The sequence below is a fragment of the Cinclus cinclus genome, chromosome 17 (genome assembly GCF_963662255.1).
Source record: "Cinclus cinclus chromosome 17, bCinCin1.1, whole genome shotgun sequence".
NCBI lineage: Eukaryota > Metazoa > Chordata > Aves > Passeriformes > Cinclidae > Cinclus > Cinclus cinclus.
In genome coordinates, this window is record NC_085062.1 from 541920 (window position 1) to 611783 (window position 69864).

Sequence of the window (69864 nt, forward strand, 5' to 3'; positions counted from 1 at the left end):
GTGCCCTGACTGTCCTTGTCCCTGTCCCTGTCCCCTGTCCCAGCACAGTGCCCTGACTGTGACTGTCCTTGTCCCTGTCCTCTGTCCCCTGTCCCAGCACAGTGCCCTGACTGTCCCTGTCCCTGTCCTTGTCCCTGTCCCTGTCCCCTGTCCCAGCACAGTGCCCTGACTGTCCCTGTCCCTGTCCTTGTCCCTGTCCCCTGTCCCAGCACAGTGCCCTGACTGTCCCTGTCCCTGTCCCTGTCCCTGTCCCAGCACAGTGCCCTGACTGTCCCTGTCCTTGTCCCTGTCCTCTGTCCCCTGTCCCAGCACAGTGCCCTGACTGTCCCTGTCCTTGTCCCTGTCCCTGTCCCCTGTCCCCTGTCCCAGCACAGTGCCCTGACTGTCCCTGTCCCTGTCCCTGTCCCCTGTCCCAGCACAGTGCCCTGACTGTCCCTGTCCTTGTCCCTGTCCTCTGTCCCCTGTCCCAGCACAGTGCCCTGACTGTCCCTGTCCTTGTCCCTGTCCTCTGTCCCCTGTCCCAGCACAGTGCCCTGACTGTCCCTGTCCCTGTCCCTGTCCCTGTCCCAGCACAGTGCCCTGACTGTCCCTGTCCCTGTCCCTGTCCCCTGTCCCAGCACAGTGCCCTGACTGTCCCTGTCCCTGTCCCTGTCCCCTGTCCCAGCACAGTGCCCTGACTGTCCCTGTCCCTGTCCCAGCACATGCGAGAGGCTGCGGAGCGGCGGCAGCAGCTGGAGCTGGAGCATGAGCAAGCCTTGGCTGTCCTCAACGCCAAACAGCAGGAGATTGAACTGCTGCAGAAGGTGTGGGGACTGGAATGGGATAATGGGATAATGGGATGGGTTAATGGGATGGGATGGGATGGGATGGGATGGGATGGGATGGGATGGGATGGGATGGGATAATGGGATGGGATAATGGGATGGGGTGGGATGGGATGGGATGGGGACAGGCAGGTGGCACCACAAGCTGCAGGGACAGAGCAGACGCCATGGGATGGCTCTCCTGGCCTGAAGGAATTCCCTGGTCCCTGCCCTGGCTGGTTCCATGGCACTGCTGCTGCCCTGGAACAAGAGGGCTGTGCTCATGGATTTATGAATGAATTTATAAATTCATTAACCTGAGCCCAGAGTACCTGAGCTCTTCTTTTTCCCAACAGAGATGAGAGTGGCACAACCTCATGGATTTTCTTTGCATTTCCATTGCTTCCCTCCATGTTTGGCTTGGTAATACTTGTGCTTTTCTTCAGTGTCACAGAGGAGTCCAATCTCAATTTCTGGACAATCAAAATCCCGGGTCCCTTCCATTTCCAGCCCGCTGTTAACCCTCTCACTGACACACCGATGTTGTGTTAGCATTTCTTTGGCCTCCTCTTCCAGACATGCAGTTCTTGCTCCCTTTCTCCTGTAAGTTGGATAAAAGAAACTCTTGTCAAGGTACTGACACATCACAGTTGATCTTCCTGGTCAGGAATGTTTGTGTGGCAAGGGTTTGGTGTCCAGCCAGCATCAGCCCACCACAGAAACTGAACAGTTGCTCAAATACCTCATTTCCAAGGCCATTCTCTAATTCACAATTCACTTTAAGACTTTTTTTTCACCCTGCAATTTCTCAGTATTCATTATAATACAAAAACCATGATGTTGAGTTTCAGTCTTGCCCAAGTCACTTAGAGCTGCAATTGTGTCAGTGCTAATGTTGATTTTTTCCAGTTGCTGGATGAGACTAAAACACAGAAATAATGCTGCTAATGATAATTTTGGAGAGAATTGGCACGGAGGGACCTTCTCAGCAGAATAAAAGATGTATCTAATATAAGTTGCTTGCTTAAAATAGAAAGCTGTAGTTGACTAAATGAAATCTTCCAGTTAATTTTCCTTTAGTATTTCTCAATAACTGTACTTAGGCAAACTGCAAAATGCCATTTCTAGTTCTATTCAGCTGTTATTATTAGAACTGCCTCATAAACTTGGACTTAAATTTCCTGGCAAAGGAAAAAAAAATCAAAGGAAGATAGAGCATTTCTTGCTAATTTTTGTTGCATTCTTGTAATAGATCCTCCTTTGGACTAGCAGCAGGAGACAAACGTGTGAGCTCCTGTTCCTGCAGCCTGTGCTGAGCAGTGACAGACACTGAGCCCAGCCCAGGCTGTGCTGGATTTGGTGTTTCACCCAGCGCAGCAAGCTCAACACATAAATATTTTAAATAAATATTTTAAATAAATCTGTTATCTGTTATAGCACATCACTGCCAGCTTTAAACAGGAACTGCTGGCTCACAGAGCTGCCTCCCGATGGACACAGTACATGTGTGTTAAGTTCTTTTCTCCTTTTTTTAATTGGAGTCATCTTTGCTTGAAGCAGTGTTTCCAAAGGGAAGTAGAAAGTCTGGGCAGTTACAGGATGTTGTTTCCCAACACATCTTGGCACGTTCTGAGGTGCTGATGAGCCACCAAAATGTGCATTTCAGAGCAGAGCCAGTCACTGCTACAGCCCCATGCAACTGCTGTCACATTTTGAATACAAATAAAAGTTCATTCTCTTCAATGCATGTACAGACTGATCAGATTTTTCAGCCCAGAAGGAAGAACACAATATTGTCCATCAAGGTTTTGTGTTGATGGGGACGCAGATGTTCTTCTTTAAGAAAACCTTAGCACAAGGCAGTTTGATGTTCAGGAGAGATAACTATTGATGCAGGTTGTGCCATCATCTATCCAGAGCTCAGCTCTGGGGGTTTTATTGAACTTGTCATGGTGGATGACTCAAAGCTTTCTGTGACCTGCTCACATGGCTGCTGGTGCTCCTGCAGCCAGTATCCTGTTAATTACTATTATTGTTGTTGTTATTATTATTATTATTATTATTATTATTATTATTATTATTACTATTCTGCTTGCAGGCAGAGTTATGACTGTGGTACAGGCAGGAATGGGGCTGGGTCAGGGTCAGGGGGCTGTGCCACCCTGCAGGACAGGGAAGGACAGTGGGGCTGTGGGTTTGGGTTTGTGGTTTGGGTTTGTGGTTTGGGTTTGTGGGTCTGGGTTTGTGGTTTGTGGTTTTGTTCTGTGGATTTGGGTCTGTGGTTTTGTTCTGTGGATTTGGGTTAGTGGTTTGTGGTTTTGGTGGTGACTTTATGGCCTGCCCCAGCTCCCACTGAAGGGTTTGGGCAGCCCTGAGCCATGAGGGAAATGAAGTTGAGCAGGGCTGCACGGTGTCCACCCTGGCACTGTCTGGCACATTAAATTAGATTGTCTGGGGGTGCTGTCCTCCACTGAACAGGAGGAGTGTGCAGAATGACACAGAGGTTCACAAAATTTGTGCTTATCTTGGGCCAGCTTCAACAAAACAGTGAAAACTTACATGGAAATAAAATGAGGATAACCCAAAGTTACTGAGTGCTATTTCTTTGGTTTTAAGGTTTAGGCTTTTCCCAGCCAAAATTCGAAGACTGAGTTTCTGAGCTACAAGAAATACACTTTTCTGCACTTATTTACTCCCTCTTTTTGTCTTTGACTCAGTTGATTGGACCTGAAATGTTGCTCTCCTCTTTTCAAACAGCAGCACTGCCATGAAGCCTCGCTGAGATTCAGTCTCCCAAAATAAACATTTCTTTCTGAGCTGGCACAGCCACCCCTGCTGGATGGAAGCTGGCTCTGGGTTTGAGGAGAAGTGTGCTGCTTTATGTGCTTAGAGCATATCATATGTGGCATGACTAATTAATTTTCCTTCTTCCTCCTTTCCCCTCTTTTTCCCTTTTTCCTTTTCCACAAAAACCAGGCTCAGGTTGAAGCTAAGAAGGAACATGAAGGAGCAGTTCAGTTGCTAGAGGTAAGATCCTCTGGGTTCCCTTGGCTTATTCAGGTCCCTTCAGAACAGGATAATTTACAGCATCAGCTCTTGTGAACATTTCAAGGAATATGTGGGCAAGGAGGGGTTTTTTATCTCTTCTGATATAATCGCATCCTTTCAGATTTATAACTGAGTTAGGAGTGCATTAAGCTGAGCTGTTGGAAGTGATATATGTTTCTCTCTTTTCGTACCATTTTTTGTAAAGTACTATTAAAGGGAGTGATTAATTATGAGGATTTTGATTTATTAGGCTGGAAATACAGCAGCAAATACCAATCAGTTACCTAGGGTTCCTAATTAATTAATGTCTAATAAACATAAAGCAACATGTTAAAGAGCCAGAAATCATTAGGCTAATGAAAGAATTGAGATATTTCAAAAAACCTTCAAAGGATGTACTGGAAAGAGAACACTTCGTTTTTCTGCCTGAGGAAAAGGCATTAAATGGTTTTAAGTGTTAAAGTACATATCCTAAAGAAGGTGCAAAAATACGGATTGGTCATAGCAAGTGCAACGTCAATATTTCATTTAGAAACCTGCTTTTAGCTAAAGGTAATTTCCAGTCTTTTCACCGCCCCGCAGTATTTCTCTATGTACTTGTACCATGCCTTGGTGACAGGTGATTTTTTCCTGGTGCATCGATCAACTTTAAAAAGTAAAAAATTAAAGCATTTGTTTATTGTTATCTATAAAAGTTAATATTCCCACAGAATGTGTTTTGCTCAGAGGCTTTCATGACCATCATGTACATTAAGTTTATTTTAGCTTCCAGACTATAAGCTGAAGTTATTGTTTAATGCCTGTTGGAAAGAACATGATACAGGGAAACAGAAACAAGGCAGGCAAGAGTTCATTCACCCCCCTCGAGCTGAGCACAACTCTAATTTAGCTGATTTGTCTGCAGCCTCTGATTTGCATAACCCAAACCAGATTTCCTAAGCTTTTGCTTTTTATTGCCACAAGCACATTATTTTTTAGCATTTTATTTAATGTGCCTTTTGCAGTTTCAGCTCAGCAGCAGTGTTGGTTTCTGCAGTGTTGTTTGTGTTAATGCATGTTTTTACACCTGTAACTGTTCTAGTAGGCTTTGCTTTGAAATGTAAAAGAAGTATTGAAAACTGTTTTTATTTCTTTATTTCACACCTCCTTGTTTACTGTGTCTTGTTTGGGATTTATTGCTTTGCACTTCACCCAGAACACCTTGGACAGCATGCAGGTATTTTAGGGCATCAATTCTCCTTTCCCTGTCCTGAGCCCTGCACTTGTCCCTTGCAGATGAGCACGAGAGCCCTGCCTCACCTTGCATGGGATGGCTGCTGGAACCATTGTTATGCAAGCATGCTTTGCGTTTATTGGCCCAGCACCAAATCACCAAATCAGGATCCTTTATCTGCAAGAAATGAATCTTGCTTTACTGGGAACTCGGCTCCTGGTTTTCAAAGTCAGTTCCTCACAGCATGCCCAGTGGGAATGGTTTGGGGGCTTCCTCAAGACCGCAACTTTCTGGCCGTGTGGATTTTGTCTGAATTCAGGTGGTTCCTTTGCTAATGCAGAGACTTTATGTTCCATGGGGTGTTTTCAGCTGAGGCTGATTTGAGCTGTCCAGTGAGAGCCATTGGTGCTCTGTGAGCAGCTCAGCTGTGAGGTGATACCTGCACAGCAGAACGTGCTGATTACTGCTCTGAATTCACACCTGCCCACCTGGAAAGTTGCTCATCACCTTCCCTACCCTGTGTGCACAGTGTCTGTCTGCAATGGATGAAGTCTGCTTCCCTCTCCATCTCTGAAAATTCAAATTCCATTGAATTTTAGCAGCAGAGCTCGGTGCTGTGTGAGGAGCTTGGCAGTGCCAAGTGACAGACATGCCATCTGCTCTGAGCAGGAAAGGCTCATCTCCAGCCACTGCTGCAGGCAGCTCCAGCTCCAGGGACACCTGGGACACCTCTGTGCCACCCCGGGCACGACAGCTTCCATGGCAGGAGCCATGGCACAGGGCAAGAATTCCCAATTCTGAGCCTGTGAGCACAGGTTCAATGGCAGGAGCCATGGCACAGGTAAAAATTCCCAATTCTGAGCCTGTGAGCACAGGTTCAATGGCAGGAGCCATGGCACAGGTAAAAATTCCCAATTCTGAGCCTGTGAGCACAGGTTCAATGGCAGGAGCCATGGCACAGGTAAAAATTCCCAATTCTGAGCCTGTGAGCACAGGTTCAATGGCAGGAGCCATGGCACAGGTAAAAATTCCCAATTCTGAGCCTGTGAGCACAGGTTCAATGGCAGGAGCCATGGCACAGGTAAAAATTCCCAATTCTGAGCCTGTGAGCACATCTTGCTCTGCAGGGTCCTTCCCAAATTCGCAGGTTTTGTGCAGTGAGCTGGGTCTGGCTGGCTGAGAGCAGAACAAGGACATGCCTGCAGTCAAGGATCAGGGCTGAGCATGGGGATGTCTCCTGGTGGCTCCATCGTGGTGCCAGCTTCGTGCTCACTTCTGACTCCCAGCCCTACCAAAACACTGCAGTCAGGGCTCCCAGGTGTCCTGAGACAACTTGAAATCTCTACGTGCTCAGAAGAAAAGACAATGAAGGCATTTACTGCAATACAAATGATTTTTAAATTAATAAATAATATTAATACTTTTTCAAAAATACTTTCAGGGCAGCCTTAGCTTCTTATTGAGGTCTGGATTGTGATGCTTTTTTGTTTTAATTTTGTGTCAGAATTTCCATAAGTGCTTGTGGAAAGGTCAGTAATATCCTTAGAGAGTTGAAGAGCTCATCCTTAAGCTTTGCAGTGGAACCAAGAAACCCAAGCCAGTTTTCTTCCTTGTTTGCTTAATGTCCTTTTGAAACTTTGCAGAGATGCCATTTTCATGCAGCAAATTAACAAGCAGCAAACTCTGACATTTAATTTGCTCAAAATCACAGCAAAGAGAAATGAAAGACAAAAACCCCAAGTATTTCATGCTTGTGTAAAACTCCCACAATGTCTGACTCTTGCTGTTCTTCCTTTCATAATCAATTGGATGGATACCCTGAGATTTTTTTTGCAGAAATAATTTGTGTGTTATGAATGCAAAGAAATTATATCTTTAAAAGTCACTCTAACTTCAAAAAAGTATTTCTCCCAAGAAAAAGAACAAACAGTACCACCTTGTGTGGTAGAACATTTGGATTTTTGGGTTCTTCTGGGGTACTGTGTTTTCCTTTAGCTAGGACCCAAATTCTGCAGGAGCCACAGGGGGTTTTCTTGTTCTTGTTGGGTTTAAATACACAAATGTTAATATAGCAATTTAGGACGCTTCAAGTTAATAGCAGAGGATGGGCAAACCTCAGAGATGCAGCTGATTTTTTAGAGAAAGCAAGACAAGCAGACAAAACTGACACTCAGGTGTGCAAAGAAGTCACAGAACTGTAGGATCTCCTTGCAGGTGTTCTTGGCAGTGATTTTTTTAGCACTGCCAAAATACCAGATGAGGAATTTCCCTCTTTGGTGATGAAAGGAGAAATCCCCTCTGAGTTACAGGGCTGCCCTGAGTGTGGGGGACATTCAGAGGGAGGTCCTGGGGCTGTGTGTCCTTAACCCCAAAATGTCCTTGGTGCCTGGCACCCAGGGCAGCTGCCAGGCTGTGTCAGATCTGTGTCAGATCTGTGTGTGACCTGTGTTCTCTGTGTGATCTGTGTGTGATCTGTGTCAGATCTGTGTCAGATCTGTGTGTGACCTGTGTTCTCTGTGTGATCTGTGTGTGATCTGTGTCAGATCTGTGTCAGAGGTGTGTGTGATCTCTGTGTGATCTCTGTGTGATGTGTGTGTGATGTGTGTGCGATCTGTGTCAGATCTGTGTGTGATGTGTGTGTGATGTGTGTGATGTGTGTGCGATCTGTGTCAGATCTGTGTCAGAGGTGTGTGTGATCTCTGTGTGATCTCTGTGTGATGTGTGTGTGATGTGTGTGCGATCTGTGTCAGATCTGTGTGTGATGTGTGTGTGATGTGTGTGTGATGTGTGTGTGATCTGTGTCAGATCTGTGTGTGATGTGTCCCAGCTGTGTCCCAGCTGTGTCCCAGCTGTGTCTCACTGTGTCCCAGCTGTGTCCCAGCTGTGTCTCACTGTGTCCCAGCTGTGTCTCACTGTGTCCCAGCTGTGTCCCAGCTGTGTCTCACTGTGTCCCAGCTGTGTCCCAGCTGTGTCTCAGCTGTGTCTCAGCTGTGTCTCACTGTGTCCCAGCTGTGTCCCAGCTGTGTCCCAGCTGTGTCCCAGCTGTGTCTCACTGTGTCCCAGCTGTGTCCCAGCTGTGTCTCACCGTGTTTGCTGTTCCTGCAGGCCAAGGTGCGGGAGCTGGAGGAGAAATGCCGGACGCAGAGCGAGCAGTTTAACCTGCTGTCCCGGGAGCTGGAGCGCTTCCGACAGCAGGCAGGGAAGATCGAGCTGCTGAGCAGCACCCCCCTGGCACCCCCAGAGCTGGCTGCCCCTGCTGCCAAACCCCTGTCCCAGCTGATCAATGGAATCGTAGGCAAAGGTGAGCAGCAGGAGTTGGTGCTGGGGCTGCCCGTGGTGCACACACAGCGCAGGATCCGCTCCTGTTTCTGTTTGGTGACGCCTTCGCCTGCCAGAGCTCCTCCAAAGCCTTCACTGAGCTTCTTCTGGCTTTATCTGGGTGCTGCTGTGAGCAGAATTCTCTCCAGTTGTTGCTGAGTGTAGTGATAAGAAACCTGTTCAGTGTTAAAATTGTGTATTCTTCATGTAGAAACGCACCTCTCTGTGAGAGGAGAGACTGGCTGCATGTACAGGCTTTGTGGAAAACCCTTCCCTGTCTCAGGGACAGCACCAGGTCTGCCCTCTTGTTGAAGGAGGAGTTAGTGGAGGAAGGCAGCACAGAGACCCCACACACTGCACGGGCCATTACATAAAAAAAAAAAAATAGAGCAGAGTAGAAAATGGGGAAACTGAATGGAGTATTTTGACTGACATGAAAATGGTTTGGGCTCAGTTTCATTTGTGCAACAGAAATTACGCACATCTCCATAAAAATTTGAAAGTAAAACATTCCAAAAAGCAAAGAATAGTTTCAAGAGAAATGGAGAACATAAACCAAAAAGAAAAAACAAAATCACATCTCTATTGATCTTACACTTCCAGTCCCCAGCACAGTCAACAGCGTGTGTTTATCCAAGACCTGTGCTCGACTTTCACCAGGTCATCTCCTGTTGCCAGAGGCAACCAAGGGCAGAGCTGTGATCCATGCATTATTCATAGCAAAATTACACAGGCCGAGGCAAGGGGTTACCTGAGGACACTTGAAACCAACTTCCCATGTCAGTGTGTTATTCCATGTCCATCCCATGTCCATCCCATGTCCATCCCATGTCAGTGTATGTTATTCCATGCCCATCCCATGTCAGTGTGTTATTCCATGCCCATCCCATGTCAGTGTGTGTTATTCCATGCCCATCCCATGTCAGTGTGTTATTCCATGCCCATCCCATGTCAGTGTGTTTTATTCCATGTCCATCCCATGTCAGTGTGTGTTATTCCATGTCCACCAAATGGACAATTCCAAAGGATTTCCTGAGAGACTCGAGAATTCAGCAGCGATCTCCTGAATACCAATAGCGGTAGCTCCTCGGTCTCTAAGGACAGGATTTTCAAAGCAACAATTAATTGATGAGGAAAGGTGATTAGGCGTTGAGCTGCCCTTTAGGCAGAAGTGAAGGTCCAGCCTGTGTCGCTGCGATTGATTTAATGGAAAATGAAAATCAGCTCAACATCTTCCAGGTACTCAGTCAAACTCGCCAAGCTGATTTATTCTTATACTGATGGAAAAAACCTTTTTACAAACTTCAAAACATGCCAAACCGAAATCTCCAGGTAACCCTCGAGTGAAACCACAGCCAGCTCTGTGCCCAAGGCATCTCAGGGCCTTCCCCTCCAAACCTGTTCTCCAAAGCTGCTGATTTCTGTGGGACGTGGAACGCAGGGCCTGCGGCATTGTGGCTAAACTTCAGAAGTGCCCGGGCAGCATTCACCCTCAGTGAATGCACCGAGAACAATAAAGTCATGTTTGAGTGAGTGGGCAGCATTTCTAATTATTGAAATCAACCCTTTCTCAGTAATGATGGCAGAGTACAGCAAGTTCTTCAAAGCAGAAGTGTAATTATTTTTATTATGTGTGAGGAAGAAAGAACACGAGAGGGAACGCAGGGACAGCTTTCAAAGCAAAGCAAATGATTTAAATGAGATCTGTTTATGACCAGCTGCTTTGCCTTAATTAGGGATGTTTGAATGTATCAGGAAATGAAATAAACACAGCCAGGATGGATTAGAGCATAAAAAGTTCACTTTAAACGTACAGTAATGTCACAATCAGATATAGAAGCCTTAAGATTTATTATTCATCAGTTAAGAGGCTCATTTAAATGGTCTTTCTAGATAATTTAGGTAGTCCATATGGAATCAGCAATTGCAGTAAATAAAGTGGAGAGTCCAATTGTAATGCAAGTATGGACAGACTTAATTCTCCTGAAACTTTTAAATTAGATCTGATGCTCTTCCCTTTTCCTTGATAAGGTGTTCTTCAGACCTCCTTAACAAATATTTGACAGTCATAGGAAAATAAAGGCTATTTTAACCACGTATGGATTTAAAAAGGCTTCATGGACAAAACCCCTGTGGCTTTATAAGGTTCTTCTCTAGTATTTGAAGAAAAACAAAAAAAAAAAGACATTTCTGCATGCTGCTGTGTGTTCTTGTGAGCCGACCTCTTATACATTTTATTTTTAAATCTGTTTTTTGTTTTTTTCCAGAGGGAAAATACAAGAGGAAAGGTGTTTTACTGGGAGTTTTTTGTGGTTTTTTTTTTCTTTCTGTTTTGTAGGCTTTCAGTTAACAAGGTTTAAAACAACCTGCAGGTCTGATTCCTTCTCATTCTGCTGTTCCCAGGGCCCTCAGTGTCAATGCCTTGGATGAAGGAGGGAACCAGGTTTAATCAGACTCTTTCTTTGGAGGCAAACTCAGGGCAGTTTGGAAAGCAGGGCAGTTTTGTGTGCGTGTGCTGCTGTGCGCCCAGCTGGGGGAGCAGACACCCTGTGCAGGGGTGGTCAGGACATCACAGGTGCTCAGGGATGTGCTCCTGCACTCCGAATCTCACTTCTGCTTCCCTTTCTTTGTTTTGCAAAGGCATTACTCGATGATGCTTGTGTTTCTTTTTCAATCCAGCTGTGGCTCTTCAGACGCAGAACCACATGAATTTCCATGGAATATTTGTCTCATAACCTTTCTAAAAGGCTCCTCTGCAGAGTACACAGGAGCTCAGTGCTAAAGCTGTTTGACAGGGCACATTTCTGACACAAAAACCTGTTCTTCCCAGTTGATGCTCCTGCTCTTGGATATTCAGGGCCTCTGCTGGGCAGGGAGGTGTCTGTGGAGGCTGTGTGGAGTTATCAGCACTAATTACTGAAATCAGCCCTTTCTCAGTAACGTTGTGGAGTACAGCAGGTTCTTCAAATCAGAAGTGCAATTATTTGAGATATCTGAGATGTGCCCAGGCCCTTCATGCAGCCACAGCCAGCACACACCTTTCTCTCCTGGGTTAGGGACTCAGGGTCAATTTTATGTACTTTATTTTCCACATGAAAAAAGTAAGACGGATCCATTTCTTCCAGCATGTTGTTATTCCTGGAGTCCCTGATAGTGTGTGTTCCTCTGCTGGTTATCATCCTGTATGGATGCAAAGCAAGGGCTGCATTGCCCTAGAACCTTCCTCCACATCTTGTACCTAGTGCCAGTAATTTAAAAACTAAGCCTGGAGAATGTAGGAGGTCTGAGACCAACCAGAGGCTTCCTTTGAATGAATAATCACAGTCAGCCCAATTATTTATAGCTTGGTGCTGACAGGCTGAAATGGCAAACACATTAACAGCAAACAGAAGGAGCTGAATTGGCTAAAGGTTCCTGAATGGGGAGGACTTCTCTGTTATAGATGTGAGAAAGGTTCCAAGAATAAAGAATGTGCCCTTTTCCAGCCTGGGGATTGCTCTAAGTGGGGCTGGTTGTAATTAATCTTCAGTGTGGTGAGTTGTGTATTTCCCTGCTGTCAACGTGCTTAAGCTGGCCTGCTGTAAATTACAGTGATGCAGAGAAAATTAATCACAGTGGGCTGATGAGCGCACCAGAAAAACCCTCTGATGGTGTTCTTGGAGCTTCTTGTCCTCTGCAGTGAACAAAGGGGTTCCTCTGGTAATTCCTGGTGACGTGCACTGGGAATCTTGCGATTCAGTAGCAAAACATTTCTGTCCAGACTTGTGGCAGAACGGGAGAGGAACTGCTGAACCTACACATATTCAGGGGCTGAGAAGTGAGAGCAGAGGCTCGTTATGTTGACGAGAGGCAGAATGCACTCTGCACACGTGCATGTGTCAGCAGCTCTCTGTGCCCTGCTGCAGGTGAGGTCAGCTCCATTCAACCCCTGCTTTCCCCTGCTTTGGCACTGACCTGACAGTGAAAGGTAAAAGGTACCAGTGGTTTTTACTCAGCTTTTGTAACCTCTCCTGCAGCCTCCATGAGGCTGTCCTTGCTTGTCCCAGCTCTGGTTTTCACCTGAGATCAGAGTGCTCAGCCTCCTGTGAGGCTGCTCAAGGTGCAGTATAACCTGTCTTTTCCTTTCTTCTAAACTGCTTTTAAAAAGCACAGTGAAAATACTCCAAAAGGATTTTTGGGGATTTTGCCTTTTGCACAGTCTTAGCTTCCATGTTTTAGGAGCTGGAGAGATGGCCCTGGGATCCAATTAATGTGTTTTGGTGCTGGTGTCAGGGAGGAACTCCTAGGAAATACAAAACAGGTGCTCCTGGCACGTCCTGCCTCCCAAAAGTCAAACAGCTCCATTGAGCAAACAAAGTCAAACGGCTCCAAAATGAGCATCCTGCCAACTAGATCCTTAGCATTTCAGTCTCTTGTTTAGAAGACAAATGTGTGACTTGATTCTGATTTCCAGTGTTTGACAGAGTCCCCAGAAGAAAGGCAGGTTCCCACAGCAGCTCTGCAGTGCTGGGTGTGTCACACAGCGAGGGCTCAGAGCAAAGGTGGACTTCTTTCCACGGGGGGAAACTTGACTTTGAATTCTTCGAGTTAAAGTGCCCTGACTTTCTGCCTTAGGTTTTGGGACACTTGTTGATTAAAGCAATGCACCACAGAACTGGCAGGCTGAACTCCTTCTGTGCTCTGCAGTCTGCCCACCTCCGTCTTCTTCTGCAGTGACTTTTGTCAGGGGAGGGAAGTAACCTTGTGCTGTGTGCTGGCAGTGCCTCTGCTGGGGAGGCACTCCTGACTCTGTGCTCTGCTCACTGCCAGGTCACGAAAGCCCTGCTGGGAGTCGCTGTGTGATCTCAGAGTTCATCCGACCCCTTCAGATCTCTGGAGACAAACCAGAGCAGCTGTCTGTCAAACCTACATTCCTGTCCAAGTCAAGATCTGGGACCCCAAGATGCAGATTTGATTCAGACGTGAGTCCTTTGGAATCTTTTACTGAAAAAGTGATTGAGGGCTGAGGCTTCTCTGCTGGTGCACATTGATCCACCTGCTTTTAAAATGCCAAGACGTGAATGTTCTCCTTTTCTGAGGCAACTTGGGCACACGACCGCTGGGAATTTTGTTGATATTTCCAAAGAAGCTGCAGCTGATGTCCCAGGTACACAGGACAGGAATCAGGTGTGTGGGGAGCTGGAGCTCGTCTGGGATCTCAGCCCTCAGCGATGCACACAGAGCATTTCAGAGCTCCTGGCTCAGGGCAGAGCAGCATTTCTGTGTCAGGTTTATCAGAGCTTTGTTCAGCTCCCAAGAGGTGCAAAAGGAGCAGGAATTCCGTGCTGTGCCCAGGGATGCTGTGACAGGAGCAGGGCTCGTTCTGCAGGACTCCTTCTCTGCCTGGCTTTTGTGAGGGGGGAATCCTGCCCCTGCCGCAGCTCTCAGCCTCCCCAGCTTCCCCTAAAGGGTTCTGGGCCTGGAAAATGGAAGTGAAATTGCAGGATGCTGTCGCGAAAGTCATTCAGCCCTACACTTTGTATTCAGTCGTACTTTTGGAGGGTTCTGTTCTTCCTTTCTTAGGAAGCTTTTCTGCTTTTCAGTGGAATTCGAGTAGAAACCCAGTGGGAAGCTCAGAAGAGCTTTTCAAAGGTGTGGTAACGAGTTGATTTTTAATATTTAGGGCAAATGTTAAATATAACAAGTGCACAGAACAAATTTTGTAAACTCTGTAGAAGGGTATTATTTTCTATTAAATACCCTGGTTTATATGGGCAGGTGGGAAATGATCTTCAGATTGCACCCCTCATTTCAGGAAATGCCTTTCCTAATCTTTACAGGAGTAAATGAGTTGCAACTATGTGCATATTTGATATCTATGTTATATTAATTGATACTGAAAATGTGAAAGCTGATGGAGTCAAAATGTTTCTAAATGGATCACAAGCCTGAGAATATTCAACAAAATACTGGATTCTTGTACAGTGGGAATTCCATGGGCATATCTGAAGATTATCCGCAGGAAATATTTGTGTATATTTGTGTAGCACCATTACTGAAAAGTGGACACATTCACTGCTTTTTGAAGAGGCCACAGGAAAAGCAGCTTAGCAAGGAGACTTAGGGAAGCAGAACTAACAGCAAGGAGCAGGAGAAGCACACGTCAAATTTAATTCCCCTTTTCTATTATTTTTGGGTTATCTCTCACTGAGAATGTCAAGCCCTCTTTTGCAGAACTGTACATTTTGTGCCTTCCACAGTGTAATTATGTGATCTGCTCTTACATTATGCCAGCTCACAGAAATTAAGCCTCATTCCTTTTTAGAGATGCCCAGACCCAAGGGAGGGTGTTTGAATAAAATCTAGAAAATGGAACATAATGCTGGGGAGTCTGAAATAAATCAACAAACAAATAAATCAGTGGTACTCTGCAAAAAATATGCCTGCAGCTGCCCTGGGTGCTCCTATTAAAAAGCCCTCTAGAAGAACCACTGCTGCTGGATGAGGTGTTCACATGAAGTTTTCAGGGGATAATCCTGGCACATTTTCCTGGATCCCCCAGTGCTGGGAGCTCCTGGTGCTGGAGCAGAGTGCTGGCAGAGCAGAGTGTGCTGGGCTAAATAAACCACACCTCAGAAGTTAATTTAGAGAAAAAGGGACCCCACTCAGAATTTTCCTGGTGTGCTTTTGGCAGGGACCAGTTTAGACCTGGGAGATGCAGTTCAGTATTCACTCTGTCTGGATTGTAACATTTTTCTCAATTTTTGGACAATTAATTTTATTTAATCCCACTGTTAACCCAGTACTTCTACCTTAATTAAAGTTCTCTCGGGCTCAGGCAAAACGTTGGTCATTTTTTCTGAAGTAGCTCACAGCAAACTGTACAGTAAGGGAAGTTCATCCCTCACTTTAAACCCTCTAAGAAAGAGATAAATGGGCAGAGTCTGTGTTGATGTTCCATGTTAGAATTTATTTTTTTCCCTTGATATTGTGTGTTCACTGATTTATATCACCTGTCAGGAAAACTTTTTTTGTGATCACGTTCTCTTTTTTTCTCCCTTCCCTCTACAGATGGATAATGATCAGAATTCCAATACCTCAAAGCAGAGATATTCTGGGAAAGTCCATCTTTGCATTGCCCGTTACAGGTGAAACACTCATCCCGTCCCGTCCCATCCCATCCCATCCCGTCCCATCCCGTCCCATCCCGTCCCGTCCCATCCCGTCCCATCCCGTCCCATCCCGTCCCGTCCCGTCCCATCCCATCCCGTCCCGTCCCATCCCGTCCCATCCCATCCCGTCCCATCCCATCCCGTCCCGTCCCATCCCGTCCCGTCCCGTCCCGTCCCGTCCCGTCCTATCCCATCCCGTCCCGTCCCGTCCCGTCCCGTCCCGTCCCATCCCAGACACAACACCCAGCTGGAATGCTCCTGGATTGTTGGATGCAGTGGACATTCTGGGCAGCAGAGCCTGTTTGCAGAGCCCAGCCCAGTTCTGAGCTGCCAGGGGGAGCTGAGCCCAGCCTGGCTCCCCCACCCCACCGCACTCCTGTCCTGCAGTGTCTAAATCAGATCAAAAGGTGCCTCCTGCCCTGCAGAGGAGCCCTCTCTCTGTTCTTTATGGTTACTTTTTCTAGCAAGGAAAGATTTGAAGTCCATCACTTTGCACGTTAAAATTTCAGGCATGAAGAAGTGTCATGATAAAAATTTCAGTGACTAGAAGTTTCTTTCAGGGTGGATGTAGATTTGTACTTTTTTGTCTCTCAGTAGCTTCTCGTAGCTGTAGCTCACTGGTTTTGTTTTTATTTTTTACCTTGCCTCTGTAGAAGTTTAATGAACTTGTATAGAAGGAACATAAAATTGAACTCAGCTACTGGGAAAGACCCCCCCCACAACTGAGTTTGCTTTAATTCACTCTAAAAAATTCTGAGAATTTTGGCCAGAGTTTTTCAAGAGCCTTAAGCGAGAAGCGTCCAAGTAAATCCTGCAGGAAAGGACGTGGGTTTGGGGGTAGAGGGAGGCACAGACTGCCCCGGGGCCACCCCCAAAGTGTGCCAGAAGGGAAGCACAGGCACTGCCTGGGGAAATCCCTGCAGCCCCTGTCCTGAGCGGCGCTCTGCTGTCCCCACAGCTACAACCCCTTCGATGGACCAAACGAAAACCCAGAGGCAGAGCTCCCTCTCACGGCAGGAAAGTACCTTTATGTCTACGGGGACATGGACGAGGATGGCTTCTATGAAGGTATTTCTTCTTTAATCCGTGAGTTCGTGCTAATTCATGCAGACTGAAATCAGTTCGTCTGTCAAACGCGCTCCAAATCCTTTCCTACGTCTGCTCCTAAATCGGTTGCTAAAATTAGCTTTATCACCGTGGTGTTAATTAAAAGGGTTTCTGCACCAGCAAAGCTGCTCCTTGCAGGCAGAGCTAATTATAAGATATTTTATGGTGTCAGCTTTTCCTACTGGCAAGATTTAAGTTGACAAAAAAGCTTGCTGGCAGTTCTGGTATTTCCCTTAATAAGGCTTTCTGTTCCCAAACTGGGGACGTTGTTTCCGTGTTTCCACTCAGCCCCTGCCCCTGATCTTGCCCACCCTCCGGGCACTGCCGTGGAAGAGGTGTTCTCCTTCAGGGGTTCTGATGGCATTGCTCTTTCTCACCAGGAGAGCTTCTGGATGGACAAAGAGGACTGGTCCCTTCCAACTTTGTGGATTTTGTGCAGGACAGCGAGACGCGGCTGTCGAGCGCGCTGAGCAGCGAGCGGGACCAGAACTTCATCAACCGCGCGGGGCCCCCTTTGGAGGGAGACGTGCTGGAGATCAGCCCCCCGAGCCACACCGAGCCCAGCGTGCTCAGCAACGGCGCGGGGACCCTGGACGTGAACATCGACGAGATCGGAGAAGACATCGTGCCTTACCCCCGAAAAATCACCCTCATCAAACAACTCGCCAAAAGTGTCATTGTGGGCTGGGAGCCGCCCGTGGTGCCGCCCGGCTGGGGAACCGTCAGCAGCTACAACGTGCTGGTGGACAGGGAGATCAGGATGAACGTAGCCCTGGGCAGCAGGATGAAAGCTCTCATAGAAAAGCTCAACATCTCCACCTGCACCTACAGGATCTCCATCCAGAGCATCACCAGCAAGGGCAGCTCCGACGAGCTGCAGTGCACCTTGCTGGTGGGCAAGGACGTCATCGTGGCCCCCTCCAACCTCAGAGTGGACAACATCACCCAGATCTCTGCCGAGCTCTCCTGGCTCCCCACAAACAGCAATTACAGTCACGTCATCTTCCTGAACGAGGAAGAATTTGACATTGTCAAGGCTGCTAGCTACAAGTACCATTTTTTTAATTTGAAGCCCAATATGGCCTACAAGGTGAAGGTCATGGCAAAGCCCCACCAGATGCCCTGGCAGCTTCCCCTGGAACAACGAGAGAAAAAGGAAGCCTTTGTGGAATTTTCTACATTGCCAGCAGGTTTGACGCTTTCCTCCCTACCCCCAAACTCTTCAGTTGAATTTCTCTGAAAATATTAGATAAAATACTTTCACCATCACAGCATTTAGGAGATGTAAATGCATTTTGGTTGTGAAGCTGTAATCAACTTTTTTGTATAATTTGAATTTGTAAAGTCAGCAGATGTGGCGTGTTTCGGAAAGCCTGAGGTTTTTTTCCCACCTGCTTTTACATTAGGAGTATTGGTAAGTGTTGTCAGTCATTTGCCATTATTCAAGAGCATTGAAGTATTGTTGAAAACTAGAGAAGAAATAATCCAGTGGATTTGAAGGATAATCTCATCGTTTTGGGGGTGTGTGGCAGCATCTGATAAAACGTGTCTTACAGACCCACCTACCCAAGGTCATCCAGTCATGGCCAAGTAGGAGAGCCCTTCAGTATTCAGTCTTTCAGTTCCCCGGGTGCCTCTGCAGGGACACTCGGTGGCCCCTGGCCAGTGAAGCGTGAGCAGCGTGATCTGAGCTGGGCTTTGCTCACTCCCTGCTGGGGGTTGATTCCAGAGAGGGGCAGGAATTCCTTCTGCTCTCCTCCTTGGCCTGGGTGGCTTTTCCAAGAGGAGATGTGGAGGGGGCCGTGCTGCTGGAGGAGAGGGGGAGTGAAGCTTGGTGCCTGTAGAGAGTCAGTGAAACTCCAGATCCAGCTCCAGTCTGGAATCGTTGCAGTGGGCTGGGTGCTGCTGCTGAGCCGTGTGCTGGGAGCAGGGCTCAGACCTGGGATGTGTCCTGGGGGAGCTGGGAGGCACTGCCTGGATGCTGGCTTGAGCTCATTTCAACCTTGCTGTTCAGGAAAGGTCTTTGAAGTGAGGGTTGTTCCAGGCCAAGCACTTGCCATGCTCTACCTCCCTCTGCTGAGCAGTGCAGAGCTGCTCTCTGCTGAGGAGCTGAAGTGCAGTGAAGCCTCAGCTTTTAGAGCCAGAGATCCCAGAATCTTCCCCACGGCTTCATTTCACTGGGAGAACTTCTACAGAAACCAGTCAAGTTTTCACTGCTGTGCAGAGAAAACAAAATATCACTGCTGAAATGATTAGAGGCTGACGCCTGATTTCAGTCATTGGGACAAAGGAAAAGGATGGATTTGGAGTCAGGGATGGGAGTTACCATCATGGTGTGTCATGCAATTGAACTCATCTTGACTCTCAAAGCAATGGAATTGCTTAAATAAAAACAGAAGTTTCTCTCTTGGGCACTCAGATCTAGAAATAAAAATAAGTACAGGATCAGGACCAATGGGGCTGCTGTGGTTTTTGCAGCTAATTTATGTAAAAAGAAAAAAAACAACACAAAAACAAAAAAACAAACCGCATAAGGAGCAAAGCGTAGCAGAATTCCGAAACAAACATTTATGTTGATGATCAAAACCATCAAAAACCATCAGGAATGATTACCCAGTTAATGATTGGAGGAAATAGAAACCCTGCTGAGGCTCAGTCATTGCAGTTTATTAAACCTGTCTCTGCCACAGCCTCTGAAGAGGTGTGAAGACACCCTGGGGATTGTTCAGTTTTGGGAGAATGAAAGGAAGGTGACTTCTCCTGCAGGAGCAGAGTAATGGCACTGGCATTGGCAAGGTGCTGCCTTAGGTCACATGCATTCTTTCTTGTAAGCTGAGCAGCCCTGCTGAATTGGGAATGCTGGCTGTCACTAAAACAGGGTGATCAGGAAAGCTGAAATTCAATCCTGAACAAAAATCTCTCTTGGCCAAGAGCAGTATTAGGTCAATTTGCATGCTCTCAACCTGCAAGGTAAAAATATTTTATAGATGCAGGGATGGTATAAGCAAAAACTTCCTGTTGTGCCTGTAACATCCTGAACATGACCATGATTTCATTTCCATGTCCACTAGAGGATGAAATTCAGTTGGGAGCAAACCAGTGACATGCACTGGCAGTTTGCCAGTGATCTTGTGTGGTATTTGCACGTGCATCATGCACACAGTTGAAGTATTTGGAGCCTTTTTGTTGGATGAACAGGAATGGGTCGTGTTTAGTTCACTGGGAGAAGCAATGTCACAGAGCCAAGGTCTGTGTTGTGTTCTGCAGCTGAACCCCCCTCGTGACACCTTTAACAGAAGACCCAGCCCAGGGTTTGATGGTTAAATTAACACAACGGGAAAAAAATGATTGAAAAAATGATGAGCCAATAATCTCTGTGACATTTTTACTTTGGCTTTCTGGACAAAGTAGAGCTATTTATAGTAGGGTAAAGCCTTTTAATTAAGGAGGTATTTGGTGTGTATTCAGTCTGCCATTACACTAACACACTGTAAATGCCTTAAGAGGTTACTGGGGGCATTTTTGGATTCAGTGCAGAGAAAAGACTGCAAGACCATTGTCCTTCAATCAGCCGGTGGAAAATGCTGAAGAATCATCCTGCAGCCCACACTGCACCTGAGTTCTGCTCGGAGGCTCAGGAGTGACCAGTCCCATCTCTCCTAGGTCCTCCAGCTCCCCCCCAGGACGTCGCTGTCCGGGCAGGCTCCACGCCAGGGACCCTCCAGGTGTGCTGGAAGCCCCCGGCCCTGTCGGCGACAGGGACATCCCACGGTGCCAGCGTCACAGGTTATGGGGTTTATGCCAAAGGGCAGCGGGTGAGTCCCCCCTGCCACGTCCCCCTCTGCTGCAGGGGTTCAGCTGGGACAGCAGGGAAAGGTGGGACAGCAGGGAAAGGTGGGACAGCCCTCCTGAGCTGCCAAGGCAGCCTGTCCTCTTGTTGAGCCACAACTTGGTCCCTCTTCAGGAGCCCTTTTGGCCAGAGGGGTTGGAGGGATGAAAGGCAGCTGGTGTACGGGCTGTGGAGCCCTGGCAGGGCTCTGTGCTGGCAGCAGTTCACTCTGGGAAGGCTCTGAGGGTTGTGTGGGGCTGAGGGGAGGTTACAGGGGTCTGTGCTCACGGGGGATGCTCTGTGTCCCCAGGTGGCAGAGGTGGGGCTGAGGGGAGGTTACAGGGGTCTGTGCTCACGGGGGATGCTCTGTGTCCCCAGGTGGCAGAGGTGGGGCTGAGGGGAGGTTACAGGGGTCTGTGCTCAGGGGGGATGCTCTGTGTCCCCAGGTGGCAGAGGTGATGTTCCCAGCAGCAGAGGGATCGCCGGTGGAGCTGCCCAGGCTGCGCAGCCTGGACGCCAGGGAGGTGACGGTGCGGACGCTCTCTGCACAGGGGGAGTCCCTGGACTCTTGTGTTGCTGCCATTCCATCTGACCTCCTGGTGCCTCCAACCCCTCACCCCAGAACTGCTCCCAAATCTAAGCCATTAGCAAGTGCCGGAGCCCCAGAAACCAAAGAAGAACATTTAGGCCCCCATTTAAAAAGGGATGAGTCGTGGGAGCAGACTCGTTCGATGTCCCCCGTCCATGGACACATGCTGGAGCCACCCAACTTCCATGGCCCCCTCCAGGGGAGGAGGTCTCCATCTCCCAACAGAATCCTCCCCCAGCCTCAAGGCACTCCAGTCCCCAACACCGTCGCAAAAGCCATGGCAAGAGAAGCTGCGCAGAGAGTGGCAGAGAGCAACAGGGTAAAGGCAAACTCCTTCCTGGGGCTTTTCTGGGGGGTTGGTTCACTGTGGCACGTGCCATCAAAGGTTTTCATCCTGTGCTTTAAGGAGTGGGTAATCGTTCCTGAGCTGGAGATCCACAGCTTGAGAAGCAGTGTGCTGAGGCTCTGGGCTTATGAAGCCCTCCTGTGTCTGCTGTCATGGATCCACAGGAAATTTCACATATTTGCCCTACTCAGTGCTGCATTTCTGCACATGTTTGCAGCTGCTTTTCATTCCAGCTCCTCCTGGAGCTGCCAGCAGTGTCAGTGCCCAAATCACCCCTGGTTTGGGCACCACTGTGACCCAGAGCTGGCTCAGATCATTGCCAGTTAATTTAAATCCCACATCTGGGGCTCTGGGGTCAGTACAGCTGATGTGGATGCATCCTGACAATGTGCTGTGGGTTTTCCACACAAATATGAAATATTTAAATATTCCCAGTGCCCGGGGCAGTCACCTCCTCATCACAACTCTCTGTTACTTCTTGCAAGCTGAGGTGTCACTCATCTCATACATTTTCTTGGTCCCTCATCTGGCAATCATCAGTTATGTTCAGTTTTTAGTCTCCTATTGTATCTCCAAAACTACTCCCTTAATTCTGACAGCTCACACAAGTTTTAGCAGCCCCAACTTATTGACTGTTCCTGTTTTAGGATGCATTTGATACAGTGGGCAAATTGAGCCAGCTTTTGAGAACCTGAATAATTCTGGATCAATAAGGTCTGATAAATACATATGTATGCATCTGTATATATCTTCCTTTTGTTTATAAATAAAGAAGGCTGGAATGTCATAGAGGGAGAAAGGGCAATTGATTTCTTTGGCCCTATGAGGTAAAAGTTGATTTAAGAACCATTTAGGGAAAGTGAACAGAAATACTTCTGCTGGTTTGGAAAATTGCTGATGTGTGCTCTGAAACACGTTTGATTACAATAGTTTAAGTGATGCTTGAAATGTTTCATTCAGGAATCTGGACTGAAATCTACAGATGAATTGATTCTAAATGCAGTCAAATTCTGCCAGGGGTATTTGTCACGTTTAGTGCCCTGTGGTATAAATTCCTCACTCGTGGTAAGTGCTGCAGGAGGAGCTGTGTGCCTGGCCCAGCCTGTGGGTGCCTGATGGCCACTGTCACCAGAGCCAGCAGGAGCTGCTGAGGCCCAGAGCAGAGCAGAGCCCACGGCCTCATTCTGGCACTTTCTTTGTGTATTGAGGTCAAAAACGTTCTTGTGCTTTGATCATCCACTCCCTCTGTCCAGGGGAAGGGAGGTCTCTGCTGGCAGCCTCTGACTACAGAGCCCTGAGAATTTTGGTAGGGGGTGAAGGGAGGAGAGCTGGCAGCTGATAAGCACACAGAATCAGGTAATTGATAAAAAAGGCAAAATCTTCTTGAAAAACTTCTCAAAGGTTCCAGCCAGGGAAACTAACAGTGCTTTAAAGCCTGAGTACATTTAAATGTTGTGTGCCTGATGAGTCTCAGTGTTTGCCATGAGTGTGCCTGGGAGCAGGGACACCCAGATCTCTGTGTCCTGGGGCAGGGACACCCAGATCTCTGTGTCCTGGGGCAGGGACACCCAGATCTCTGTATCCTGGAGCAGGGACACCCAGATCTCTGTGTCCTGGGGCAGGGACACCCAGATCTCTGTATCCTGGAGCAGGGACACCCAGATCTCTGTGTCCTGGGGCAGGGACACCCAGATCTCTGTATCCTGGAGCAGAGACACCCAGATCTCTGTGTCCTGGAGCAGGGACACCCAGATCTCTGTATCCTGGGGCAGGGACACCCAGATCTCTGTATCCTGGAGCAGAGACACCCAGATCTCTGTGTCCTGGGGCAGGGACACCCAGATCTCTGTGTCCTGGAGCAGGGACACCCAGATCTCTGTGTCCTGGGGCAGGGACACCCAGATCTCTGTGTCCTGGGGCAGGGACACCCAGATCTCTGTGTCCTGGAGCAGGGACACCCAGATCTCTGTATCCTGGAGCAGGGGTCCCACATGTCTGTGCTCTGTCCTGGAGCAGGGGTCCCACATGTCTGTGCTCTGTTCCTGGCAGATGGAGAGGAGGAGCGTGTTCAGTGACAGGAGCAGCTCAGCCCCGTACTCTGATGAGGAGGAGGATGGCTACGACTCCCCCAAGGTCAAGAGAAGGGGAGCCTCGGTCGATGATTTCCTGAAAGAGTCAGAACTTGGGAAGCAAGTGAGTAGCATGGCTTTGCTGTTGGATCGGGTGCTCAGCGGGAAGTGAGGGTTCCTGGGGCTCAGCTCTGTCACCTCTGGGGCTGTGGCTGCGTTGGTGACACCAGGCTGAGCTGGGGGCAGGGGATGCTCCTGTTCCTGGGGCCTGGCAGGACCTTGCACAGGGATCTCCTGAGCATCCTCCCTCCCAGCAGCCCCAGGCACTGGAAACTGGAAACGTGAAGATGGCAAAGAATATTTCTTTCTTTTCTTGCCGTATAGAAAATGGGACTGGACTGTCCTTTGGGTTCTGGGCCTTTTCTGTGCCAGGTGCCACTGCTGCCTGTGAGAACCTGCTGTGGGAAAGGGAAAGTGGGCAGGATTCCTGTGTGCCATAAAGGCATCACCAATAACCTGATGGCAGGAAACAATCCATGGTATAGGGTTGGCTCCAAGGGATGGAAAGGTGTTGCCAGGAGAATTTCACACAACTGCACAGCTTTTAGTCTGATCCCACTGAAAACAAATGTTAAATAATTTATTACGTTACTTTCAAGAGAGATGCTAAATTCTAGAAAAGAGTTGTTTTCTTATGTCTTGGCATAGTTTAAAACACTTCAGTCAAAGACCTGACCTCCTGTGTTGAGGGTCTACAATGGTGGCAATAAGCTGCAAGAATTAAATGCTGATCACTTTTAAGTTATAATGTGATGTAACAGACAGCTGCGAAGAACAGATGATATGTGAATTATCCTGAGGCTTTTACAATTTGGTCAGCAAGTCCAGTGAGGCATGAAGGACCTCTTTTGCAAGGGGAATTTAATCAACACTAAAACTAGATTTGGTGCTGTGAATGGAAATACCCTTTTCTGTATCACCTGGGATTGAGATTGCATTTCTTGAATTATGATCATAAACGGGCAAAAAACAAAATTTCCACATGATTTCTCCACTAGAGCAGAGCCCAGGCCTGGTGATGTAACTCCCAGTGGATGCCAGTGTGCCATCCCAGCCCAGGCAGGGCTCAGGGCTCAGGGCTCAGTCCCAGCCAGGATTGGCAGCTCCAGCAGCAGTAATATTTCTCAGTAGTGTTTCCCAGTGAGGCTTCCCAGTGAGGTTTTCAGGAATATTTCCCAGTTTCCCAGTAAGGTTCTCAGTAGTGTTTCCCAGTGAGGTTTCCCAGTGAGGTTTTCAGGAATGTTTCCCAGTTTCCCAGTAAGGTTCCCAGTGAGGGTTCCCAGTGAGGTTTCCCAGTGAGGTTTTCAGGAATGTTTCCCAGTTTCCCAGTAAGGTTCCCAGTGAGGGTTCCCAGTGAGGTTTCCCAGTGAGGTTTTCAGGAATGTTTCCCAGTTTCCCAGTAAGGTTCCCAGTGAGGGTTCCCAGTGAGGTTTCCCAGTGAGGTTTTCAGGAATGTTTCCCAGTTTCCCAGTAAGGTTCCCAGTGAGGTTTCTCAGTGAGGTCTCTCCTGGCTCTCAGGCTCACTACTGCCCTGGGGATGAGTACCACACGGAGAGCAGCCGGGGCTCGGACCTGTCGGACATCCTGGAGGAGGATGAGGAGGAGCTGTACTCGGAGATGCAGCTGGAGGAGGGCGGCCGGCGGCGCCTCAGCTCTCACGGCACGCTCAAGGTGAGGGGTCCAGGCACCACCTGTGGGAGAGGCTCCAGAGCCCTCCTGCAGCCACTCACAGGCTCTGCAGACCACTGAAACTCACTGTGGCACAGAGAACTAGAACTGGGCAGCTTTAATGCATTTATTGCCCTTTGTTTTCGTTATTTGATAGATGAACTTTTAACTGACCGACTGTTTTCCTGTGTGTGATCGTTGCAGTTGCAATTCCTGCTCTGCAGCTGGGGACCTTCCCCATGTCTCTGTGAAGATATACTGCATGTGCTACCCCAAAAACGAGTTGTTTCTGAGCATGGAGATTTGTAAAAACTTATAAAACAACTGTGTTTTTCTGTCTGAGTGAGCTGTCCAAGTATCCAGTGCTAGCCCCATCCCTTCCACAGGCTTAAAGCATTCCTGTAGGAAAGGGAGTTGTTCCAGCTTTGATCAATGCATCATCGGAACTCCTTGTGCTCTGAACATTAGGGAATCACCAGAGAAAGCAGGAAATGCATTCCAGAAATATTGCTTTAATACAGGAATATTCACCATGAAAGACAACTTCAGTATAACAAACTGAAGTATATGCAGAACATTAAGCACACCCAGTGCTGAATATATATTGGACATATTATATTTGCATGTGTAAATTGTATTTTCTTCTTTATGTGTGTAGGAATTGCATAAACTGTGTTTTCTTAGAAAGCACAAACCCACAAGTTAACCTTTTTCAGTAGATTTTTATTTAACTAAAATCAGCACTATTTTCTCATGCATACAAGAATTCTGACCATTCTTGTGATGGCTTTCATGTGGTGTAAATTCAGTCCTTTTATTCTGATACTGTCTGCAATGAGACAGGTACTTTTCCAAAAGAAGAAATTATCAGTGTTTCTATTACTGCACCAACATTAAGGTTGAAACCCAAATCCTACTGCATGCTCCTTCTATCCCCTTCCCCTGGCAAAAAGAATAATCCCCAGGATGTTCTTGTTCTTTATGCATCAGAAGGTGTGTTTACTTCCTGGATTTAAATCAGTATTACCAGTGCTGGTATTGAGAAATTTTCAGAACCTTAACTGGTGTAGGAAATAATTTTTGTCCTGCTAAGGTTTGCAGGCTTCTCTTGATGTAGAAGTCTATCAAAACTGTGATAGCTCATGCTTACTGATCTTTTTGCCGCTTCTGTGGAGCTTTATCTCACGTTTCACAAGTGTTAGACACATTTTAAGAACGAAGGGGGATAGGTGAAACAGTAACTTAGACAGTTCCCTGTGCCTGAAAAGGGATACTGTCCATACCACAGCTGAGTTTAGAATGCTCAGAGAGAGACGTTGCTGACACCTCCAAGCGGATCTGTCATTATTTGTGGGGCCCCTGAGCCCAGAGCTGCCCCTGGGCTGGGCATTGAGCACAAGGAGAGGTGAGCCCTGGCGTGCAGGATCAGTAAATCCTGGCAGGCAGAGCCAGCACCTCCTGATCCCTTCCCTCCTCCCAGAGCCCAGCCAAGACTCTCAGGATTCTTTGTCAGATCAGCCTGTGTTTTGCAGAAATGGAGTAGGAAAATTGCAAAATGTATCTGCATGTCCAGAATGTTTCTTTTACCCAGGCTGGGATAGTTTTTTACCTGCTTCTGGCATAAACAAAGACTTCCACTTCTGCTCATGGGCTGCTTTTCAAACACTGGTTTGTGAAGCAGGTACAAGATCATGATGAGAGATCTGATGGCAGTGCAGACCAAGTGCCATCAGAGAGACATCAGCCCGAGGCCCAGGGGCCTTTTCCTGGCAGGCAAGCTTTAAGAATGGTGCAGGTTTTTAGAGTTTTAGAAAGGAGACCAGAACTCCTCTAATGATGGCTGTGGAACAGCTCTCCTCTGACAGGAGATTGAAGGTAGTTACTGCTTACATAGGAAGCTTTAGGAGATGCTGAACAAGAAAATTTTCTAGGACAGAGCTGTCATTCCCAGATATGGGTTCTGGTTACAAAGAAAATGAGATGGGGCAAGGAAGGAGTTTTAATGCCATTCCCATTCACCATGCTGGAACCTGGATGTGGCTTTCATTACTCTGTTTCAAATGAATGACTTTATTCTTGCTAAGAGCATCACTCAGTTATTTGTACTGACCTCTCATGTTGCATCTACACCCACCACCTTCTTAATCATGTCTTTATTTTTCACAGATCCTCATTCAAAGCATGACATCCTTTTCACTATATAAGCTGCGTGTCTTATGTTTGCCATTGCTCTAAAACTAATTCTGTCTTTATTTTTCTTTTCTCCCTTTTCCCTCCCATTTTATTTTTGTCACACACTCTTTGTTCCCTGTCTGGTTTTTAACATTGCATAATCTTAAGGAGTACGATAAGACTAAGACCACTGAAGCCCCTTTTTGGGAACAGCCTGACTTTCCCCAGCAGACACACCACAGTAAAAGGCTTTTCAGTATTCCAGAAGTGGCTGAAGAGGACGGTGAATACTCTGAACTGCTGTACAAGCAGGGTTTAGGTATGCCCTATAAAAAGAACCCCAGAGTAGCTAGAGGCTCCAGAGCACGCAGGCCCTGCAGGCAGGAGCAGCAGCACAGCCCCAGGCACCCGGCCAAGCACAGGACAGGGCTGGGCACGGAGGAGTTGGTCCTGGATGAACGAGGATGCAAATCCAGACGGTCACGGAGCCCGGACAGCGGGCTGGACTGCGGCAGCGAGGAGGAGGAACCACGGCTTGGGGTCAGACCCCAGTGGGGCAGCGAGGAGGAGGAACAGCCCCAGTGTGGGGTCAGACACACGTGGGGCACTGAGGAAGAGGAGGAATATCTCCGGCACAGTTCCAGACCCCAATGGGGCAGTGAGGAACAGCCCTGGCACAGCTCCAGACACGCACCTGGCACTGAGGAAGAGGAGTCACGGTTCAGTGTCAGACCCCGGTGGGGCAGTGAGGAAGAGGAGCAGCCCCGGAGCAGTTCCAGACCCCGGTGGGGCAGTGAGGAAGAGGAGCAGCCCCGGAGCAGTTCCAGACCCCAGCGGGTGCCCCCCCAGCCCCGTGGCTGCCGGAGGGGCTCACGGGCAGGGCTGGCCCGCAGGAGAACCCTGACCCGGCAGAGCAGCATCGAGGAGGATTTCGGGGAGCCGGGGCCGTGCCTCGGGGAGCCCAGGAGCGAGCGGGCCGAGGCCGGGAGGCTGGGGGCCCAGAAGGGCTCTAGAGCAGAGCGTTTGGCTAACGGAGGGCAGGGAGGCTGCAAGAGCCACTCTAACCCAGCTGGCCCTAGGGCAGCTGCTGGCCTGGCAAAGCCACCCCACAGAGATGCAGAAGACTCTCTGGTGTGTGAAATATCTTCCTTCTAACATCTGCTTGCCAAATCAGTCTGTTTTCTTTATTCTCTTTATTTTTGTTCTTTTTGTTGTTGTTGTTGTTATTCTTTTTTTTCTTCTTTTTTCCCAAATTGATTTTTAAAGTCCATCCTTTGGACCCATCTGCTACATTTCCCCTCTTTTATTTTTCTTCCCCATTCATTTTTGTTTATTACTCTGCATTTTCATTTATGGTCCTCTTTTGTGTCATGCTGAAATCAGATTAATTTGCTTTGCAATGACTTCCCCCAGAACAAATTACAATAATGGCTGCTTTTATTAAAGGACAACTGAATCTAAATTTTAATTAAGGGTTAGCTGAACTATAATTTTTCAAAAAAGATTGCTTTTCTTTATTTTGCCCATCTGAATGTTGCTTAAAACAAAAAAAAAAAAAAACCAAAAAAAAAAGAGCTGCATTTTTTACTGGAGAAAGGTTTCATTGGTATTTTATTATTATTATTATTATTATTATTATTGTCAAGGAATTCATTTCATCCTGTTGTTTTTATTCATCTCATTCCCAGAATTTTCAGGATATGCTCTTTATCATGGAACATCTCAAGACAAGAATCAAGATTCTCCCCCAGTGTGACAGTGACCCAGATTTATGGAGTCACAGCTTCATCATTTCCATTTTCTGCCTTGTCTCTGCGCTGTCACTCCTTTGCTGTCCTTTTTTGGACCGTCTCTTCTTGCCTTTGAAGTTGCAGACTGCATCTCTGCAGGAGAATGCAGGCACAGAGCTGCTTCCAAAGGGAGCCCAGGGCCATTCCACGCCTTCCCGGGACGCTCTGCACGCTCCTGCCCGTTTGCATTTCTGTCCACTCATGTCCAGAGGAGCCTCCAGGTGTGAGGGCTGCGCCCCAGGGACCAGAGCCAGTTCTTCACCCTCTGTCTGCAGCAGCCCCGAGTGCAAACTCCATTCTGACGCGCTCCACGAGGAGCAGGGCTCAGCTGCTGCTCCTCCAGCCTCCCAGCTCAGGCTGAAATGCTCCCTCCAAATTGCTCCCAGCAGAACTGGTGCCGGGCTGCGTTAGTGCCAGCGGCTGCAGGACGAGCTCTGGAGAGCTCTCAGGTGCACTGCAGGCAGGCAGCAGGCAGGGCTTGCAGTGCCTGCAGGGTTTGCAATACCTGCAGTGCCTGCAGGCTTTGCAGTGTTAGCTCTGGCTGCAGTTTGTGCAGTGCCTGCAGTGCCTGCAGGGTTTGCTGTGCCTGCAGGGTTTGTTTGCTGTGCCTGCAGGGTTTGTTTGCAGTGCCTGCAGTGTTTGTTTGCAGTGCCTGCAGTGCCTGCAGTGTTTGTTTGCAGTGCCTGCAGTGTTTGTTTGCAGTGCCTGCAGTGTTTGTTTGCAGTGCCTGCAGTGCCTGCAGTGTTTGTTTGCAGTGCCTGCAGTGTTTGCAGTGCCTGCAGTGTTTGCAGTGCCTGCAGTGTTTGTTTGCAGTGCCTGCAGTGTTTGCAGTGCCTGCAGGGTTTGTTTGCAGTGCCTGCAGTGAGCAGCCCCAGCTGTGCCCCCACGGAGTGTCTGCATCCCTGCTGCATCTTCCCTCGCCTGCCCAGGCTCAGGCTGGAAAGCAGCGTGCTCAGAGCCACGAGGATGCCCTGGCTGCCCTGCTGCACGGGAGGGATCTGCAGGGCTGGGCACGGCCAGGTGTGCCCTGCAGGGCACCCCACCTGCACAGCTCCCAGGCTGCCCGTGCCGCTCTTCAGGACGCTCAAATGTCACCTTAGCAGCAACGACAAAGGCAAAAGAATATTTCAAAAATTATTCTTTCCTTTTCTTTTTGTTCTGATGTGTGAATGCTGGTTGCAAAACTCTACCATAATTCGGGGAACCATTTTTTCTTTCCTTTTGCAGGTTTGCCAGGCGGCAGTACTCACTTTTCAGCTAACCTTTCAGTTAAAAACTAAGTTTAGTTGCCTTTAGAGCTTATGCTTCCAAATGCGATTGACCTGATTAATGTCCAGCTGCGTAACCACGATGTTGCCATGCACAGAACTGACACCCCTGTTGTCTCTTGTTGTTTTTTAGCTTTTAGGTAACCCAGCCTCTGCAGGACGGCCTGACAGGGTGGAGCATGCAGGGCGGAGGTCCCATGGCAGTGCAGTGCCACCAAGGGCTCGGCCCCTGCTGGTCCCTTCCATCGGTTAGTTGGACACACTGGGCATTTCTTCCTGTTCTTTGCAGCCCCGGGGTTGGGAAGGAAATCCTAAAAGAACAGAGCAGCAGATGCTTGCTTGGGTTTGAGTGGGGGGAGTGGGGTGAGGACAGCTCTGGGATGAGTGGGCTGGGGCTTGCCAGGGTGTGAGCCAGCCCTGCCTGCACTGCTGGCACCCTTGCACTGCATTTAGTGCTGCTGGAGATTGTTCAGGCTTGCTTAAGCTGAGATGTCGCCTGGGTCTCCTGGGTGGATCTCACCTGGGAAGAAATCTGCTGGCAGGTTCCTTTATGCTGAGTGAAATCAATGTGCCATCCAGGCATCCCTCCAGCCATCTTGCTGCCGTTCATCAAACATCATTTTGTATTCCCTTGCCATTCTCTTGACTGCTTCTTTCATTAATTTGTGGCAAACTCTTGCAAACCTAACAAAAATGGCTTTCCTCTGTGAGCAGTGCAAACATCAGTGTGGTACAGGACACCAGCCCAGCTTCCAGTGCAGGTTTTATAATTTGGTTTTTTTTAAATAGCAAGTTCCTCATTAAAAAAAAAAAAAGGCAACAACAGAAACCCCACCAAGCTTTATAGGACACACAGTGAGGTTTGGGGTTTTTTCACTGAAATGCCAAACATGTTTCAAATATTAACTGGGATATTTGGGTGATGAGGCCAACTTGTATTGCTGAATTGTTCTTTTCTGAATTTGCTTTCACAGATGGCTACGGTGGTCATGACCATCTTTCTCCAGACATGTATGAAGAATCTGAAACAGATCCTGGCACAGAAGATCTTTCTACTCGAATATTTGTTGCACTTTTTGACTACGACCCGCTGACGATGTCCCCAAACCCCGATGCTGCAGAGGAGGAGCTGCCCTTTAAAGAAGGACAGATCATTAAGGTCAGAGCTGCAAACAAAGGAAACAAATTACAATTTCACAAATTTCATTTCTGCTCTGTGTGATCAGAATCCTGGGGGTTTTTCCTTCAGAGGTGCAGGCTGTAAATCTCACTGGACCTGGTAATTAATGTCTGGTGCTAATCGTTTAAAAATAGTCACAAAATGGGCAAAAAATCTCAAAGTTGCTGTAGATAGTTAGGGCCAAATTAAAGATTTTGGTTAAGCCCAAGATTGTGACTCTGAAGCTCCTTGTGTGCATTGCCATCAACCTCACATTTCATGGTTTATACCAAAGAAAAAGAACTTGTTTAAGAGTTTCTTTTCCTCTGCAAGAATGTACATTTCATTCAGGTATTTTTTTTATACCTTAACTCATGGTTTTAGATTCAGTCAAAAGACAATACCAGAGCTTAAGTACATTATGTATGAGATAAGCATTTTTGGTCATATAAAAGTTGTTTGAATCAAAATAATAACAATTTTGCACAATTTTGCAAAATGTTCCGCTTTGAATATAGTGCCATAATAATTCCATAGACATCAGGTAAACATTTGGCTCATCACAGGGAGAAACTGATGGCATTAATGCACTTTTTGTCCCTTTTATGGCTAACATAAAAAAGGTCAAATTTCTGCTTACGTATCTGAAGTCACAGTTCAGATAAATACAACAATTCCAGTTTTATAACCTTAGTCAGAATGGTCCAAAATTAATAGAATTCCACATCTAAACTGCAGTTGTCACCTATGCCTTGGTAACCCTTAGGCTGCACTAAAATTCCTAAATGCTCAAACCTTTTTGACCAATATTATCATTCTTTGAATATCAGGTTTATGGGGACAAGGATGCTGATGGATTTTACCGTGGAGAAACCTGTACAAGAATTGGCCTTATCCCATGTAATATGGTCTCTGAGATACAAGCAGATGATGAAGAGATGATGGATCAGCTTCTGAAACAGGGTTTCCTTCCTCTGAACACTCCAATTGAGAAAATCGGTAAGAGAAAATACAGAAAATGTCACTTCAGACTCCTGGGTCTCTTAACTTGGCTGCATCCTCTTTGCCTCTTGTTTTTAAGCAGATGCATCTACATTTGCAGTAGTTTACTGCCCCAGGTGATACGTTCTGTGTCAGTGTCTGGGTGACTTTATACAGCCAATATTTAACCTTGGAGACAGCATTTGCTGCAAATGGGGACCTGCACTTGTTACTTTCTTTTATGATTTAAAAAATAAATAGATAAAAAAGTGGGTTTTGTCTCCTGAAATATTTCTGGGCACAGAAGATGATCCCTGAGCTGTGGAGTCTGCTGTGCATAGTGGGCTGAGGATAATTAATGTGTCTTAGGATAAAGAGAGGCAGAGCACAGTGAATTTATTATTATTATTATTATCATCATCATCATCATTCCTGAGCTGTGTGTGGTCCCACAGCCTTTATCTGTGAGTGGGGCTGCCCCTGTGTGACTCTCAGCCCTGTGCCAGAGCAGTGCCCACCCCACGCTGCTCCTGCACTGCTGGGGAGGGCGTGAGGAGCAGCTGCAGCAGGGCAGCTGGAGGTAGAATGAGAAGTAACCAGCAGTAATTGGAAATACTGGGCAATAACTGGAAATACTGGGCAACAATTAGAAATAAATACTGGGCAATAACTGGAAATACTGGGCAACAATTAGAAATAAATACTGGGCAATAACTGGAAATACTGGGCAATAATTGGAAATAAATACTGGGCAGTAACTGGAAATAAATACTGGGCAATAAGTGGAAATACTGGGAGATAAGTGGAAATACTGGGCAATAACAAGTGGAAATACTGGGCAATAAGTGGAAATACTGGGCAGTAACTGGAAATACTGGGCAATAACCGTGCTCTCCTTGCCTTGCCCGGTGGCCGGCGCAGAGCGGGGCCGGCGCAGTGGCCGGCAGCAGCCCGTGACCACCAGGAGGATGGTGGCCCTCTATGACTACGACCCCAGGGAGAGCTCCCCCAACGTGGATGTGGAGGTAGGGGCAGGGCTGAGCCCCTGGGGCTGGGCAGGGATGGGCTCAGAACCCACGAGCTTCCTCAGTTGTCCTTTAAAATGTTCTTTTGCTTGGTTTTTACATGCTGAGCTGCAGGAAACTCTGGAATTTTTTTTAAAGGGGAAAGTGAATTTGGACATGTGTGGGACTTGGTGCTTTAGAACGCAGCCAGGGTTGTTTTCTGGTTTTTTATTGAACCAAATCTTTTTCTGAGTTATGGTGTTTCAAAGTCGTTTGGCCAACAAATCAAATCAATGGTGCTGATGTAATGCAGAGATTTTTTTCTTGTTCTCTCTCCCACGACCACAGGAAATTAAAAATAATTCTGAAACCCACCCTAATTACACTTAAGCCACAGACAATTAAAAAGAGCCCAGTGCACTGTTTGCTGCTCAGAGTGGAGCTGCCCATTGTGAAGGTTTTATTGAGGAGCAGGCAGGACAGCTCCAGTGCAGGACGTTGTGCTTCAGGGCTTGGGCTGACGATGCCCAGAGGTCCCTGGAGGTGCTGGTGCTGTGCACTGCAGCTCTCTGAGCTGCTCTGTGCTGGCACTCACAGGGCCTGAGCCATCTCCCACCCCTGAGCTGCTCCCTCTCCACCTGCACTGATTTTGGGGACCTTTGAGCTTGTCCAGGTTGTTCAAGGCCTGAATTTTGGCTGTTGGTCACAGGGAGCCCCGTGGGTGTCCACACACAGTGGTGCCAGGTCTAGCACGCTGAGGAAAAATCCCCAAGTGGAAAAAAAGAGGCCTGGCTGTCAAAGATCAATTTGTTCTCACCAGTGCCTGAACTGAATGAAGGAGTGGGGAGAAATGTGAATGGGTTTCCCATGAATAAAGGAAAGGGTTTGATCTTGCCTGTCCCTGCTCCTTCCCTGCAGGCTGAGCTGACGTTCTGCACTGGGGACATCATCACTGTCTTTGGTGAGATCGATGAAGATGGATTTTACTATGTAAGTTGGGTCTGCGGGGGCACTGCAGCCTGCTGCCAGCCCCACCAGCACCAGTTACCAAACACCAGCCTGGGGAGGGGATGTGGAAATGTGGGAGCCCTCAGCGTCCTTAGATGGGAATTTCCTCTTCCTCGCCAGCTTTGAAATGGGCAGAAATATTCCCTGGCTCCTTGGGAAGGTGCATGTGCTGCAATGGAGGCGCTCACTGCGACTTCCTCTGCTCACAGGGGGAGCTCAATGGACAGAAGGGGCTGGTTCCTTCCAACTTCCTTGAAGAAGTGCCTGACGATGTTGAAGTCTTTCTCTCCGACGCACCCTCGCGCTACGTCCACGACACCCCCATGCGATCGAAGGCAAAAAGGGTAAGCACCCCCTAAGAACCACTTAAATCTCCATTTTCCATTCCGTTCTGTCTCACGTACACTTTAGACATTACTTTTAACGTTACTTTTAAATTCATTCGCCCATTTAAAATTACCTTTCAAATGTATAAAATAAAACAGGAGGAAAAATGACTTTAGCCTTCGCTAGCTCGTTACATTTGTAGATGGAGAAACTGAATTGACTGATTGCAGTCGTTACAGTACCGTCCATTAGAATCTGGATTGAAGCAGCTCTTTCCTGGTGAGAGCTATTTCCCAAAGCTTCCAAATTTCTCTTATTAAAAAAGCTTTTGTGCACGAAAGACTGGTACCAGTGTTCCTCTAACTACAAACTGTGACTGCAGCTGGTGGACTGACAGTGGTCCTCTCTTAATCCTCACAACTTCCTGTTCCAACCGGCGCTAATTAATTGCTCAGAGACTTCTCTTTTATGAAAGAATTAATCATGTTTAGAGTATCTCATTTTTGGTTTTGTTTCATCACTGCAATACTTTTATATATTATATATTTTATATATATTTTTATTTCTTTGCTCATCTGCTTGGAAACAGAAGAAGAGTGTTCATTTCACACCTTAATAAGGCAATGTAGCCTTCACGTAAGTGAGCAACTGAAGATACCAATAGAGATTTCAATTAAAGCTACCTGGCTATCTAATGCAAGTCTTGAAACTTAATTGTGGGGAAAAGAAAAGAAATATGTCTCCAAACCCCTTGGTCACAGAAGAACAGGCTTAAGCCTTTCCTGTACCTGGACAAGCCCACTCCTTGCTTAGGAGACAAATCCTTTAGAACAGGAGCCCTGGAATCCATCAGAGCTCCCTTGGTGCAGGTCAGCGTTTGGGACATATTTCTTCCCGAGCTCAATGTTTATGTTTACATAGAGAGGAGAGTTTGATGTCTAACTACCCTACAAACAAAGCTGCATATTGCATTGCTAGCCAAGCTGGGATGTAGAAATTCCAAGCTCGTGTGTGCAGAGGAAAGCACAGGAGCTGCAGCCCCTGCAGGAGCAGCAGTGCCCTGGCACCGCAGTTTACACGGGATAGTTGGTTCTGAACTCACTGCACTCAAATACAGCTTCTTCAATTGCCTGCCTTAAATTGTGCTTTCCACAGTCGATTAGACCCCAGTTTGCCTAAGACCAACTATTCAAGACTTCTGAAAAATCCCAGGACTCGATCTTTCCTAGCTGTGTACATTTGCAATATTAGCAACTGTTTGGTTTACCAATGCAATAAAAGTCTCGACCTGAAACATGCAGCTCACTGGATGGATGAATGCATTAGACTCGAGATCTGGTATCTTCAGGTGTACGTTGGGGTGCTTTACCAAGTTGTTTTGTTTTCTGTTTTTTTGTTTTGTTTTTTTTTTTTTCATTAGAATTAGACCTTGATTTAAAATCAAAGTAGGCTTGAAGCCCCTTTGCTTAACTCAGTGTTGCACAACAAGCCAGTAAATTGCTGATGTTTTAACTAGCAGGCCTCCCTACAGCATGGATTCTACTCTGAAAATATCATCTGAATTATAGTAACCATTTTGCCAGCTGGGCACTGTAGTTAGGATAGGCTGAGTATACGTAATTTTAGCATTTCCATCCAAGTGCTTTTGATGACTGAAAAAAAAAAATTAAAGCTGTTCAAAATATTTAGGAATGCTGTCATCTAACAACCTCATAGCTGCAGCATACACATCAAGCACTCAGGGCCTTTAAGCTTTCTTTGATTGCAATTAAGGTTCATTTTAGCTTTTTATTTTTCCTTTTTTTTTTTTTTTTTGTTTAAGCCAGTGTGCCATCTTCTCTAATCTGTACATAAAGTTTGCTAGCCAATTTTAAAGAAAAGGCATTTAAAGGACATTAAAAAGTAAGTGATCATGTAGCATTTTAAGTAATTTCTTCTGAAAAGAGTTTGGCTTCTATAGACTGCTAATCCGTAGTAATTAACACGTTCATTTTTCTTAAATCTGTAGCTAAAAGTATCCCTCTCCATTTTAGTACTATCAGAGTACTGAAATGAAAAACCAAGGCCAGTTTTGTGGCTTTTGTGGCCAGAATTCTGGCAAAGCAACTTTTCCTTTAAAAAGGTATAATCAAAACTGGGCTTTAGTGGTGGGTTTTCTATTTCTATAATTTTTTTCTCTAAATTGATGTATTTTCCATAAACCCACGCAGTATTTTAAGTCAGAGAGAAGAGAGAAACCAGCCCTTTTGTTTAAGTGGGTAATGGGACAAGTGATGTTGCCAAGTTTCTTGCTGCTGATGGCTTTGAAGCTTTCAAAGATTGAATAAATGATAACAATGTACCTACTAGGTTCCTCCTGAGAATACAGGTACATCCCGGAGAGCACCATCCCCCACAGCTCATCTCCATTCCGGGTCACCTCCGTCACCTGTGATGGGCTCTGGTAGTCCCGGGAGAGGCAGGGAAATGTCCTCGAAAAAGAAAAAGGGGCTGCTTTCCAAAGGCAAGAAACTGCTGAAAAAGCTTGGTGCAGTGAAATGAGTCATGTGCTCCTGGACATCTTGTAAAGCTTCCAGTCTGTGTACTCTTTTTTTTTTTTTAAAGTCAAAACTAGGGCTTTCATGACTATGCAGTACTTTACCAGGCCTTTGCATTTTTAACTCTGACATCAGTTGAATCATGTGAATTGCTTAATCGAAACAGCAAGAAAAAAAAAAAAAAGGAAGTGGATGTGTTGTTGAAAAAACATTTTTTAAAAAGTAAAAAAAAAAATGTTGTGGGATTAAGACCAGAAGAATATGGTTTTATTTGAAGTCAACTCAACACCTGCAACTCCACTGGAAAAATCTCAGCTTTTAGCCTCCTTTAAGCACGAGTGGGGGGAGAAAACTCTCTTCACTGCTTGCTGGTTCAGAGAGATCACCCCACTGTACCCAGTCGTTATCATTAACAAAAAATGGTCTTGAAACTCCTAGTTGAATCAGCCTTGATGTTCTGCCTTATTAATGCACAATGATTTGTACTGTCTAATAAATATACAGCGTCTACTTTGTATGCACCGTGTATTGAGCTGTGTCCATCCTCCCTCCATGTAATTCCAGGTGAGAACTCCCTTACTGCCCCTGTCCCCTGTCTGAGCAGCTCCTGGGAGTGTGCAAGTGCTGTGCTAAACTTAGCTTCCTTTTCAGTTTCTGCTCCCCAGTAGAATGCAGAGCCTGGTCCTGGTCCGTCCCTCTCAGTCCCCTGGAATCAGGCAGTGTTAGTCACTCACGGCTCACCCACTTTGAACCACCCAGCTCCAGTTCTGGGGCTGCTGCCTCACTGGTCTGAGGTGGCTGCACAGCACACCCCTCCAGTGCCCGTTTTGCTGTGGCTCAGTGCCAGGGTACAAGGCTTCTCCCTGCTGCTGCTGTCACTTCAGGCCAAAGCCCTGCAAAGGGAAAGGACAGAGTGTGTCCAGCACAGCTCCAAGCAAACCCAACTGCAATATTGGCATACCACAAAAACGACCCTACACACCGATGGCAGTCATTGGCTGTTACTATTTTGTAATTCTTGTCCATTTGTAAATTGTTTTTACTGTTTATACATACTTTTCAGACTGCCTTTCTTTTTGTAACTTATGGAAGGTTTATAAATGAATGATCAAAGCTTCCCCATTGTGTCTTCAGATAACAATGTAAATTACTGTAAAATACTGTGTGCTAGATTATAACATTTAATTAAAGAAAGTAACTGGCCTACAGTTGTGGTAAAGTACTGTGTGAGTGTGTGCATGTGTACAATCGTTGTGTATTATATTTTATAAAAATAAATAATTTGATATTTTGTAGAGTGCAGTATGTTTTATAAATCCACTGTCAGCCTTTTTTCAGAACTGTCCCTGTCTGCTCAAGTTTACTGCAGAATAAAGAAAGGCTCTTCTATCTGCAAGACCGCAGGAGCTTCCCAGAGGTAAAAAAGGGTGGCAAATTGTCCCATCCGTGCCCAAAGCCAGTGGTGAAGTACAAAATACACAGAACAGGCTCAAAGAGCAAGGATTACAGCAACAACTTTATTTAAATCTCACAAAGAAAAGCAACAAGGTTCAAAATAAGGTGGTTAAGAAAACCAGCACTAATCTCAATTTCTCCACGTGCAGTAGCTTGCCTCTGCTACTGCAAAAATCCAAAACCAACCTCCATCCCCACAAACTGGGCTGCAGAACAGCGACCAGTGAAAACCTCAGACGTGAACAAACCAGGGCCGCTTCCCACTGCCTGGAACTACAAACCCAAAAAACGCCCAGCGTGTCAGTGCAGATATTCCTTGATGGAAAAGGCATTTCTGGGCTAAGAAGCCCGTGGCTGAAGAGGAGCAGCCCAGCTGAAGCAGCTGCCAGGACAGGCCCTGCCGGGCTCAGCCCAGGCCCCTCCCTGCAGGGCAGACCCTGCAGGAGCAGCTGAGCAGGGCTCAACTGGCACACCCAGCCCTGCCTCCTCAACTGACCCAGCCTGGCACAGCCCCCCTCAGTCCCCTCCCTCCCCTCCCTGGGACGGTTTGTGGCCCGGTTTGCAAATCCCTCACAACGACAACTGGCAAAAACCCTTCCAGAGGTTCTGCATCACTGTACAGCCTTGAGACGAAGCCCTGGTAAGCAAAAGCATCTGGTCACCTCCTTTGAAGGTATGAAACAGTTCAGGAGACAAATCTGGCCCTCATTTTAACAGCCAAGAAAAACGAGGAATCAACAATACTGAAGCATTTTGAAAATTAGAAGGGTGAAGTACTAGCTGGAAGAACCTGGATTCTGGTCTGCATAACTCTGTCTCTCATGCAAGAGGCAATTCTGTGTAAGACTCCTCAAAATGTAAGAACAACCAATAAACTTCCAGGAAGAATCACAGAAAAACTTTAGTAAATAAGTATCAAAAGACATAAAAATTCGTGTAGTTGTTCTAGCAGGCAGACACCTGTTCAAATGCAAATCAGCCATCTCGAGCTTTTCCCTGGTACAACAAAAATAAAATTATTTCCTCAACTGCACAGATCTGTGCACATATCTTATGAAAAGCCAAAACTAAACCAAAAGCCCAGACAATTCTACATTCCCTAGAGAGAAACTACACTCTTCTGTTTGGCTGGTACTCAGCTTCAAAGGTAGTACAGTCTGTCTGAAAGCATCAGGTTTGGTTCTCTGTGAATACTCTGGCCAACAAGGAAAGCCAATTTATGAGCGTATTGGCAAGGAGCAGGTACTCTGATAATACCCTGCAGAAAGGGGAAAAAGAAAAAAAGGCAATTATTTTCAAGTAATTTAACTAAGCGTGTAATCACTTCAACAAAGACCCCTGGACCTTCAAAGTCTGCATACTTGTCAAATTTGTATTCCCTGGTGTTTATGCCGACCTGTGAAAATAACTTTACATACACCCAACACAACAGAAGAACAGATGCAAAAAACCCCAAACTTCCCAACTGCAGTGCCCTCCTGACACCTCTTACACAAGTTCACATTCAGTGCTGGGCCTTGCAGAAGGTGGGACACGGGCTCAGCCGTGTCTGATTTTTCTGACTGCTGAAGTGACAAATAAAGTGACACCTCAGGCACAGGCTGACTGTGCTGAGCTGGGTGTGCAACAGAGGCCTCCATGCAGAACACAGTTCCACCTCCACAAGCAGGTAAGAAATTAATTTTGGTTCTGACACAGAATTTGGGAGCAATACTCACAACAGGTATTTGCTAGGGAGAAAAAAAAGATTGCTGTCATCCTCAGAGAGACCAGCTAACTGCAAACCATCCAGTCCCCAAAGCCCTGTGGGTGCCAGGGTGTCCTTGGGGGCGTTGTGGAGCTGCAGGGGAGTTCCAAGGACAGCTGCCCAGCTGCAGGGGTCCCCGCAGGGAGCACTCACCGACCAGTTGTAGTACATGTGGCACAGTTTGTAGGTGAGGCGCTGCACGTGGTCGGGTTTCAGCTGGCTGGTGTCGTACACCACGTTGTAGTGCGTGGGTGCCACGCAGCCGTTCTTCACCGTCTGGCTCACGATGAAGAAGTCATACCTGCAGGAGGAAAGCAAACCCCACAGTCTGCCGCAGGAAAAGTGCCAGTCCCCGTGTATTTGGCTTGTTTTCTTCCAGTCACTTTATGCTTGTTGAGTAAACCCCAGGAGGATGCCCAGGTTTTGGCCACAAAAGCTTCCTGTGTGTCTGAAAGGCCAGGAGACCTGGAGGAACATGAATAACCTCATTACATGGGCCAGGTCTTGAGACCATAACAACCTGAACTATTTGTTCTATCCCACCTTCCTCCTGATAACCACCCTGCACATGTACTTAGCTTACACTGCTCATTTTCTCCAGCCCCTGAGCCACAGAAACATGGGAACTATTTTTACACTTGATCCTACAGTCCACATAATAGTGGGCACATTTCCTTTATGGCCAGGCTGCTGGCAAGAGCACTAAGTGCAGAAGAACCTGTGCAGAACTCACCACTCTGGTCTGGTCACCACTGTATCAACAACAGTCCCAGGGGGTGGGTTTCTGAGTCCTCCACCAATCTCTGCAAAGAACCTGGCACCCACTCGTTTCTTCACCACGATCACCGTGAGTTTTGGGCTGAAAGGAAGGAAAAGGCAACAAGCAATCCTCTCCTGGAAAACTGCACTAAGAGTACTTCAAGAGCAGATCTGCTCGAGTTCCAGGGCATTCAATTCACATGGAAGTCTTTACTGACTCAGGTTAAGACAATGCTCACAACTTTAGATTTTTAATTGAGGTACAACACTCATGTCATTTTTCACCAACCCAACTTTCCTTTAACTTCATTGAGAAGCAGAAAATAGACCAAAAAGGGATCTTCTAAATAAAGACTGGATTTCTACTCTCTACCCCACTGTTTTCCATACAAAACACTGTGTTTTAACAGTATTTTTGTAAAGCCATTAACAAAAGCTAAACAGAAGAACTGAGCACTTCAATTGCTCTGCTTGCCTGCAGCGCAAGGAAATATTTTTATTTTTCAGAGCAGATTAAGTCACTGCAGTTGATTAACTTGCAAAGCAGAATGCTGAAAATGTAAGAGACTAGGCAGCTTCCCTTAAGACGTGGAAACAAAAACAAATGGCTTTACTGGACACGTAACAGTCAGGCTATGATCAACCAGTGGGAAAAAAGTAAATTATCACATCCACCAAGAATGCCCAAAGAGTGGATGTGCACACACATGTGGTGCACGTACCCAGAATTTTCCTATTATATTTCAAGTCAAGTATCTGAAACCAGATAAATAATCAGAAAACCAGTTATCTGAGCTCAGGTGAAAATCAGTAAGGATGGGAAGAGAACACAGTCTTCATCCATAGCCTCGTTCTGTATCCCAGAGTTTATTTCTCTGGCAGTGTAAAGAAGAGGGTTGATAGAAACAGGTTTACCTGTAGTCAGTACCAATACTCTTCAAGCAATCCAGAAATTGAGGCACTTCATAATTAACCAAAGTATTGAGCTGTCCATCTCCAACACCATCGCGATACACAAAAATACGAGAGGGCAAACACTTATTCCACTTGGACCAGTTCCTTAGAGCAGCTTCAAAAAGAAGAGTAAAAGCTGTTAGTTGTAATGACAATTCATTCCAAAACAACAAATGGATTTAAATTCCTAGAAAAACAGCAGTAAGTTGGGAGAACTAAGGCCCTCAGTCCTTCAGGAAGGTGAAATGGGTCAGCATCATGCTACACAAATATCCCTGCAGGAAGAGCACCCACACAAATGGAAAGGACCCAAGGACACACCTGCTCTGCTGGACTCTCACAGCAGGAGCTGCCCTTCTTGAAATCACACTCCCTTAAAGCATTCCTGGAAGTGCACTGCAAAGTAGTTTTTAATTATTGCAAAGAAACGTGGGGATCAGTGAAAGGTTTACACAAAACGCTCTTCATTTTCAGCAGTATTTACAACGGATTGTTTAATCTGTTATCCAAGTGCAGATCAGTAACACCTCCCCTCAGGGCAGCAGCAGAGGAGGAGGGTTTCGACCAAACTGAATTGCCAGTTCTTAGATCTGGCTCCACAAGAGCAGAACTCCTTCCCTTTCCTTCCCTTACTTTGCAAGCAGACTTTGATTCCATCCACAAGTTCTTGCCCACGACTTTGAACAACACAGCGGGAGAACCACCTGGGAAGAACAAAACGAAAGAGACCTTCAAAGCATTTCCCAGGCTTACTGCAATGAAGTTATTTTTAAAATGCCCATGACCACTTAGTCTTTGTGGGTGTTGTGGGTCAATGGAAACCAAGGAAGAGTTGGGGTTCTATGAGAATATTCCCCCTGTGGTAAAAGTGCCGTAGCATGACCTAAGATTCTTCTCAAGCAAGGAAAACCTTTCACACAAGTCAACCCAAAAGGGGAAAGAACCTGTCACCCTGATGCCCTCTATTCACCCCAGCCCTGTCCCCACCACTTGACCCCTCTCTCAAGCAATGTGGGAAAAGGACAAGGCCACTCTTCAAGGGATGCAGGGGAAAAAATTCACAATATATTTCCTATTAACCGTTACAGCAAACCAATTTTGAATTTTCCCGATGGACCACCACCTTGAAGCTGCCCTTCAGTGAAAGGAAAGGTTGTTTTTTTACTGTTCTGGGGGCGTTTTGCCTTTGGCACTCTGCTCTTACCGTGTCACTGTCTGGTTCAGGCTGGCGACAAAGCCGGCAATGGACCGCTTCCCGGTGACGGTGTCATGGTAACAATCAATGCCCACAATCATCACCTGCTTCAGCTGCAAAGAACCACCCACAGCATGGGTCCACCCTGCACACTCCGCTCCTTTTGAAACAAGGCCCGGTAAAGAGGAGCTGCCATTGACAAGAAAACACTTACGGGGATCTCAACGCTCCAGAGTTCTCCACCCATTTTACAGTTCATCTGCAAGGCAATTTTGGTTGCTACCGTCATGATGGTCTGTGGTTTGCTCAAAGTGCGAGCCAGCACACACTGGCTGGGGATGGGACACTCTGTACACAAGTACTTCTTGATGGCATCGTATTTATCCTTTCGGGAACTAGACAAAATACAAACTACCTTCGGAGAAAAAAAAGGATCTTTGTAAGAAGCTGCATTCTCAGAGTTATACAGCATTTAGAGTTATTTAGGAAAAACTGCTTATGCTCAACAGAAATATTCAAATGTTCACAGTGAAAGAAGGAACTGCAGTGTCAGTGTCTGCAGCTCAGAACCAAAGGCTCTTTTCCAGAAGGATACCCACAGTCAGTGTTAGGTTTGCACAGGAGGATGAGCAGGGGGATTCTCAGAAGCCCAGAGTTATATTTCTGAGAGCAAACACCACTAAACATGAACTACAGATATAAACAGGATTTGAAATTATGGATTTAAATACATACTATGTTTGTGTCAGGGGTAACCCTTTGCTGCAAAACCCTTAAGTAAGTTTCTGTTCTGTCATCTACTTCAATCCTGAAAAGAAATAGAGAAATTGCTTATAGAAAAAAAAAGTAACAGCTATCGAAACTTCAGCAAAAGCATAAAAGCTCACTACACATCAATAGTGTGTGAAATGTCATTTACAGCTATAACGTACAACTTTCACACATCTGAAGATTAAAAGGAATCACCTCCAAACTCAGAATTCCAAACACAAAGAAATTCAAAATTAAAGGCAAGAACAGGTACTCAGGGGAGGATATTTGCAAGGAGATCAGATCAGACAGAACCACAATACATGCTAAGTTAGCAGAAAATACTCCTCAGAGAAGGCTTTGCTCAATGACTGTCTGTCTAATACTTCTTAGTCTGGGCACATGAAAAGCTCTCGGAAACAGCAGTATGAATAAGAAAAGTTACTCAGGAGAGAAAACTGAACAAACTGCATGCTGACAGCCACTCTGCCTTACTTTGGCTGTGTGACACACAACACCCTCTCCTCACTGAGCAGCCAAACACGGCAGCGATTTTCCCATCAGCTCAGTGAAGACACTCACATGTTGGGCTTGCTCATGCGGATGCCCATGGACGGGGTGACCTTGAAGAGGCTCTGCAGCAGCGTGTTGGCCACGTCGTAGTTGCGGCGGCTGTAGATGAGCAGCCAGCTGTCCATGGGCACCGCGCGGATCAGCGGCACGCCCCGCGTCTCCTTGGTCCAGTCAGCAAACTGAGGGTTGTAATCGAACTGCACACAAACAGCAGCGTCCACAGCAAGCTCTGAGTGCACTCCCAGTGCTCTCTGTGCACTCCCAGTGCTCTGTGAGCACAGCAAGCTCTGAGTGCACAGCAAACTGTGTGCACTCCCAGTGCTCTGAGTGCACAGCAAGCTCTGAGTGCACTCCCAGGGCTCTGTGTGCACTCCCAGGGCTCTGTGTGCACTCCCAGGGCTCTGAGTGCACAGCAAGCTCTGAGTGCACTCCCAGGGCTCTGTGTGCACAGCAAGCTCTCAGTTCATTCAGACCCACATTATTCACATGTGCCACCCTACCTGCGACTGAACATACTCTGTCTGTGTTCTAGCTACTGAAGTGAAATCATTCATGCTTTTTGTCTGAAAGCCTTGGTACCTTGTTAATAGGAAGAAGCTAATGAGAAACACCTCTAGTCTCCCAGTCTGTGTATCTGACAAGGACTGCTCTGCAGGACAACACTGCTGTTAACTGAGTGCCTTCAAGGGTTTCTAACCACAACTTGGCAACAGTTTAAAAAATTTGCAAGTCTCCACTTGGACAAAGACTTGTGTATAACATTTTCACTCTTTATCCTTCCCTTATCAACCAAAAAGTACTATTTCATTGCTTAAGAGCTTGTTTCATCAGTGAGATACCCAGAAGATTTTAGAAATGGATGTATTATTTACCATGGTTCCTGACTGAAAGATCTTTTCTCCTTGAACAACTCTTCCTGTAAAGGACACTGATTTATAATCAAAGCTTAAACCCCAGTTTCGGAGTTCCTTCTGAACATTGTCATCTCTGTTTAAAAAAAAAAATTGAATTAAAAACGTAAGAAATTTGCTCCTGCTGACTTTTTTAACACTAGTAAGATTTCAGAAGTTTTGCTGCCAGAAGTTTCTTATGCAAATCTTTCATGAGACAGAAATAGAGAGGACATGAGGGTGCCATACTTTTGGATGTAGGTCAGGAGCCTCCCAAGCTCGCGCTGCCTCTGCTCAGGGGGCAGCCGTGTGTGGATGGCCAGGTCTTTCATCATATTGAAATCACTGCGCATCTTGTCAGTCAGTCCTGCCAACAGCAAAGCCCTTCCTCAGTCAAAGGCAACACTAAGGACCATGAAAATTGAACTTGCAGCTCATGCAGAAGTAAGTCCTGCAAACACAGGAAGAGGTGGCAGTAGCAGCCAAAGTTCTCAGTTGCTTCCTATGCATACATCTCCACTGGCATAGAAAAGAAACCCTGAAGTTCTGCACTTGAGAGGAAACCACACAAGGCATTGCAGCTCTTCAGTTTCATTTTCAAATCAAAACAAAATGGTGCTGAGATGGACAGGTACCGCTAGTGCAAAGTGAGTACCTCTGAGAAAAACATGTTTTTATGTATCTTAAAAAATTATCAGCAATTTCTAGTAAATTGCTCTTTTTCAACAAAAGTTCTACCACCAAAACTCTCTACAAGTTATCAAGAGTGTCGACGTTGAGCACCATACCTAAACACTATGCAACAAAACAAACCCCCTGGAACTTTCCAGTCCCATTTAAATATCCAATCTCTTAGCTACAAAACGTGTTCCTAAACTCACATTTATACAACCAAAGCAGCTCTCCTGAACTTTGCAGAAAGCTGCTGTCAGAATACCTCCTTCAGTAGGCATTATAGTTTGACAGATGCTTTGATACAGAAAAATACTACAGTACCTGTTAGGAAGCACAGCTCTGGAATGAGAGCCACAGATCCTTGTACGTTCCCTCTCCTCTTCATCTGGCTGATCAGGACAGGCTGCATCCTATCATTAATCTCTATGTTATATTGCTGTATCAGAAATACAGACTGCATGTTAAATTGCTACTCACAAACAAGCTACATATAACAAACATTATTATTTCTGAATAATAAAGGTCACTTTAGAAAATGAGTACTGTTCCTAAAACAAAACCAAAAGCAACTAGTAACCTTTTCAATTAGCACATCTCAGAAGAATTGGTTTTGTCAGAAAAGGCCAGGCAGGGAAGCACTATTCTCTCAACTGGTGCCATCAAACTACTGGGGTGTAAGAGACAAGAGAAACAAAGCTGGTGCCTTGCTGGAGGCATTACCACCTGGGGTATCTAATTCAATATTGGGATGCTCCTTCCAGTTCAGCAATGGACAGGCTTCCTGCCCCACAGAGCAATTTAAGAAATCACAAGAATCAAAGACTGCCGAGTGAAGTTTCTGAAATTTAACTTTCCCCTAACCTTAAGTTCCCTCCTGTTTCAGTTGAGACCGGCATGCATAAAGACCTTGCAATTACAGGGGGAGACCTCAGTAGTCAAGCTATGACAGACACACTCAATTCCAGAGGTTTTGGCTTTTCCCACCTCAGCTCTGCATGCTGTGACAATGTATCTGCATTCCCCCCACATCACCTGTCCCTGCTTCCACCTTCCCCATTCTTCCTTTCTGAGTTTTCCCAACAGCTCCCTGCTCACCCTCATCCTCCTGCAGCCTTTCTGCCTGACCAACTACTCACTGGGATGGACAAACTCCCACCAAACCATGCTGTGCAGGTTAGTCACTGATCTCAGACTACACAGTGTCCTTTAAACAAAGTCCTGTTAAACATACTGTGAATTACAAATCCATGCATCCTAGGTAAACCTGTAACAATGACTGAACATCCTGAGTTAAAAGCATAAAACGCACAGTGAAGTTTTCATACCTTTTTGTAGTACTCCACAAAGCTCATCTCAGAACCATCTGATTTTCTAAAGGTACCCTTTGGATTGTTATCCCAGTCAATGTCATCGATTCTGTACGTTCTGTTATTGTACCTACATAAACATTTCATCACTTTTTGTTTAGATCTTAACTCAAACAGAAAAGAAATACAACTGTGGAACAACAAAATTAATCTCAATACTCATTCAAGTTGGAAGTTTTGCTCCTTTCAGAAGTAATAGCTTCAAGTTTTCAATTTTAATAGGTTCTCAATTCAATCAAAAGCTGAACTGTAGTAAAACCAAAAGAAAACCAGTGTGTACTTCCCACTTTTGCAAATGCTGTCACCTTGATCAGTAGTTTGCTAGCTCAACAGTGACAGCATTTTCAGGCTTTCTGATGCTTTACTGCATACTTCAGGACATGGAGCATACAGAGCTCTCCAAGACAACAAGAGTCCAAAAAGACTTACTTTGTGAGAACAATTAAACCAATCAGCTCTTTAGCACAGGCGTCTCTAAATCTCTCCTCTCCAACCTGGGAGTGAAGGCTGTGCATAGTGTCCAGCACTGTCTCCCCACGGAGAACCTTGTGGCTCACGTCTGCACACAGCATGATGTTCTCCTCATACTGCAGGATGGAACTCGTGAAGCCCAGCCACACCATCAGCCTGGCAAAAAAGAACACACAAAATCTTACTGTGCCTTAGAGCACCTTTACTCTCACCCCTTAATCCTGCCCACTTTCACAGACACCAGAGAGCAATGATGGCACAAAGACTCTGTTATCCCTTGCACCCCCCAAAAGCCAAGGATTTCTGCCTCACCTGTGATTAGGGATGCTGATTGGATCACTGGGATTGTAATAATTACGGCCGATCTGCTGCAAATTCAGCATCTTCAAAAGCCTAGAAATTGAAAAATGAGTGTAGTTGAGCATTATTCCTATTATTATTATCATCATCACATCATGCACAGTCCAACTCCTATGCACAAACTCGTTGTTCACGTGACTATGTGAAATATGAACTTCTCATTAAACTCCATCTATAAAGGTCACGGACACTTATTAACAACAAGGAGTTGAGAAGTTCACATCCACCCACACCCTTCCCCAAGCAGCTGAAGGCAGCAGTCCAAACAGGCTCAGCTGAACCACAGTCCAGGTACCAAAGTTAAGAGGAAAGACTACAGGCACAAAGAAGGAAATTGCCAGTTCAATGTCCTGCTCTGTTATTTGCTTTAGGAGGCAAACCCACACACAAAAAGGAGGGCAGGGTGTTGTAACTGCCTACAACAGCATGAACTCCTTTCACACTAACATGGCCAGAAATACACACAACTGCACATTACAGTACTGCCTGATGTGGTTGGCCCCATGGTAACAGCAGCCAGAAAGGCTTAAAAATTTATAATACTTATTTGCTGTAGCCTATTCCTCAGAATGGAAAAACTTAAGCCAGGTATTTTTAGAATGACTTGTTATAAAGACATAACTTGTACAGCAAACCTTCTAAAAATGATGTTGTAAAACTGCAGGCAAGTAGGTGAAGTAGGTGGCAACTCATTAGTGAGTGTGACTGTTATCTTCACATCCTCCCCATTTCGAGTCCTGCTAAACAGTTCAGTAACCTGAGAAAGTGAAATGAGGTTAACAAAACCAGAGCAAACAGGGCTGTCTCTGGATTTTGCTGCAGTAAAACCAAACTGGACTTGGCCATTTTTATTCTAAGCAGTAATTCAAAACTGACTGAAATGTGAATTTGATCTCGCATAGGACTGTAAACTACAACCTGAAATACTCTGCTCACCTGGGTGAAGACAGCTTCTGGGGTAGAATGGGGCTATCCCTAGAGCAGCTGAACTCAACATGAAGGCAGGGACGTCACTTACCAATTACCATGACAGGAAAAAAGACTCAGCTTGAGGAAATAAACTTAACATATTGCCAACTAATATATATTTAACTACTGATTCAGGTACTGGGAAACAAAAAGACAAAGATTAGGAGACACAGTGGAAACATCTTCCCCTCTCCCTTTTCCAAATTCAGCTTCACGCTGGACTCCTCTGCCCCTCAGTGAACAGCACTGGCTACGCTCAGTCCCTGCAGTGGAGCAAGGAGTGGCATGAGGCACAGAGGGCAGGGATTACCACCAACACAGAGGTGTTTTCCCTCTGGTGCTCCTTTATTCTCATGTTTTTCTTCACTCTGCAATTTTTCCCTGCTCTTTAAATACACAGAGGTGCCAATAACTTTGCTGATGGGCTCGGGTTTGGCCTGTGATGGGTCCATTCTGAAGCTGGCTGGCAAGGACTGTGTACAACACAGGGCTGAACCCTGACCCCTTCCCATAGGAGCACCCCCGGGCCCTCCAGCAACCAAAACCTTGCCACATACATCCAGCTCATCCACCCTTTCAATTATGTGGGGTGCTAAAATACAGAAGGGACAAAAAGATGTAAGTGCAGAGGAAACTGAAGGAGAAGTACTGTCTGTACTACCACTTCTGTGCAGAGGATGATTTCAGCCGCCAGAAATACAGCATTAGAACCAGAAGTTTATTACCGAATTTCTCTATGGAAACAAACTGACTTACACCGATTTATTCAGTCCAACTGAACACCGCTCGTGGGACACCAATTCCCTAAGTTCAGCCTAGCTAGTAAGAAACAAGAATAAAACGCAAGCCCTGATAAGAAATAAAGCAGCATGCTGGTAGCTCACCTTATTCTCCAGTTTCTTTGGCAGGAACAGTATAGTGCCGTCGAAGGCGTGCGTCTTGCCGATGGTGTCCTCGTGCTGGAAGAGCAGGGCGGAGCGCAGGCGCCGTGCCTCCATCTCGGGGCTGTAGCCAACGTGGTACTGGTACAGAGCCCACTGCGGCCGCGACGTCAGCCGGAAGTGGTTGGTGGTCAGCTTGAGCATCCTCCCCGAAAATCCTGAAATGACAGGCAGCCGTGCTAAGGGTTACTAAACGTTACCACTTCACAGGCATTCAGCAGCGCTCAGGTGTTTTTGTGAGCTGTGGCAGCCAGACAAAGGTGAGAGGTGGCATCTGCTCTAACCCAGTGAGCTACGGCTCGCTGTTGTCAAACACTCATCCACCCGCCGGAACCTTCTGTAAAGCCTTCAGCTGCCAGGACAACTCTCCATGCTCCTCTTCAGCTACCAGCAACAACTTTTTATCTTTTTCTAATACACGTTAAAGATTTTTTTTTTTTACTTGGCTCGTTAAGAGAGACTAAAAGCAGAAATAAAGGAAACTATCATTTCAAATTGCTTATATGTCTAGAGTCTAATTTAAACATACCAGTTTTGGATTCCTGAACGTGCACCATGGCTTGTCGAGTATTCACCCCGAGGTCATGGAAATCTCTGCGACGACCACCCCTATCTCGTAAAGACAAATCCTGGAGCCCTGAGGAAACCTGTAATCCTATTGTTTAAAATTCAAAGGAGAATCACAATCCAGTAATAAATAATGCATATACTAGCATATAATAACACATTAAAATATAATATAATGCAATTAAATCTTGAAAGGCATTAAGACAAATTTAAGAGTAATCACAAAACGCAAAGTTTCAGCTTTTGCTACATAGCAACCATCTTTCAAATCTTAGTAATAAATCTAATTTTGAAAAGAAAAAGGAGATACAGTCTAAAGGATGTCTTAATTGTATCCTCCTCAAAACAGGTGCTCTTGTGGACACTGAATCCCAGCATTTCTGACCTTCTGGCCTCCTCTCCTGCAGGACATTCTCACAGCCACGCAGGCGCCCGTGGCCCCCGGGCACCTCTGACTGTGCTGGAGGGACATGGAACTGCTGGGGCTGTTGCTGGAGCTGCTGCTGGAGCTGCTGCTGGGGCTGCTGCTGGAGCTGCTGCTGGAGCTGCTGCTGGAGCTGCTGCTGGGGCTGCTGCTGGGGCTGCTGCTGGGGCTGCTGCTGCCCTCGCAGCTGGCCTGGCACACCCTGCTGGACCTGCCACACGTGGGAACAAGCAGCCACTTCAACAGAGCATTCACTAAGGAGAGAACATTCAAATACTCCCGTGCAAGAGTTATCTACATTTAAATCTTTTTTTCTTTTTCTATACTAAGTAGCAGAGTTTTTATTCTACACTTGAAACTCAAAATCACTGGAGTGTGGAAATTTTTAAAGTTACTATTCATTTAAATAATAGCTAATGCAAATCTCCTCTTTCCAAGCTCTAACTAAAATTTAAGGACTTCTCATTTTCTGCAGTCCCTCTGATACCTCAAGTAACTGACTAGTTATTCTATAAAAACATCTTTTTTAATTAAGTATTACTAAAAAGTGTCACGGCTGGAAGAATGGCAGCCTTTAGCCACAAGCAATCCCACAATTCAGTTTTATGTTACTGGAAACTTAATAAAATGTCCGTAATAGAACAGAGCTATGTTAACTGTACACCCAACAGAATATATGCATACACACATATGTAACATACAACACATGTGCCTGATACTAAACCAGGAAGCAGGTTAGGTATGACATGTCAAATCCTGGTTGCACTCATTAAGAGGAAAACCAACTTACAGGTGCATCTCCTACAGCAGGAAGAGCAGGTGACTGTCTGGGAGGTCTTCCTCTGGCTCTGGCTCTTCCTGTCATCCTCTAAAAGGAGCAACCTAAAGCATCAGCAATCTATCTTCTCCTTCCCACTCTTATCCCAATAAATATTACTATTGCATTTGTTCTGATCTAACTTCAAGCGGCTCGGTAAAGCACAGCCATCCCCGCAGAAGCGGCAGCTCGGGGATGTCCCGACGGTCCCGGCAGAGCCCTTTCACCCGGGCTTGCAGGGACTGGCACAGGCCGCCACCGGGCTGAGGCTGCTGGGTCACCCAGACCGGAGAGCACGGCAGCATCTGCGGCCAGAGCCGAGCCTAACCCAGGGCCTGCCGACGCCATTCCAGCCTGCAGCGGACACCGGACTCAGCCCGATTCGCTACCTCACAGCGGGAGCGCAGCACTCCTCCAGAGCGCACCTGCCGGCGCTGCGGCCTGCTCAGTCCCGCGCAGCCCTGCCCTGCTCTCCACCCACAGCCACGGGGGCCTGGCCCGAGCCACAGCCACCGGGGCCTGGCCCGAGCCGCCCTGCCCGCCCCGAGCACTTTGCGGAGCCAAAATCCCCAACCAACCAGAGCCGCCCGCCTTTCCCGCAGCCGCGCACACGGGCCACCCTCGGCCTTACCTCAGCCTGCCCTCGGGCCGCACGGGGACGCTGCTGCTACCCGGCTGCAGACAGCAAGCCGCTCTCCGCAAGCCCCCGCAGGCTCCGGCCCCGCTGCAGCCGCCGGGCCCGGACAGCGCCGGCTCCGCCGCGCCCTCAGCACGGAGCGCGCACGGCACGCGACAGCGCGGCGAGGCGGGAAGGCGCCCGCCGCGCCGATTGGCTGCCGAGCGCTGCCGAGCGCTGCCGAGCGCTGCCGAGCGCTGCCGAAGGGAGCCGAAGGGAGCCGAAGGGCGGCACTTGCCCCGCCCTCACGGCACCGCCTCCTGCAGCCGTGCCCGGGGATGGCACCGGGAACAGACCGGGATAACGGGAACAGACCGGGATAACGGGACAGTCCGGGATAACGGGGACAGTCCGGGATAACGGGACAGACCGGGATAACGGGAAAAGACCGGGATAACGGGGACAGTCCGGGATAACGGGAACAGACCGGGATAACGGGAAAAGACCGGGATAACGGGGACAGTCCGGGATAACGGGAACAGACCGGGATAACGGGACAGTCCGGAATAACGGGGACAGTCCGGGATAACGGGACAGACCGGGATAACGGGAAAAGACCGGGATAACGGGGACAGTCCGGGATAACGGGGACAGTCCGGAATAACGGGGACAGTCCGGGATAACGGGAGCAGACCGGGATAACGGGACAGTCCGGAATAACGGGGACAGTCCGGGATAACGGGCACTGCACCGGGGACTGTCCCCCCGGGGTGCCGGGGGTGTTTCCCGGGAGTGCCGAGGTTCCCCCGGACTTTCCCCCGGGGTGCCGGGGGTTCCAGCGGCCCCGGGGCTCCGTTCGAGCCGCTCCCGGTGCGGCACGGGCGGAGCCGGAGCGGTCCCGGGCTGTTCCCCAAAGGTAAATTCCAGCTCACCAGGAGGTGGAGCGCTCAGCCCGGGAATGGAGCTTCCAGCCAAGGGCAGCGCCGCTCGGCAGCGCTAAAGCCGGGGCTGCGCTTCCCTGCGGTTCTCACGCTCCAGCAGCTCCCCGCTGACCTTTCTATCAGCCCCGAGTTCCCTTCTGCTGACAGCATCTACATTCGTTATAATGTATATAATTAATATATTTTGGGAAATTTAAAACCGATCGGATGCGGTACCTGAAAACCTATTGATACATTTAATCTATTTTAAAGTGCCTCCATACATAACATACATGTGTTTAGTGCTCTGTATCTCACAGCAATAAGATATCAGTCGTTAGAAATTGTGACTTCTTAACTGACTAATCAAACTATAAAACAAAGAAACACAACCCTTACCATAAAAAGATCTATTAAAACACTTGCTCTCTGCTATTCCAGGTAGAAGAGGGTGACACTGTTAACGTTAAGGTTAAATAATAGGAATTTCTCTTTTTGTTTCATTTATATTGTCAGTCTGTCCTTAAAGCCAGTTTTCCTCGTGCTTGCTATGTCAGCACATCAGCCCACAGGAGAAGCCAGATTCTGTTTCAGAAGTTACAGAGAAGAGCTTTTGAACTACGAAAGTGTGGATGTTGCTGCTCAAAGACAGCTGAAGTACTTTCAGCATGTGACTCCCATTATTCACATATAAATGTGGATAAATATTTAACAAACTCAATGCATGCACTTAGATGTGGCATGCTCAGTGCTTTTAAGAGCAGTGATTACTCCTTGCCATGGGCTCTTCACTCACAGTGGCAACTTGTATTGCTCTGTAGCCTGCAGAAATCCCCAGTAGGTCAGAGGTTTAAAGCTGCAGAAACACAATATGCAGATTTTTTTTTTTGGCTCAGCAATATTTTAAGATAAACAGAATATAAAGATGTTGTCAAAGTTATTTGCTTTATGTAAATCATGAGAAAGCAGAATGTGTGTGTTGGAAAGAGTTATGTTTGTTTATTCATTTAAAATATCTGCCTGCTTAATGGTTTTTTGTGCCAAATTCCTTACATTTTGCTGCAGAACTTAATTATCTTTAAAAGGGAGTTTTTGAAAGTATTTAATCAGGCTGGCTACCTACAGCAACTCCTTATTAAAATGAAAATAAACATCAACAATAAGCACTCTAATTTTTATACGTGGGCTGTCAGACAGTTAATTAGTACTCAGGGAAAGATAGGGTCCAGTTTGGTTCAGAGTCTTTCAGACCTGCTCTTTTTAAACAACTCACTCCAGTTAGAATTGCTGTGCAGGTGGCCTTGGAGGATTTTCATCATCGAAGGGAATGTGGAAAAGGCAGCAGCTCCATCATGTCCTTAGCCCAGGCTGGTTCACAGAAACACCAAGACAAACAAGGTTTGGAAAGTGCTGTTTGCACTTTATTTTTTGTGTTGCCAAAAGTCCTCCCAAACTGGACTTCAACATACCAAAATCACATGAATTTTTTTCCCCCCAGCTCTTTGGCTTGGACTCTGCTTTGATGTTTGCTTTACCCGTGATGCAATTGTTTTTGCCTTCTGTCTCCTGTTGCTACAATGAGCCATTTCCCATCCATGTCATCTCCAAAGGGGAAAAGACCGCATGGAAACAGAACAAAGAGCACAGAACAAAAGAAAATCAGGGATTTTTCCAAAGGCCCATTTGATGTACAAGTATAAACAGGAAAAAGATGCCTGAGGAGGTAGGAGGCAGGAACTGTACCAGCAGACAGCTGTTGGCTTGTGGAGGGAGCAGCACTTTGGGATCCTGGATGGAAAATAAACAAGGGACTCCAATGCACCCAGTGAGGAAAGCACTTCCCTGCCTTCAGTGTAACGTGTGAGTGCAGCACAGATGCCTCACGGTGAAGGCTGAACTCTGAGCTCCGTGTGCTTCTTGTAACACCATGACCAGGTATCACCAGCTCTCTTGTCCTAACCCCAGAAAAGGCACGGTCCAGAGACAGAAGAGTAAACCCCATCATTGCTGTGCTGAAGCAAGAGGAATCAAGGAATCCTTCAGAGCAATCTCAGTGACTTGTGTGCACAGCTGAGCTCTTAGAAGCTCAACATGCTGCTCCTGATTCTCACTAAATACTTGTTAAGAGATTTTCAAATGGGAATTTCTCAAAACTAAGCACTGGAATTCATGTTCCTGTGGTAGGTATTAACTAGTTGTAAGTCTGGACCACAGCTTTCTTACCTTCTTAATTAGTTTTTTTCCTGAAGTGAGAGAGGCAAAGTTTTAAAGGCTGTGTGGTGTCTGAAACACTGTCTCATGAGCTAACAGCCTTGCTTCTTCCCAGGGCAAGTTTTGAGGGTCGCATTTCGTTTCCTGTAATGGATCCCTGTAATGGGATAGAGGAATTGGTGTGCCTGATTTACTGTCCGTGCTGGAGTGTGGGGGACAGGCAAGGCAGTATTTACATCCCAAAACAGAAAGAGAAGGCATGTGATAGAAAAGAAAAAAAAAATGCCACAAAGGAGATAATACACAACTGCATAACAAATATCAGGGAAGTGCTTTCTCTCAGGAAGAAAGAAAATAAATTGCCAACTTTGTGTTCCCTGCTGCCCTCTAGGCTTCTCTTTTCATCCCTAATTTCTGGTTTTTTCCTTCATATTCTCACTCCTTTTGTCTGAGCCCTTATTCTTTGTATCTCTTCTCTTAGGACGTCCCTTGCTGTACTCTTGGAGCAGGTGTGGGACATTCTCCTGCTGCCCTTTCACTGGTAAGCTGTGAGCAGTCAGAGGCAGCCTGGCTCTGGGGCTCTGTGCTCCTGCTCACCGTGTCTGATCCTCACAGCTCCTCACTGCTCACCCTGCCCTGTTCAGTCACACTGTGTCCCCTTTTCCTGAAGGGAAAACTGCCTCTTATTGACACCCTTACCACCTACCCCTGCTGAAATCTCCTGTACTTTATCAACTCCATGTTTTCTGCTCATTTCTGACCATTAAAAACTCTGATCAGGCCTAGCTGACATTTATTTTGTGTGCAAATCCTGTGTGAAGTGAGCAAGAAGTGATTTGACATAAGTTCTCAATAAGAGCTGTATTAAATGGAGAGGTCACATTGTAAACGCAGGAGCAAGGCCTCCAGAAGTTAATACTGTAACTAGAATCATGAACCATATTCAATAAATAATATTAAATGCAGTAAGGTATGTGTTCTGTAACATATCCTTCATAACCTATATTTTTAACTAGCAAGAGGAGGTGGAGAGTTAGTGTATGGAGTGTGTTAGAATAGAACAGTGCTTTAATTCAGATATTATATAGTAAAATGGGAGTGTTTCAGCAGAGAGGCTAACAAGAATTCTCAAGTTTAGATAGATTGATTTCAGCTCATTTAGCAACCCAGTTTGATCTAATTGTCTTTTTATTGCTGTGAACATTCCTGAATTATGCAGAGGATTTGGGTTATGTGATTTAGTGTTGGATTAAAAAATGTCACAGCTTAACTTTCTTTAAAATAGTGTAGAACTTTGTTCACAGTCAACGAAGTTCATTATTTTTTTGTTCAAAGCCCAGCTGCAGGCCTGGAGCATTTCTCATAAATATCAGGAAGTACCCGAAGCCACAGTCAGGATTAAAGGGTTGATCTGAACCTTAGATCTCAGCTTTAAAGCTGTAATGTACAGTGAATTTGGTTTCATGGTAAAGGAAATAGTAATTGCTGAAGTATGTTTTCTTAAGTTGCAAAATCATTTTTGAAATGTTTTTGTGGAAATCTGGCAGTGCCGTGCATGAGAACGAGTGTCCTGGTGGCACTGAGGTGGGCACTGGGGGCAGGCACAGCTTTGTGCTCAGACCCACAGCCACCACCAGGGCACTGCCTGAGCAAGGGAATTCACAGGTTCTGCGTTCCCAGAATTTCTTCTGAAACGTGGAGCGAGCTCTTGGGTATCTGACAAGCACACACCCATGACAACCAAGAGCACGAGTCCAGGAGTGATACCTGGGCTTGCAAAAGGCAGAGGGAATTCCTCAGCAGCAGTATTGTTAGCCAAAGCAGTTTGCTCCTGGCTCGCTGCAGCGTGGGGTGCAGGGCTGAGAAGGGTGAAGAGCACAGCTCAGTCTGACACGTTTCTGCACGCTCTGAACGCCTGGCTACCTGCACCCTCCAAACCACACACCCTCTGCTCTCTTTCCACAGCAGCTCCTTTAATCTGAACACTTCATTGCATGAAGGCAACTGGTTTTGTGTTTAGCAGGAAAATAAAATCCCAACATTGGTGCTCCCTGACCTTTTCCAAAGGAATTTGCATTTGAACCTGTACTTCTTCCACCGTGACAGAATTTCCTCATGTCCTACTGCTCCATTCACAGAAGTGGTGCACAGACAATTCAGCTCCTAAGACACTGTCATACTCCTGAAAATGTGCCATTCTGGGGTCCCTCCTGCAGCAGGTATGAAGTTCTATTTCCAGAGCAGATGTGCCATTCTGGGGTCCCTCCTGCAGCAGGTATGAAGTTCTATTTCCAGAGCAGATGTGCCATTCTGGGGTCCCTCCTGCAGCAGGTATGAAGTTCTATTTCCAGAGCAGATGTGCCATTCTGGGGTCCCTCCTGCAGCAGGTATGAAGTTCTATTTCCAGAGCAGACGTGAGTGGGGAGCAGGGAAGAGGTGCTGTTCCTGCAGCCTGCACAAGCAGACGCCCCTGTGTTGTCACAGTCTGTCCCAGGCTGCCTGTAAAGTGGAAGGTTTTAGTCCAGGTACCTGTAAATTCTTTGTGAATACAATGATACCAAAACATTTTAGGGGTGAGCACTGAATTCCCTACTGGCCCGTCCCCAGTTCCGAGGATTCCAGACTGATGGATGCTCTCAGACCCTGGCCAGCAGCTGCAGACTTTCTTTGAGGGCTCGTAGCTTTCAGAGCCTTTGCTGCAGTGTGTCAAACACATTCAAAAGTTTCTTATTTCTCCCTCCTATATCTGTCTGTCAAGACTTGAAGTCACATTTGTCATCTTGTATTGCCCTGAACTGAGTACCAAGCTGGTGCTGGAATCTCCTGCTCAGATGCTCTCTATTCTTGAAGGTAATTAAAAAAATTTCAAATACACTGAACATTTTGATTACAGATTTCCTGAGCCACACCAAGTTACTCTTCTGTACTTTTCCAGCACAAAAACTGTCTTGACAAAACTCCTCAGGTTCTTTGCACCAGAGGGGGCTTAGAAGCCAGTAAATCTCTCCAAGCTGGATGCATGTGGTCTGTGGGTACATCCAGTACAATATGGGCAAGATATGGAAAGCCCCATAAAGAGACACGGTGACCAGGAATGAGTGGCAGCCAGAATAAGCTGTAGTCACAATTAAAATATTTGCCTACTGAGAAGTTTTTGTATGCTCTCAAATTTAGCCTAAGCAAAAGATACGTGGGCTACATGAATTATTCCAATAGGGGCAGCCTGATCTCAGCTATTCCTCATCTTGGACATCTTTTGAGTATGCAGTGCCTTATTTGCATGGATGACTTGTGAACTGAATGCACAGTGAGTCCAGTCAAGAAATCAGAGAGCAGGAGAGGAGGGGGGCTGTGAGCATCAGCTCTGCCTTTGAAAAATCTGCATGGCTTGGATGATCAAAAAGGATGGACACCACTGTTTGAAGACAAGAGCTGCAGGGCATTCACTTGAGAGAGGGTTCAAGTGGAGTCTAAGTGGATGACAGTAGGCTCTTGAAGCCCTGAATAAGGGCAGGAAATCATTTTTGAGAGTGATGGAAACAGGACTGGAGCCTCGTGCAGCCCCTGGCCTGAGCCAGTGCAGGCTCAGGAGCCGCAGCTGCTCTGGGATCCACCCAGAATGGGATGGGACAGAGGGATCCCAGTCCTGCAGGATGTTCACTGACCTGTCTGGGACTCCTCCCGAGTCTCATTTACTGTGCAGGAGAGCTCAGTCATCTTTATTCCACCGAGAGCCTAAAGTCGGGTGCAAAGTTTGTGATTCTTGGTTAGCTCCTACTGCAGCTCTAAAGTGCTCTCCTGTGACAGAAGAGTTGTACACAGCCAGACGTGCAGGACTGTCTCTGGGATGATGTGAACCTCTGTAACCAGCTCTGGAGGTGCTGGGATGCTCAAATCCCTCCCCAGCAGGGAGGACCCGCTCTGCTGTGAGCTCTGCACACGCAGACAGGCCGTGCTCAGCTCCCACAGGCAGGGCAGAAACGCCCTCTGCATTCAGACTTCTGTCCCGTCACCCCTCCTGAACTGCAGACAAGATGGGTGATGTTTGCTCTGTGGGACCCATGAAAAAAATTGCACCGAAAAAAAAATACAGACGCAGATGAGATCCCATTTTTCCTTTCTCCTGGCCTGCCTTCCAGCCTCCATCCCACGAGGGGACTGCCTGGCTGCTTTTGGAGCAGAGGTTACCTGGGCGCTCCCTGGGCGATCCAACCTGGAGCTGGTCTTTGAACTCAGAGCTGTTTTGGCAGGTTCATTTGATGGCTGCGCTGCTATTGCCTGACAAGCTGTTCCTTACAGCCTGAACAAATGCTAATGCTCCATCCATCGAGGAGATCGATAGATTAGGGCAGATGCAGTGTCCTTCTGTAACAAAGGACCTGCCCGCTGGCTTGGGAAGCAGACGAGAAACAAGACAGGTCACATTTCAGCCAAATAAAAAGATTCAAGTAGGGCATTAGTCCAACACTTTTGGATTGTGCATTTCAAAGTTTGCACCCAGTGGGTGGGGCGAAAATAAATCAAGGCCTCCTATAGTGAAAATGTATTTGGGATGGAAGCATCTCAAATGTGACCCTATCTTCTGCTGCCCGGATTGTCAGCTGCCTCAGGGGTCAGCTGATATACACCTCCTTTTCTCACTTCTGAGAATTTTTAGCTTGGAGTGTGTTTGAAAACACTTCAGAAAAGGGTGGAAAACACAGAGTGCCTGCTTTGAAATACACTCCTTTGTTAAATTCCTTTCCCAAGGGTAAAGACACTCTCAAACACCTGAGGGCAACAAATGACTCTATTCAGACCTCTCACAAATGACCTAATAAACTCCCAAAGGGTTACAATAGCTTGTTTGTCATCATTTCTTGTCAGCTATTTATAGCATCAATGTAAATTGAAGCAAAACAATAAATACCTGAGTTATTTTCTTTATTTTGAACATTCTTTAAAGCCCAAATTGTGCTTTATAATTTTAAACCTACAATAATTAGTTTGGCAATCGAGTTTAAATCATTCTCACGCAGTTTATGTTGTGTTAAAGTTTGTATTTGCCTACATGCAGAACATCTGCCACCTTTCTTTTCGCTTGCTTCCCTTGGAATATTTGTGGATATTCACTTTAAAAAATTCTGTTTTGCTTAACTTCTGAAATGTCAGATGCCTGACGGCCCGTGTAACAAACGATCCTGCTGGATGGGTTTTCTCGTGGACTCCTGGGAGAAAGGGTGATGGTTATGGTGGTGAAGATCCTGGTGTCAGGAACAGTAATCTCCAGATGTAATAACTGCATTAATTTTATTTAAAATCAGTTCTGGCCTGAATTCTGAGCCGCGCTGCTGCCCTGGCTTGTGCCAGCCGCAGGCGTGCTGTCAGCTATATTGAATATTGCAGTCTATTTCTCCCCTCGGGCAGAGGATGTGCGTGGCTGCGCTGGCACGGACTGAGATGGACAGATCCCATCCGGGTGAGTCTGGCACCAGTGGCCTCCCCCCAGTCCCCAGAGCTCTGTGGGCAAAGCTTTGGAGTGTCCCTGTGCCCCCGTTCACAGCTCAGTGACATCCCTGAGAGCTCCTGAGCTTCTCTGCTCAGCCCCACTCGGCTCCGTGGGGCTGTGCCAGTCCACAGAGCCCTGCTGAGGGACCCCGAGAGCCCCAGCACAGGGCTGGCCCTGGGGTGTCCCTGGGGTGTCCCTGGGGTGTCCCTGGGTGTCCCTGGGGTGTCCCTGGGGTGTCCCTGGGGTGTTCCTGGGGTGTCCCTGGAGTGTCCCTGGGGAGTTCCTGGGGTGTCCCTGGGGTGTCCCTGGGGTGTTCCTGGGGTGTCCCTGGGGTGTCCCTGGGGTGTTCCTGGGGTGTCCCTGGAGTGTCCCTGGGGAGTTCCTGGGGTGTCCCTGGGGTGTCCCTGGGGTGTTCCTGGGGTGTCCCTGGAGTGTCCCTGGGGTGTCCCTGGGGAGTTCCTGGGGTGTTCCTGGGGAGTTCCTGGGGAGTTCCTGGGGTGTCCCTGGGGTGTCCCTGGGGTGTTCCTGGGGTGTCCCTGGGGTGTCCCTGGATGTCCCTGGGGTGTCCCTGGGGTGTCCCTGGGGTGTCCCTGGATGTCCCTGGGGTGTCCCTGGGGAGTTCCTGGGGTGTTCCTGGGGAGTTCCTGGGGAGTTCCTGGGGAGTTCCTGGGGTGTCCCTGGGGTGTTCCTGCGGAGTTCCTGGGGTGTCCCTGGGGTGTCCCTGGGGTGTCCCTGAGGTGTTCCTGGGGAGTTCCTGGGGTGTCCCTGGGGTGTCCCTGGATGTCCCTGGGGTGTTCCTGGGGTGTCCCTGGGGTGTCCCTGGGGTGTCCCTGGGGTGTTCCCAGGTATTTGGTGAGGGCTGCACCCCTGTAGAGCAGCACCCTGTGCAAGATGTGTTTTCCCATGTCCTGCAGCACCCTCTGCAATGTGCTCTGGCTCCCCAGCTTGGCTCCATCCCCACCTGGCCCTCAGGTTCCTTCTGGGGCCTGTGCTGGGCACTCCCCTCTGTCTCCTGCTGCAGAGCCACCAGCTCCTCACTGGTTTCACTGGGACATCTGCAGCTATGGATATCCAGCCACGGATGCATTTCAATTTCTGTACTTGTTACATGCATTCCTCCTGGGAAAAAGGAAGAAAGAGGCACAATTCACAGGAGGCTCTTCTGGCTGACACAGATACTGCTGTGGTCTGTGGCAGACACGGAACTGAGAGGAGCAAGGAAGCACTGGGGCTGTCACAGGAAACATTCCTGTGCTCCAAACAAGTTTTTGAGAGATTTAGGCACCTCACTCCTCAACTTCAGGCTGCATGATTTCTTTAGCATATGTCCAGCACTGGATAGACCCAAAGTCATTCTTTGAGCACTGAGCTTCCAGATCCTCACAGGTGTGAGGCTGGCAGAGGTGGCTGTGCAGCTGGACACAGCTGGAATCCCCTGGAGGGAGCACCCAGGCACCAATTCCTGCAGGAGCCTCTGGACACATGCCAGGAGCCCTGAGCTAGGCACAGTGTGAAGTGTTTTAAAATATCACATTTTAAATGCAGTGGTTTCATGGGGAGACATCTCAGCCAGGAGGGAGATGCTCAAAACCAAAAAATGAGGTAACAAAGAGAGAAAAGGTCTCATCAGTTTGCGTTCACCAGGAGGAGGGAGCTGTGGGTGCCACGTGGGTGTAAAGAAGTTCTTGTTTTCAAACCAAGAAAGTCTGGTGCTGTTCTGTGTCTCTTACTCCCACTAACCTCCTTGTAAGCAGATTAAAGATGTCCCAAAGGAGAAGTACAGTTCACTACAAGTACCAAAGAAGAGAAATCTTTTCAGAATTTTCAGCGATGGCAGAGGGAAATAAAACACAAAATTCAGCTCATGGCAGCGGCTAATTTTAAGAAGAATTAATGACTGTGATCATTACACCAAACCATCTTGTGTCTTAGTAAGTGTGAATATTCTCACCCAGTCTCTGCTGATTAAAATTTAGGAGTTTGATCCAGACCAACTATCTGTATTCCATCAGTGGGAACAGGACACACCATAAACACAGGATATTTTTTCCAGGGCAAGTATTGGTGTGCATGGCCACATTCTGCAGGTGCTGGTTCCTTTCCACCACCAACAGATTCTTCAAAATGAATCCGCAGAGTTCCTGCCTGGTTTAGATAGGTGGGGTTACAGCACAGCCATTCTCCCTCTGTAGATAATTTCCTGCGTAGTCACCGTGTTCCAGGAGGGAGGATTGCCTTTGGCAGCTGGGGACAGGGGAGCAAAGGGAAATGTGTCACTCACTGATGTCTGGGAAAGCTCCTCGTGGTGCTCTGGTATTCCTGTTCCCAAAATGGGAGCTCACGGGCCTGGGGCACCCCAGGATTGCAGGGAATTTCTCTTGTGTTAGCTCAGAGGACACAGAACCTGGCTGCACTTCAGGCACAAAAAATTGCTGTTTATTGTTGTTCTGCACACACAGAACCCCTCCTCACTGGGTCTGAGGCACCATCTCTGCAGGGATGATGAAGAACAACAACCAAATGTCACCAACAGGCACGGGGAGCTAATGCCAAGTCACAGTTTGGTAGAAGTCTGCTCAGAGCAGGCTTAGCCTTGGTGTTCAAAATGCTGACAGCAAGCATGACAAATGTAGTTGAAATACTGGCAGTGCAGACACAGCCTCCACATCCTCGCTAACTGAATAAAGGATAAACAAAACATCAGTCTGGGGGGAAAAGAAATAAAGGAGATCCATAATGATATACCCGAGTGCCTCCCCAGATCCCAATTTAGGTATTTAAATGATCTTTGCCTTAAACAATGGCTGGGAGCAGAGAGACGTGGTAAATACAGCCCTGTCCATGCCTGCAGCCCGGGGAGCTGCTCAGAGGGGCAGGGACGCTGGGAGAAGTGATCCAGCATTATGTACACTTCCTTGGGGAAGAGGGAATGGGGGATAAAAAAATAAAAATAAAAAAATAAAAAAAAAAGAAGCTGTATTAAAAAGTGGAACTGCAGACTGTGGTGCTGAGCAGGAGAGGCAGAGGCAGAAGCAGAAGCAGAAGCAGAAGCAGAGGCAGAGGCAGAGGCAGAGGCAGAGGCAGAAGCAGAAGCAGAAGCAGAGGCAGAGGCAGAGGCAGAAGCAGAAGCAGAAGCAGAAGCAGAGGCAGAGGCAGAGGCAGAAGCAGAAGCAGAAGCAGAGGCAGAGGCAGAGGCAGAAGCAGAAGCAGAGGCAGAAGCAGAGGCAGAGGTAGAAGCAGAGGCAGAGGCAGAGGCAGAGGCAGAGGCAGAGGCAGAGGCAGAGGAAGAAGCAGAGGCAGAAGCAGAGGCAGAGGCAGAGGCAGAGGCAGAGGCAGAAGCAGAGGCAGAGGCAGAGGCAGAGGCAGAGGCAGAGGCAGAAGCAGAGGCAGAGGCAGAGGCAGAGGCAGAGGCAGAGGCAGAGGCAGAAGCAGAGGCAGAAGCAGAGGCAGAGGCAGAAGCAGAGGCAGAGGCAGAGGCAGAGGCAGAGGCAGAGGCAGAGGCAGAGGCAGAAGCAGAGGCAGAAGCAGAGGCAGAGGCAGAAGCAGAAGCAGAGGCAGAGGAAGAAGCAGAGGCAGAAGCAGAGGCAGAGGCAGAGGCAGAGGCAGAGGCAGAGGCAGAAGCAGAAGCAGAAGCAGAGGCAGAGGCAGAGGCAGAGGCAGAAGCAGAGGCAGAAGCAGAGGCAGAGGCAGAAGCAGAGGCAGAGGCAGAGGCAGAAGCAGAGGCAGAGGCAGAGGCAGAGGCAGAGGCAGAAGCAGAGGCAGAGGCAGAGGCAGAGGCAGAGGCAGAAGCAGAGGCAGAGGCAGAGGCAGAGGCAGAGGCAGAAGCAGAGGCAGAGGCAGAGGCATTGACAGGTCCCCCCTGCCGGGGAAGTTGATGAATAATCCGCAGGGCTCAAGCTGAGCCCCGCGCTCTGAGCCCTGGTATCCCACACGAACACTAATCAACCAGTATGAAACATCCATTTTAAACGCAAATGAGGGGGGCCTTTTCAAAGGCGACCCAGCCAGCGGAGGGAGGGGGAGTTCAAAGCTCAAAATGGTTCTTTCTTTCTTTCTCTCTCTTTTTTTTCCCCCCTCTTCTAAAGAAGACAGAAATATGGTTGGTTATTATCTAAGTTATTGCTACAAAGAATTTTGAAATTAAAAGATAAGCTTTCAGAGGAAGCTCAGTAATTTTCATAAAGAAGGACTTAAAACAGATGTGCCCTCTTTAATCGGGGTGTGCTTGAAAAAATATAAATGCATTTTTAACATAGCAGGGGGAAAAATCGTATGGTTACACATTTGTCTCCTGGGCTAAAATAATTTTTAAAAAAGTCTCTGTGCATTAAGTATCTCACAGATAGCTGCCACTGGAACTTTCTTATCTAGCAAAAACTCAGCTGATTGATTAGTTAGTGTTTACAAAGAAGAAAAATATAATACATTATTTCCTCTTTTTTCCCCACTGTGCTTTTTCCTTTTCTTATAACCACTAAAGTGAATTAACATCTTCACCAGGGGTTAATACATGGTTGTTAGTAAAACCCTAGAATTTACTGATTTAGTGATCGCCTTTCTTTTCAGTTAATTATTTAAATAAAATTTCTATGTCCAATAGAATGCCATGGGAAATAAATTTCCTACTAAAAGTTCTGGTTTCTCACCCTTTTTCTGACAATATGGCACTGCTCTTACAGATTCTACCCAGGAAAATGTTGTCACTTACACCAAAGGAGTTTCACAGACTAAAGGTTATGGAGGGAGATGTTTAGGATTCTGTTTTCTCAATGCTCTTCCTGAACACCCCTGTCTTTGAGTGAGCTATTTCTGCCTTTTTTTCTTAAGTGCATGCTGAAGGAGGATGCCCTTTCAGTAGGGAGTTCTGCCTAGAATATGGAATAGTGAGGAGATAATTTGATTTTGTGCAGTAAAGCAACACAACAATCCTCAGAACAATCCTCTCCCCAAGAAACCCACATGTCCTGACTGTGGAAGGAAATGGAAAAAAAAAATCTGCAGAACAAGTGACAGCTGCCATGGGAGAGGGTTTGTGCAGCACACAAAGAGCTGCTAATCCCCAGCCCTTCACGGGAGCACCTTTGGGCTGGAGAGACACAGAACTGCAACTTCTGCATTTCCCAGCCCTCATTCCCACTGACACCATCCCCTCATTCCCACTGACACCATCCCCTCATTCCATGGCCACCATCCCCTCATTCCCACTGACACCATCCCCTCATTCCCACTGACACCATCCCCTCATTCCCACTGACACCATCCCCTCATTCCATGGCCACCATCCCCTCATTCCCACTGACACCATCCCCTCATTCCATGGCCACCATCCCCTCATTCCCACTGACACCATCCCCTCATTCCATGGACACCAACCCATCCTCCCAACAACCTCTGCAGATTACTTTTTTCTTTTTTTTTTTCTTGCTCTTTGACAAGCTGCTTTTTTTTGTGGGTTGCTGCTGCAAATGTCTATTGTGGTGTCTGGGAGCTCCACTTTCCATGGGAATTCTTTCTGATCCCATTCTTGGGGGAGAGAAAGGCAAGGCCCACTCAGAGCTGGGTCTGCTCTGGTCCTTTTTGTTTTGTATGAACATAAATTTTTTTAGTCAAACCCATGAGTTTAAGAGTGCAGTCACACAGGCTGAGATATGATTTTGCTCTGCACAGCTATGGCCTGAAACCTGATGCTGCAAATGTGAGAGCTGTAAATATGCCATGGATTTTGAAGGGAGTTGTCTTGTGATGAGGAATGTGGTCCTTCCATTTCCAGTTATGTCAGATGACAGCTGGACTCACAGCTCCATCACAGAACAATAAAACAACACCTACTTGTTAGAGGGAGTCAGGCAAGCAGGAGACCTGCTTTGACATTTGTCCATTTATGACTTAAATATTATGGATCTCCAGCAGCAGGAGACATAAAAAACACCTATTATCCAGTTTTCCTTTTGTATAAGCAAAATAATGTTCTTGATACACACTACAGCACTTCTAATGAAAGAGTCACAGGAAATAAATTTGCTGAAGAAAAATGAGATGCCAAATGCAAGTGTTTCTGTCTGTAGCACGCAGAAATCACGAGGCTTGAGGTGAGTGTAGCCTCAGGAGCTGCATTCATTTCTCTGTGAACATGAATATTTTGGTTTGGAACTCTTACTTGAATTTAACAGCAGCAGAGTCTTGGTATAAAAGCCATGTGAAGTTCTTTCTGCTGTATCAAAGCCCATTTTCCAGGCTCAGTGATGACTCCTCATCTCTGCCCTAACACCTCATGTGTTTCCACAACCCCAGCTGCTGCCCACAAACTGTGTGTGGGTCATAAACTCCACTCAGGGGCTCACTCATGACCAGCAGCCTGAGCATGGACCCAGATAAACCATCCTGAACACGAAGAGCAGGTGGCTGACCGTGGGCACCCTTCGGGTGAGCCAGGCAAAGAGGGGCACACTCTCTGAGTTCTCAGCCCCCTGGTTCCCTGCCCTGCCTGTGGCTCCCTAAGTTCTATCCCTCCTCGATAATAAAACATTAAAATGCTTTGAAATTATGATGATAAGTGCAAAATCAGGGTGTTTTGGTGGGATTTTTTTTTAATTTGTTCTGGTTTTTTTTGTTTTGTTTTGTTTTTGATTCAGGAGCCTCCCAGGTGGTTCTTTGAGCTTTACACAGTATTTCAATGCACACCTTGCCTTGCTGCTGAAGTTCTGCTGCTCCATCAGTGCTCTCACAGAGGCACACACCAAATGTAAACACAAGTGAACAGGAGCCACAGCTGAGCACAGGACCCTGCAGAGCTGGAGTTACTGGTGGGCCTCCTATTAGAGTTACAATGATGTACTGGGATCTATTTAGTTATGCAAATTTCTCATTTGGAGGAGAATTTGGACAGGAATTTACTGCAGCTTTGCCCTTGCAATATTTACTTTTTGCACTTCTGGAAAAAAGGCCAAGTCTCACTTGCCATACTCCCATGGGGTGACTCGCTGAGTCAGAAAGTGGAGCAGTACTTGGGCCAAAATCCAACGTGCTTCAAAACAATCTGCTGTTATTGGTGTACCTGTCAAATGTCTCTGCAATTCTTTTAATTGAAAATTCTTTTGGCTTCTTCAGCTTCGTCACAAGTTAATCCTATAATAGGACAACATCCATTAAAATTAAGAAACTATTAGTTACACTGAAGCTGTAATTAAAACCAATCCTTGATGTTATAAGAGCTGTACACCATTTTTAAGATATAATTGATACCCTTGATGATTTATTAAATCTATGCACAGATTTTGCTAAATCTTTTAAACACTTTACATTTTTCTTTTTAGGGAACAGATCATTAGAGTGGAGGGATTTCTGCAGTTTAGATTATACACATTTTATGGTCAACTTCAAGTTCTATTACGCAGCATATTAAATGCCTCTTGATTCTGTCAGTGCAGTGGCTGGAGTTGAAATGAGCTGTAAGTTCTGAAGTGCCACTGATTGCCTCTACACAACAATAGTCTGGCACTCGGATGCCCTACATTTGTGAAATAAATCAGTGCATTGCAGCTATGTTTGGGTTCCAGTCAGTGCAGTATTTGTAGCGTTAGCATTTTTGATCTGTCACATCAGTTGTGAAAGAAAACAAGGATGAAGTCTCCTTCATGATTTGCTTTTAAAACATAATTGATTTCTACAGCCAAGTGCATTAAACATGGTTGGTTACTTAATAGAAGTTTCAGACTTGTGAAGCACTTTTTGAAGTGAGTGTTACCCCCGTGTTTTCCTTAAGAATGATTATTTACAGCCGGGCTGGATGGGGCTACCGAAGCAGTGGGGTTTTATCCTCAAGCTAGAGAGAAGTGGGTCAGCTGGGCTCTTGATTTCTGCAGCTTCTGTCTGACATGCAGGCCCTGGAGAGCCCGAGTCGGATCACAGCTCCCAATTCTTACAGAAATGAATGTATTACTCAATATATAATACACCAAGTATTTTGCAAAGCACGTCCTTTGCTATTTTACCCTTACACAAATGATGCCACTGTAAAATCTTAGTTTAGTCAGAGAAAAAGTAGTTCTTATTTCTTATTTTTTGTGTTTCAGCACTTAAGGGGGACCTCCTGCTCCTGAGCCCAGGCTCATAATTTTCCCCTTGCTGACTCCACTGGAGATGTTGCTGCTTCTGTGGTCTTCACTTCTTCCCCAGAGGGAAAATTCTCTCCTGGCTTGGGATTTAGCTGCAGAGAGGAAGTGTGAGCAGAGGGAACTGAGGAAAGGAATGGCAGCTCCATTTTAGTTG

General features: G+C 46.9%; 2 protein-coding genes across 7 annotated transcripts; one reads left to right on the forward strand and one right to left on the reverse strand.

Moving 5' to 3' along the window:
- The first annotated feature begins 701 nt into the window (after positions 1-701).
- On the forward strand, positions 702-37451 carry RIMBP2 (RIMS binding protein 2). 4 transcript variants are annotated; one of them, XM_062504326.1, is made up of 18 exons: positions 702-803; positions 3780-3830; positions 8170-8365; positions 13192-13343; positions 15433-15509; positions 16492-16601; positions 17021-17830; positions 20304-20455; positions 20916-21377; positions 23454-23597; positions 25052-25204; positions 30565-30679; positions 31406-31590; positions 32421-32589; positions 33493-33596; positions 34494-34565; positions 34793-34927; positions 37260-37451. In XM_062504326.1, exons 1-18 carry the CDS (start codon positions 702-704, stop codon positions 37449-37451), a joined length of 3381 nt encoding a protein of 1126 aa, XP_062360310.1. The 4 variants fall into 4 exon arrangements, with proteins under 4 accessions (XP_062360310.1, XP_062360311.1, XP_062360312.1 ...); XM_062504327.1 differs by lacking the exon at positions 37260-37451 and adding an exon at positions 35500-35526; XM_062504328.1 differs by lacking the exon at positions 37260-37451 and adding an exon at positions 35503-35526.
- Positions 37452-40043: 2592 nt separating this feature from the next.
- On the reverse strand, positions 40044-53304 carry PIWIL1 (piwi like RNA-mediated gene silencing 1). Of its 3 annotated transcripts, XM_062504487.1 has the most exons (22): positions 53033-53304; positions 52335-52412; positions 51696-51755; positions 51506-51614; positions 51083-51208; positions 50497-50711; positions 49279-49400; positions 48596-48676; positions 48242-48439; positions 47771-47882; positions 46767-46881; positions 46020-46137; positions 45753-45867; positions 44890-45077; positions 44293-44365; positions 43772-43972; positions 43567-43670; positions 42996-43066; positions 42324-42477; positions 41383-41508; positions 40803-40950; positions 40044-40160 (listed from the first exon to the last, which is right to left on the reverse strand). In XM_062504487.1, the coding sequence occupies exons 2-22, from the start codon at positions 52407-52409 to the stop codon at positions 40044-40046; spliced, it is 2628 nt and encodes an 875-aa protein (XP_062360471.1). In that variant the 5' UTR covers positions 52410-52412; positions 53033-53304. The 3 variants fall into 3 exon arrangements, with proteins under 3 accessions (XP_062360471.1, XP_062360470.1, XP_062360469.1); XM_062504486.1 differs by lacking the exon at positions 53033-53304 and having other exon boundaries at positions 51083-51214; positions 51521-51587; positions 51705-51755; positions 52335-52409; XM_062504485.1 differs by lacking the exon at positions 53033-53304 and having other exon boundaries at positions 51506-51593; positions 51702-51755; positions 52335-52409.
- Between the last annotated feature and the right edge of the window lie 16560 nt (positions 53305-69864).

Excerpts from the sequence above, each read along its gene's own strand:
- PIWIL1 (XM_062504487.1), bottom strand. The coding sequence starts at position 52,409 with ATGACAGGAAGAGCCAGAGCCAGAGGAAGACCTCCCAGACAGTCACCT. Across the intron at positions 43,067-43,566 it reads CTGAACCAGACAGTGACACG|GTGGTTCTCCCGCTGTGTTG; the intron begins GTAAGAGCAGAG and ends TGTTCTTCCCAG. Across the intron at positions 40,951-41,382 it reads GTGGTGACCAGACCAGAGTG|GTATGACTTCTTCATCGTGA; the intron begins GTGAGTTCTGCA and ends TTCCTCCTGCAG.
- RIMBP2 (XM_062504326.1), top strand. The coding sequence starts at position 702 with ATGCGAGAGGCTGCGGAGCGGCGGCAGCAGCTGGAGCTGGAGCATGAG. Across the intron at positions 13,344-15,432 it reads GATGCAGATTTGATTCAGAC|ATGGATAATGATCAGAATTC; the intron begins GTGAGTCCTTTG and ends TTCCCTCTACAG. Across the intron at positions 31,591-32,420 it reads AAGAAGGACAGATCATTAAG|GTTTATGGGGACAAGGATGC; the intron begins GTCAGAGCTGCA and ends TTTGAATATCAG.